This window comes from Rhipicephalus sanguineus, chromosome 3 (genome assembly GCF_013339695.2).
Source record: "Rhipicephalus sanguineus isolate Rsan-2018 chromosome 3, BIME_Rsan_1.4, whole genome shotgun sequence".
In the NCBI taxonomy this organism is placed as follows: domain Eukaryota; kingdom Metazoa; phylum Arthropoda; class Arachnida; order Ixodida; family Ixodidae; genus Rhipicephalus; species Rhipicephalus sanguineus.
Window position 1 is genome coordinate 26,923,410 of NC_051178.1, and position 72,089 is coordinate 26,995,498.

Consider the following 72,089-nt stretch of genomic DNA (forward strand, 5'->3'; position numbering starts at 1 on the left):
GTTTTCATAAACACGCAGCCGTACTTGTGCTGCTGAGCAGTGTTTCACATATCAAGGCAGTCGAGGGCAGCTTGTACGAAAGTGTAATTGTGCCTATCATAAGCGGCACAGTCCACACGCTGGATGTGCTGCATAGAGCGCCCCGCGGCCTCAACCAGCAGAGCACGGCGATGTTCTTTCTTGGAGATCCCTCCCGGTGTCGTGAGGAGATCATCCCTCCGCTCGCTTAGAAAGCCCTTTACACCTGCCTTGAACTTTGAGAAAAGCTCCTCAATAGGATTGAAGAATGGGCTGTATGGCGGTAGCCACTTGACTGTGTGGTCGCTTGCCGCGAGGACAGCCTGTTCGGCGCGGCGGTGCGCTGGTGCGTTGTCAAACAGGAACACTGCCTGTATTCCCGGTTCCTGCTGAGAAACTTTTCTCGACACTTCTGCGAGAAAGTCGTTGAAGACAGCCCAGTGGACCTTGTCCGCAATTGTCCAATGGACAAGGCCGCTCGCCGACATGCAGGCTATAACATTTATATTCGCCCCCTTTGCGCTAGTTGACAAACGGCACGCTGGAGCACCTCGTTTCGCCCTTCCGAAACTGCGCGAGCACCATACGTTGAAGTTGGTCTCGTCGATGTAGTATCGTGTTAGTGTAGTTCCCTCGCTCTGAAGCCACTGGGCATATCGGCGCCGCAGCTGCTTCACGTCGGCGCGATTTCGATCTACTGGCCTCTGGGTCAGCAGCTTCACCGAATATCCATGGCCATCGAGAAGCCGATCAATCGTCGACGTGCTCACTTCAATATTAGGCATCTCTTCCTTGAGGGCCCTCTTTATTTGTTCCAGCGTGAAGGATGGATTTTCCTGTACGATTTGTTGCAGGGCGTCCACCACGTCCGGTCCAAACTTCTTCGACGAACCACCACGTGTTTTAGCTGTGTCACGGTCAGTAGCGGCAATAGAACGCACGGTCTTTATATTGATTCCCAGTGTTTCGGAGAGCACTTTCAAATCCCCTCCGCGCCTGTGAACATCTATTATCCGGCAACGATCTACAGGGGAAACGCGAGCGTACTTTTTCTTCTGTTCATCAGGTGCCTTCCGCGGCCGTCCGGGGCGTCGAGTGTCTCGGTCTTCCATAGCACCAGTGGTCGCAGCGCAAACTTTCACTTATTCCAAGGCCTGCAAAAGCGCTCACATAACGATGTCACCAGCAGAAACTTAGAACTATGCTGGCTTGTCGCTCGCGTCGCACCACGTCGTCCCGTCGTCTGCGTGAAACAGACTCGGCGAAAACAGCTGCGACACACTGTCGTCTGCTTCAGTTTGATGTAAAACGTATCTTCAATTCAATATTTCGTGTGATTGTCGTCTGCATTGTAGAACGAAAATTGAGAATTGAAAATGCGTTTTAAATACGTTTTACATTCTGCGAGAATACCATAATGCTGGTTATTTATGATTCGAAGCAATTGCTTTAAATCAAACTGAAGCAGACGACAGTGTGTCGCAGCTGTTTTCGCCGCAGCACACTGTCGTCTGCTTCAGTTTGATTTAAAGCAATTGCTTCGAATCATAAATAACCAGCATTATGGTATTCTCGCAGAATGTAAAACGTATTTAAAACGCATTTTCAATTCTCAATTTTCGTTCTACAATGCAGACGACAATCACACGAAATATTGAATTGAAGATACGTTTTACATCAAACTAAAGCAGACGACAGTGTGTCGCAGCTGTTTTCGCCGAGTCTGTTTCACGCAGACGACGGGACGACGTGGTGCGACGCGAGCGACAAGCCAGCATAGTTCCAAGTTTCTGCTGGTGACATCGTTATGTGAGCGCTTTTGCAGGCCTTGGAATAAGTGAAAGTTTGCGCTGCGACCACTGGTTCTATGGAAGACCGAGACACTCGACGCCCCGGAAGGCCGCGGAAGGCACCTGATGAACAGAAGAAAAAGTACGCTCGCGTTTCCCCTGTAGATCGTTGCCGGATAATAGATGTTCACAGGCGCGGAGGGGATTTGAAAGTGCTCTCCGAAACACTGGGAATCAATATAAAGACCGTGCGTTCTATTGCCGCTACTGACCGTGACACAGCTAAAACACGTGGTGGTTCGTCGAAGAAGTTTGGACCGGACGTGGTGGACGCCCTGCAACAAATCGTACAGGAAAATCCATCCTTCACGCTGGAACAAATAAAGAGGGCCCTCAAGGAAGAGATGCCTAATATTGAAGTGAGCACGTCGACGATTGATCGGCTTCTCGATGGCCATGGATATTCGGTGAAGCTGCTGACCCAGAGGCCAGTAGATCGAAATCGCGCCGACGTGAAGCAGCTGCGGCGCCGATATGCCCAGTGGCTTCAGAGCGAGGGAACTACACTAACACGATACTACATCGACGAGACCAACTTCAACGTATGGTGCTCGCGCAGTTTCGGAAGGGCGAAACGAGGTGCTCCAGCGTGCCGTTTGTCAACTAGCGCAAAGGGGGCGAATATAAATGTTATAGCCTGCATGTCGGCGAACGGCCTTGTCCATTGGACAATTGCGGACAAGGTCCACTGGGCTGTCTTCAACGACTTTCTCGCAGAAGTGTCGAGAAAAGTTTCTCAGCAGGAACCGGGAATACAGGCAGTGTTCCTGTTTGACAACGCACCAGCGCACCGCCGCGCCGAACAGGCTGTCCTCGCGGCAAGCGACCACACAGTCAAGTGGCTACCGCCATACAGCCCATTCTTCAATCCAATTGAGGAGCTTTTCTCAAAGTTCAAGGCAGGTGTAAAGGGCTTTCTAAGCGAGCGGAGGGATGATCTCCTCACGACACCGGGAGGGATCTCCAAGAAAGAACATCGCCGTGCTCTGCTGGTTGAGGCCGCGGGGCGCTCTATGCAGCACATCCAGCGTGTGGACTGTGCCGCTTATGATAGGCACAATTACACTTTCGTACAAGCTGCCCTCGACTGCCTTGATATGTGAAACACTGCTCAGCAGCACAAGTACGGCTGCGTGTTTATGAAAACTGCTTTGCCTGTATAATGATAAATTTCGTTTTCCACGGACTTGCCCCGGTTCTCTTTCATCACCCATTTCATAACCGATTTAACAAGCTCGACGTTATAAGAACAACGATTGTTTCTTAAGGTCGGGTGGGTGTTTTAACCGGGCATCATCTTTGCTTCGGCATTGCGATAACATGCCAGGTAAGTCATAACACTGTATATACATAATCAAGCATAAGACGCACGGTCTGCCTGTTTCAAAACATGCCACAAAAGGATTTGTCAACCACTCCTTCGGCTCAAATAATAATTCATCTGGTTATCCTGTGAAACAAATCCGTTGTAATAGAGGGCAGTCCTCGTACTTGAGATACATACTATTGCTAATTGCAGGTGACCATTTGCTGATGCGCCGTTGAACGCTGTGCCTGACTCGTGCCTTTCTTTCTACCTTCAACGCCACGCCGTTTCTTATAGGTTAGTGTGCTTGGAATAAGCGTGCCTGTTTGGTGGTGAACGCGTGTTCGTTCACTGTAGTGCGGCCTGGCTGCCCGCGTTTCCAAGGCATACTGCGAAATACGAGAAGCAACAAGAAAGCCGCCCACATCTTCCCACACGACGAGCTGGAGTAAATGCGTCGCATAGTGGTGACGGTTTCGGGTGAATGTTGCGTAATTGAGTATGGTTTGGAAATGCTTAATTGTTATTTCGCCTTTATTATTCCTATTTATTGAATGAAGAAGAAGCGTTGCCTTCAACGAGTGGTGGGACGCTAATGTTGGGTTGTACCCCACTACTGGTTGAAGGTACTGTTGCTTCCATCGCATCTACTCGAGTCAAGAAAAGCGTCAAGTCAAGCGAAAGCCATGTGAAGACGCCCTTGACTGAATTCGAAACGCGCGATCCGGTGCCTACATATACGGGTTGGCCGGTGAACGGCTGTGCAGCGCGATCAGTCAGTTTTCTACTAGCAGACGCTGCCTACGACGGCCTTCAAGTTATTACCCTCTAAACGACGTTTCGTTTGATATGCATGAAGGCAGCTTAGAGAGTGCTTGCGTGAATGTCAGGCGTGATGACATCACGTGAGTCACTAGTGATCACATCACTAGGCCGAGTGACAGCGTTCAAGTTTTCACCCTCTCAAAGGTGTTTCGTTTGATATGCATGAAGACAGGTTAGGACAGCGCGTGCGTGGGTGTTAGGCGTGATGACGTCACGCGAGTCACTAGTGATCACGTCACTTGGCCGAGTGACGGCGTTCAAGTTATTACCCTCTCAAAGACGTTTCGTTTGATATGTGTGAAGACAGGTTTGTACTGCGTGTGCGTGGCTCAAATGCGTGATGACGTCACGCGAGTCACTAGTGATCACATCACTAGGCCGAGTGACAGCGTTCAAGTTATTACCCTCTCAAAGACGTTTCGTTTGATATGCATGAAGACAGGTTAGGACAGCGCGTGCGTGGGTGTTAGGCGTGATGACGTCACACGAGTCACTAGTGATCACGTCACTAGGCCAAGTGACGGCGTTCAAGTTCTTGGCCTCTCGAAGACCTTTCGTTTGATATGTGTGAAGACAGGTTTGTACTGCGTGTGCGGGGCTCAAATGCGTGATGACGTCACGCGAGTCACTAGTGATCACATCACTAGGCCGAGTGACAGCGTTCAAGTTATTACCCTCTCAAAGACGTTTCGTTTGATATGCATGAAGACAGGTTAGGACAGCGCGTGCGTGGGTGTTAGGCGTGATGACGTCACGCGAGTCACTAGTGATCACGTCACTAGGCCAAGTGACGGCGTTCAAGTTATTGCCCTCTCGAAGACGTTTCGTTTGATATGTGTGAAGACAGGTTTGTACTGCGTGTGCGTGGCTCAAATGCGTGATGACGTCACGCGAGTCACTAGTGATCACATCACTAGGCCGAGTGACAGCGTTCAAGTTATTACCCTCTCAAAGACGTTTCGTTTGATATGCATGAAGACAGGTTAGGACAGCGCGTGCGTGGGTGTTAGGCGTGACGACGTCACGCGAGTCACTAGTGATCACGTCACTAGGCCAAGTGACGGCGTTCAAGTTATTGCCCTCTCGAAGACGTTTCGTTTGATATGTGTGAAGACAGGTTTGTACTGCGTGTGCGTGGCTCAAATGCGTGATGACGTCACGCGAGTCACTAGTGATCACATCACTAGGCCGAGTGACAGCGTTCAAGTTATTACTCTCTCAAAGACGTTTCGTTTGATATGCATGAAGACAGGTTAGGACAGCGCGTGCGTGGGTGTCAGGCGTCATGACGTCACGCGAGTCACTAGTGATCACGTCACTAGGCCAAGTGACGGCGTTCAAGTTATTACCCTCTCAAAGACGTTTCGTTTGATATGTATGAAGACAGGTTTATACTGCGTGTGCGTGGCTCAAATGCGTGATGGCGTCACGCGAGTCACTAGTGATCACGTCACTAGGCCGAGTGACGGCGTTCAAGTTATTACCCTCTCAAAGACGTTTCGTTTGATATGCATGAAGGTAGGTTAGAGAGTGCTTGCGTGGGTGTTAGGCGTGATGACGTCACGCGAGTCATTAGTGATCACATCACTAGGCCAAGTGACAGGTTTCAAGTCATTACTCTCTCAAAGACGTTTCGTTTGATATGCTTGACGGAAGGTTAAGACAGCGCGTGCGTGGGTGATATGCGTGATGACGTCACCTGAGTCACTAGTGATCAGATCATAGGCCTGGGCAATAGGTATCAAGTTATTACTGTGTGGACGGCCTTTCCTTTGATATACATGTCGAAGGTGTGAATAGTGCGTACGCGGGTGATAGGCGTGATGAAGTCGCGCGAGTCACATTGTGTCACTAGTGACTCATTCATTGTTTATTCTACGCATCTTGATAATATTTCCTCTTAAATTCACTCCGAAGCTATTCACTCCACGCGTTCCCGAAAATTCTGGGTCGCTTTGAAGTCACGATGTCGTCAGGATTAAATTCGCTGGCCTCTGGATTAAATCGGCTGGCGGTTGGATTAATTTCAGTGGCACTTGGATTAAAATGAATGGCACCTGGATTAATTTGAGTGGCGGCTGGATTAAATTGACTGGCGCCTAGATTAATTTGGCTGGCGCTTGGATTAAATTGAGCGGGAAAACCTGTAGTTTGCTACCCAGCAATGGGAAGGGAATTAGGGGCAAGAAAGATGGTCTAGAGAGAGAGAGGGAGAGGGAAGAAAGATGAGAAAAAACGCACGGAAACACACAAGATAAAAAACAACACACACACGGACGGCGTTCTGGTCACAATCGTTCAAAAAGGCCGGTCGATCGCAAGAAGCGCAGTAGCGTTTGCATGGCCTTCTTCTGCGACGTTGCGTCTTTTCGATGGCGTAGAATTCTTTCCTCCGACAAAGATCGGTCACCCAACTTGTTCAGCGCGTTGCAAAGAGATAGTCGCTGTGCGCTGTACAGTGGGCAGTCGCAAAAAACATTTCTAATTGTTTCTGCGTTTCCACAGTGGTCACAGGCTGCGGTTCCGGCCATCCCAATGCGGAAAGCATAGGCGTTGGTAAACGCAACGCCCAACCACAGCCTACACAAAAGGGTCGCGTCTGCTCGGCGAAGCCTTGATGGGACTTGAAGACTTAATTTAGAGTCAAATGAGTGCAGTCGATCAACGTGTGGCTCATTCCATTGTGACGTGGTGTGATGGCGAGCATGCAAACGGAGGTTCCGTGCAGCGTCGGCCCTAGAAAGCGGTAGTAACAGTTCATGGTCTTCTGCGTGGGCTGAGCGGGCAGCTTGATCGGCCCGTTCATTGCCGATGATTCCGCAGTGACTGGGTAACCACTGAAAAGTGGTTTAATGTCCTTTCTCAGTTAGGTGGTAGATAACCTCTGCTATTTCTAGTACCAGCTCTTCGTGTGGCCGGCGGCGTAAAGCTGACAGTAGAGACTGCAGTGCCGCCTTCGAGTCGCAGAAAATAGTCCACTTTTGCATCGGTTGGTCATTGACGAATTGTAACGCTTTATGAAGGGCTGCGAGTTCTGCTGCCGTCGATGTTGTTGCGTGAGATGTCTTGAATTTAATTGTCGTAAGCAACCTTGGTATCACGACTGCTCCGATTGAGCTGTTCGGCAGCAGAGATCCGTCAGTGTAGATGCATATGGAGTCTTGGTACTTTTCCTACAAGAGAAGTAAAGTGAGCTGCTTAATTGCCGGTGACGACAAATCTGTTTTTTTCTGAACGCCAGGTACTGTAATGTTGATATTTGGTTGAGTAAGGCACCATGGAGGGGTCCGAGGAATTGCGGCAGGAGTGAAGGAAGTTGGTATTGATTCACCATGCGCGGTCACTGTTTGGCAGTAAGATGTGCGTGCTCGGTCCGCTGGTATGGAGGCTAGGTAATGGCGTGGAGTGCGAGCAAGATGTATATGTGTCTCAGCACTTCAACCTCAATATGTGTCTTGATGAGGTGGTCCCTTGCGATGGCTATAGTCGCGACTGTTGATACACTCTGGGGCAAGCCTAGACAAAGCCGGAGTGCTTGAGCCTGTACACTTTGTATCATTCGTAGGCTTGTTTTGCTTGTGGGATAATGCAGGCAGGCTGTACCGTAGAAATCCGAGGAAAAGAACCCTGTATAGTCGCAACATAGCGGCTGTGGACATTCCCCATGTCTTGCCAGCGAAGAAATTGAACAAATGACAGATGCCTGTCAACCGTTTTTTCATGTATGACACATGAGGGCTCCATGAGACGTCTCTGTCAATTATAACACCTAGGAACTTGTACGATCGGAGGTAAGGTATTCTTGGGCCGTTTATCATTACACTGTAGCTCTCTATTGGTTTGCGCGTAAACGCCACAAGTGCACACTTCTCAGAGGAAATTTCTAGACCTCTGTTACGGAGGTAAATAGCAGCTTCAGTGGCCGCTCTTTGAATTCGTGCTCGCAGTTGTAAACGTGTCACTGCAGACGTCCAAACGCAGATGTCGTCTGCGTACATTCACAATCTGACAGTGCCTGGCAGGTGCTCGTGGAGAGCTATTAGCGTCAGGTTGAATAGTACAGGGCTAAGTACGCCACCCTGGGGAACACCACGGTGGCTGTAATGTAGCGAAGTGTCACCGTCCGCGGTGCAAACGAAAAAAGAACGCTCAGAGAGATAGCTCCGTAGCCACTGAAACATCCGACCACCCACTCCTACCTCTCCGAGAGCGGCGAGGATAGCTTCATGGGTGACGTTGTCATACGCCCCTTTAATATCAAGGAATAATAAAGCGCAGAGATGCTTACGGCCTTTTCCGTGTTGTACGTAGGTGACCAGGTCGACGATGCTGTCAATCGATGACCGACCACGGCGAAACCCTGTCATAGCATCTGGGTAGATGTTGTGATGCTCCAAGTACCATTCTAGGCGTCCAAGTACCATCCTCTCTATTATTTTGGCCACGCAACTAGCCAGTGCAATCGGGCGGTACGATGTTATCACCAATGGTGACTTGCCAGGCTTCAGTAATGGAACCAGGCGACTGGTCTTCCAGTTTACGGGGAGGGTGCCCTCTCGCCAGGATTCATTGTATATCTCGAGGAGAGCAATTCTCGCATGCTCGCCAAGATGACAGTGCTATGTACCATCAGGTCCGGGTGCTGGTGTCCGTCCACACAAAGCCAGTGCTGCTTTATGCTCGTGGATTGAAAAAGGTAGGTCCATGCGGTGGTCACGCGATATCGGACAGCCACTTGAAGGCGCGAAGTAGTCATTGGTGAGCTGGCTGGATAATTTGGCACAGAACTCTTCTGCCACGTCGACCTCCGATCGCTGTTGAGACAGGGCTAGAGCTTTAAGTGGATACCGCTGGACGGAGGTGTCCGTAGCCCTCTTACTGTCCTCCACAAGTGTGATAAAGGCTTGCGGGGATCTAGCGACTCGCAGAAGGCTGCCCAACGTTGTGACTCTAACTTGTCTATCCGGAGTTGCATCTTCTTCTGGAAGCGTCTAGCGGTCCGTAAATCATTGATTGCTTGCGTATGTCAGTACCTTCGTTCACCGCGTCGCCGCAGTGCCCGAAGTCACTCTAATTTTACATGGAATTCTGTTACTTTCGAAGAGCATGTGATACTGCACATCGTGTATTGCACTGTACACTTTATTGCCTCTTTTAAGTCTAGTGAGATGTTGTTGTCTTGACATTCTTCTTCCATGAGCGATTGAAATTTGGTCTAGTCCACTCTTTGGGTGGTGTCGCGTACCTTGAGAGGCGACAATCCTCTGATCTTCACATATGTGGGGATATGGTCACTTCCATGTGTTTCTATGTCCACGAACCACCCGGTACGTCTGGCGAGGCCTCGTGAGCAAAAGCCAAGTCAAGGCAGCTGCTGTATGCAGACCCACGTAAAAACGTGGGACTTCCGCATTGGGCACGCAAAGCTCATTGTCTGAAGCAAAAGATATCAGACTTCTGCCTTCGCACTGATCTTCGGGCTCCCCCAGAGCGTATGGTGAGCGTTAAAGTCTCCAACGATGACCCATGGGCCAGCAGTAGATGATAGTATATGTCGTAGTCTTTTTTGATCAAATCTACTTGATGGAGACAGGTAGGCGCCTACGACAGTGACAGTAAGACCCTTTTTCTTAACTGTTAGGCATACATATTGGTTATCGGCGTCAGGTTGTACAGGCTGAAGAACGTACGTCAGGTCGCGGCGAATAAACAACAGAACCTTACTGTTTCCACCCACAGCAGCCGACAAATGCTTCATATCCGGAGAGTCTGATTGCGTTCGATAAGTTTGGCTCACAGATGAGGATGATGGGAAACATATTGGTGAACACCAACCGGCGGAAACCAGCAATGCGTGATCTCAGTCCCCGGGCATTCCACTGGAAAATTGCTGCTTTTCGAACCTCTTTCCTGAAAGACAGTGGCTGGTGAGCCATTATCTACTCAAGGACTGCCAGTACTGGACTCGGAGCGTCCAGTACTTGAAGTGCATTTCTGGCTGACGCCGTGTGAATGCTGTTTAACAACATGCGAATGGCATTAATTAAAGGTCGCAGAAGAGCGAGCACTTGCTGATCCGTATTCCGCAACTGCTCTGCTATCGTAGCTTGCTGTGATCGAGGCGGCTTCTGCTGTGTTTCTAACACAAGCCGCGTGCGCGTAAGTGGTGGCCGTTCCTTGGTAGAGAGAGATCTGCCCGTGTTCTCTCTTCAACGTCTGCGTTGGCCGTGCTGGAAACTGCTGCTGGCGGTGTTCCCAGATGAGTCGATTTACTTCTTGAAGTTGACTGACCGTCGTGAGGGCCTTCGACGGCGACGTCGTCTTCGCCGGACTTTTAGATGCGAAGTATCTTAAGGCGGAGCTCAATCCGGTGGTGGTGGTGGTGGTGGTGGTGGTGGTGTGCGGCGTGACCACTCTTACTGCGCATGCGCATACCCTCTCCATACTCCTCCCCTCCACTCACCCTCTCCCCTTCCCCTCCCGCCTTCCCTCTCCCCTTCCCCTCTCCACTTTCCCTACCCCCACCCACCCTTCCCCTCTCCACTTTCCCTCTCCCCTTCCCTCTCCCCTCCCCCTTTCCACTCTTCATCTGAAACGCGGGCTAGACATGCCAAAATTCTCTCCTGCGCAACGCCGCGATGAGCTCGAGCGCATGCGCGTCTTCTCCCCTTCTCTCTCCTCTTCTACGTTGCCCCCCTCTCGCCTGCCTGTCGACCGCGTTCCCCGCTCGCCCTGTGAGAATTAACGGCCAGGCTAGATGGAAGATACGACGCGCGTAGCGTCCCTCTTCGCGTTCCACGACGCGAGGTCGGTAGCATGCCCAACGAACGCCAACGGAACGCGATCGTGCAAGTGCTCCGGCTTCGCATCGCCTCATGGTCCCCTTTAGCGGGAGATGGTGTAATTTTTCAGCGGCCTCTTTGCGGGTTGAGCTGTCTCGCACCATTTGCTTAAGAATAGAAATCTCTTTCTTGATGCGCGGACAGCCTCTGGAAGAAGCATTGTGAGCACCTTGGTAGTTAGAACACTTCAATATCGCTGCGTTGCAGTGGTCTTCTGAGTGCAGTTCGGCGCATCGGGGGCACACTGCGTAGTTCCTTCAAGCACCCTTCACATGGCCGATCTTCTGGCAGTTGAAACATTGCATAGGTCTTGGGATAAATGGTCGAACCTAGTGATGGAAGTAGCCAACCTTCACGTTTGAGGGGAGACAGTCACCTTTGAACGTCATTCTCACACAACGTATGTTACCAAGGCGGCCGACGTTCACAATGACGCTATCTTCGCTTGCTGGTCTTATGAGCACCGGAAGATCCGCGTTAGGAATCTCAAGGTCAATGTCGTAAATGACTCCTGTTGCAGTGGTGCCATCGGCTGGTATGATGGACTTGACTCTGATGCTACCCAGTTGCGTTACTTTCTGTAGTGTGTTGAGCGTTGAGTGTTGAGTGTGTAGTGTGTTGAGGGTTCAGCACATCTATTTCCAAGATGTTTCTTCTTGTGTTTAGCGGTACATCTTTGATCTTGTTCGGCACAGTGTTCTCAAGATACAGAGAGAAAGCTTGCCTGTTCAGCACACGTAGACTGTCGGTTGCATTCAGCGGCACAAACAGGATCGAGTGAGGCCATCGCTGAGAGGCAGTTTTCAGGGTGGCCGTACTAGACGCCGAACATGCATTGATGATCCGTCATTTAGCCTTGCGGTACAGGACGGGTTGAAAGCCGTCTTCCGAGGACTTGTCGGCTGATGCGGTGTACAACTCAGTGTCCTCACTGTCGCTAGACGTGTTTCCTCGCTTCCTCGAAGCAATGCCCGCGGTCAGATCGGAACCGGACGGCGCCTCGCGAGGTTGTACATCCATCACCGCAATGTACGATAGACCCCACAACTGCAGCGAAAAGTCCATAAAAGCACAGAGACGAGCAAGATGTGTACCGCAAAAAAATCACTTGGAAAGTTTAAGAAACTGCAACCAGCTGGTGCAACCTTGTGATTTCAAGACAGAAATCAGAGCATGGAGGCACTGCATTACCATTCAAATTGACTTCCTTAAGACATGGTTTTAAATAAGCCCGATAGCCAAAAATATCTGCCACTGTGAACTAAAACGTACGTATACCTAAATTTCATAGTTAAAAGCTAAAGCCTCATTCCAAGCAGTCACAACAGGACTAATATTTGTGTCACAAATTTGGGAACGGTTTTGCAGCTACCGAACACAAAACCAAGTGAAACACCATAATAACAATGCACTGGGGAGCTTCAAAGTACTCCGATGTACATGCCACTTCATTGTAAAGCTAATGCATCACACAACTGACCGTTTGATGCAAAACGGAAAGGTGAGCTAGTCGGCGGGTAATAGGCGAGGATCGGGTTTAGGTATATATTTTCTGTTGAAGCAATGAAGCGTTCATTTGTGAGTAAGCGCTCGTGATGTGCACTTTCTTGTCCTTGTCTTCTTAGCACTGCCATTATACAAGTACTGACCATTTCTTCAGGAACACTATGAATCACTCACAATACAGTCAATATCATGCTATAGGTGTCTATTATCGAGGCACTCTACCGCAAATTAGACATAGCGTTAAAGGTGTGATAGAGTGAAGGTGCACATTCTGCATACTCTATCACATGACTGAGATAAGAGCTACCATGATATTGGACTCAAAATTGTGGTACTATCCAGGTTTTAATGTATCAGTGACTTGCTTCATTACAGACTTGTATGTATGGCACAATTCAGCAATCCATTCTATTTGATCACACTCTCCTAACGAGATTGCTGCTACCAACCCTGGTTCTGTGAAGCATACAGATGAGCTTTACGAGTTCTCAGAAAACTGCTGGCGTGCGCAGCTGCATAGCGTTGCGTGTGTCATCTTGAGCACCATCTGCAAATGAAAAAAATTTTACGCATTTGTGGCAGTGACTCACTATTTCATGCTGCATTGAACAGCTGTAAAGCACATCAGTACCTAATTCAGAAAACTCGCATAAATTCAGTTTCACGTCCATGCATGAAACAATTTTGACTTTAAATTTAAACGGACTCAAACACCAAGACCTTATTCACTACATTATACAAAACTGGCAGTGTAGACAAACCGGTTGTTTTTTCTCCGGGAAAACATATTCCACAGTTGATAGATTTTTTTAGGGGCGAAGCTCCTTAGGGTGTGGGTCGTTCCCTCCTCTGTAATAGTAGTAGTAGTAATATGTAGCCACCTCTAGGTTATGAATTGCTCAATAGATGGCGCTGTGAGTATACTAGTTTCAAAGGGGACGTTTTAAAGGGGACGCTCATAGCATCCATCCATCCATCCATTTATGAATGTTACAATAGATAGCGCTGTGGGTATACGAGTAAAATTGCATATAACAATAGATGGCGGTATGCTTTTCTTGTAGTTGATGATGAAAGATGCGAGATGGCGCTGTCAGAAGCGCGTCGTGAGCTGCTCGACGCCGCCGCCAAGATCCTGCCGTACGAGAGTGGGAGGCCGAAGCGGCACGGCAGCGGCGCGAGGGTGCTGCCGTACGAGAGCGGGAGGGCGAGGCGGCATGAGAACGGTGGCGAGAGGAATATGTACACGCTTTATGTGCAGTAAACGCCGTGCATTGTTCGCGAATCATGAGCACTTGCACGATCGCGTTCCGTTGGCTTTCGTTGGGCATGCTACCGACCTCGCGTCGTGGAACGCGAAGAGGAACGCTACGCGCGTCGTGTCTTCTCTCTAGCCTTGCCATTAATTCTCACAGGGCGAGCGGGGAACGTGGTCGCTCTTGGCACGCTTTCTCTTTCGCTCGAGAGCGGACACTTTCCCTGCATTTCACCGATCACAAAGCGGTGACAATGAAGCAACCACGTAAGCCAACAATACAATAAAAGTTTGATGTTTAATATATACATGGTGTTTCACACTCCTTATATGATGTACTGGGCGAATTTCACGGAAGAGTTTCACAGTTTACCGATGATTCTCTCCGGAGCTTCGCCCCACTCATCATTATTCACCCCGTAGACAAGCTGTGATACTTTTTTTCATTGTTGCTCCCGTTTGACGTTAGCAATGAAATCGTAGCTGTGCTTCTTACGCAAAGGTAACCTTAGAGGCAGACTTTAAGAGGCGTCGTACTCTTCTTTCCTATTTTTGTAGCGTTAGCTACACTTGCCTAGCGGGAGCCGATTTCGCGTGGATCGTCATGAGCCGTGCTGCGCATGAGCGAGGATCAGTGATGTCACACAGCTGGCTCACCGGAGCCGGCATCTCACGCGCTCTCCGCCACCGCCGTGCGCGACTCGCCACCGCCGGTCTGCGCTTTCCAGGCGAGTGACGTCGTATCCTTGGCAGACGTAGTGGCGCCAGCGCGCGCGCAACTATTCGCTGTCGCTGTGCAGTCACCGTTTGACACTGTGCTAGACCCGCTTGATAGCGCCTCTGACTGGCGTTTGCAGGTGGGTAACGCCATGGAGAAGGAGAGCGCAAATGCTGCTGAACGGCGCAGAAGAGCCGAGAAGCTTATCTCAGCGGATCCCGAAAGTAGTTGCCTGGCAATTAGCGGTTCAGCGTACGAAGAATGAACAGAAGAAAGCTAATAATCCTAGGCAATCTGGAAAGCTAAGAATAATCAGGTGAGCCTTTGCTAACGCTACGTATATCCTGGCATAGCCGAGCTAAGCCACTGCAATTTTTGTTTCTTTTTGTGTACAGTTTCTTTTCTATTACCCTTTATTCCTCATACCCTCTTCCTTTGCACAGCACGGTCAGCCAGTTTATGAACTGGCTAACCTGCCTGTCTTCCCGCTATTTCTATCTTTCCTTTCTTCCTTTTAAGAATTGCAGAATTTCCAAATATACCCACCAAGTTCAGTCGTGTAGTGTTGCCAACAGCACAAACATTCATAACTTTCACACTTTAGCCAACCAAAATTACATTATCTGTGTGAGAGCAAAAAGCAAATACTTGCAGTTTTAAGCTCACTCCACACCTACTATTTTGTCAAAACCACAGCGCTTGAGTTTATGATAAATTAAGTTGTTTCCCAGAGATCATGCTAATCAAAGAGCTGAAAACAAAGCATGATACAGCATCGAATGGGTGCACAACAGCACATCCCTTGAGAATTGTCGATAGAGTCATGCGCTCACCTGCATGCCATTGTGCTTTCTGTTGCTGTACTAAACTCAATATTTACATTCAGCAAGAAGCATGAAGATATTAAGCTTACATATGACTTACAGAATAAACCATAAGAAATGACGAAATACGTTCTGTTCTCGCTGGAAATTCGTGCTTTTTTTTTTGCTGCGATAATGTTTAATGGCTGCTTAGCCTTGCTTCAGAGCTTCGTAATAGTCTTATGCGAGTCACATTTTTTGTGATTGTCCCTCTGCCATTAGGATTTTACTGAGCTGCCTTGCGCTGATGTGACTGAATTAGTCTGGTACAGGTCACACATCTTCAACTGGCTAAGAATGTTCACATGGAATCCACGAAAGTTCAAGGTGTCACTAATTAAGTGATAATATCGTAAAATGCATGTGCTTCACCATACACGCTGTCACTTAGCAGACGACTGTCACATAATATGGTCATAATCATATTCCTGCAGCATAATTTGTTCGCTCTAGTCAAATAAATTCAACCTAATCACGTGATTACCCCATGGGATGCCGTTTCTTTTTTTTTGCCTTAGAGACAAACAACGTGCGCACTGCAACATTGTTATCGAAAAGTATTCCCACTTACGTATATTCGGGAGTTTTTGAATAGCGTACGCCAGGCCCGTAACCGGGGGGGGGGGGCGCTAGCCTTCCCCTTCCCCCCAAGATTATCATGGAGGGGGCGTTTTGAAGAAAATGAATGGTGCAAAGAGGTGTTTTTATATAAAAAAGTGAAGGCCTTCAGCATATGACTGACCGTGCGAAGCCTGTGCCCTCACAAAAGCTTTTTAAACGCGCATCAGACATCACACATATCTGGGCCTAATGCTTTTCTTTTCTGCTTTCCATTGTACTTTCCACGCAACACACTGTGCAGCGCTACACACGTGAGCGACGATAGGACGCGAAACAGAGAAAACAGAAGCACGACTTACTTGTTCGTATTCCCCACTGTGCCGAAGCAGGTGTTGGCCGAACACGCTGACACAAAGCTGCAAGTTCGCTTCAGTCTCCAGACCATCATGAAACCAATACGCTCACAGTACGGAATGTCGCACTGCCGTCGCTAAATGCAGTTCACGTCCTGCGTCGAGATCACAGTCGCGCACACACGGATACGCACTGTAGACACAGCTGAGCAATTCGGAAACTTCGATGAGCGGGCAACGGAACAAAATGGCGACGACAGCGATGGGCGACGGCGAGACTATAGCGAGACTTCAACTTCAGCACGCACACTTCTCCTCTACCGGCATATGTGTGTGTGTGTGTGTGTGTGTGTTTCTCGCTCGCACATGCATCGTAAGGTTGCGTTATCGTGTTTCTCTCTCGGCGGCGCATGTAACACCCTCCCGTTTAGCAGCCGCTTGAAGAAAGTCGCGTCTACATTTTCTTAAACGAGACAGCGAAAAAGAGCTCGTTTCGCAGAAATTTTGGGGTCGGCGGCGTTGACGTCATTGGTGCTGAGCGAAAAAGCAGCGTTGGTTATGACCGAAAATTCGAGGTAGCTGCAAAGATAGACCCAGAGAGCTTTTGTACTTTGGCTTTCCTTGCGGCACTGTATAGGTCTCCATCTAGAAGCGATCAGCTAGCGATTCATAAGGCGATAGGTGTGTGTGTGGTGTGTGTGTGTGTGGGTGTGTGTGTGTGTGTGTGTGTGTGTGTGTGTGTGTGTGTGTGTGTGTGTGTGTGTGTGTGTGTGTGTGTGTGTGTGTGTGTGTGTGTGTGTGTGTGTGTGTGCGTGTGCGTGCGTGCGTGCTTGCGCGCAAAAATCGCTGTTGCGTTTTAAAGGCGAAACGTAAGGGTCCCCCCTTTTTTATTTTTTGTCGCGCTTTGTGTTCATAGCATGTTACTGAGTACGCTGCGGTGCGCCGCCTCTCGTCAGTTTTTAACTAGTACCTGACTGAGAGTGTTCGTACGTGTGAACATAATCGCGTGCATTTATGATTGCGGATTGTTTGTCCATGTAGGCGGTTTTCGTCGCGATATGTTCACGTGGAATGTTTCGCCTTCCTTCATCGATTGAGTGACAGCCCGAGATATAAGACTGCATGAACTTTTCTTTACAGCTCCTTATATTTGGAGAGGTACAAGACTAAAACAAGCTCTGAAAGGAGCTCTTATATAGTAAGAGAGTAAAACAACATTTTACTCTCTCGGGGGATGCAGCAGTGGAACAGGCACTTTACTCTGTTTCGCCAGAAGAACTGAAATGGCCTTTCACTCTTCCTGGCAAAAGAGTAAAGCGCCTCTATGTAGAGGGAGTATAAAGAGATGTGCGGGAGTAACAAAGCTCTTTAACTCTTACTGCAAGAGTTTCAGTTTTTAGAGTGTAGCATTGCAAGACGTGTGGCTGCCCACCTGTTTTTGCCGATGCAGAGATATTGTCAAGGAATAGCTCTCAGACAACTAGACAGGTGATAGAGGCATTCCACAATAACCGATTGGGTGACGCAAGCGCAACTCACGCATCGTTGTCTCTTACGGAGTTTGCCTATCTGCTGAGCACCTGCGCCGCCAGGGGATACGCGATGTTACTTTCGCATTAATTTTTAGTACTTCTGCGCAATGCGGATAGGTTTTTCCTTTTTTTTACCTTCATGTGTTCTTCAAATAATTCTTTTTTTATTTGCGAGACAGCGCTCGTCTGCGTTCCTTCTGTTTCACTCCGTCTTCATCGTTTTTGCGCTGTAAGCCAGCGTGCTAGCTTATCAACGAGCCCAACCTTCAATACTATTGTCAAGGCACCGACACACTTAAATAGAAAGAAAACATCAAGAAAACAAATGGTTCGCTGTTCGTAGACGTTCGCGCGCTAGGTTTTGTCGAGATGGCGCTAGCGCCATCACGTGACTGCTTCAATAATAGGGCCTAATAGCAGACCTACATGCCTATCCTCGCAATTAGGTCTTTAGGTTAACACCCTGGCAAAAAGATAAAAGAATGTCACTGTCGTTAGTTTTATTCAGGTGGCTTAGTGGCAGCAGTATCATCTTGACAAGCGGAGTTCAGCCATGTCTGTTATTTCACAGGGTGCTGTTGCTATAGCAGTATCTTGTATCTTGAAGTTACACGATGCATTATTATATGTATTGGAAATACAGATATAGATACTCGTTTTGCGAGACGTATCGCGATACAGATACAAGATACTCAAATAGTATATAGGATAGTATCTAAGATTCATGTATCTCCGACACTGCCCAGCGCTATAGTACATGCATGCATGCATGACAAACAGCGATATTGATGGACCCTGCTTTTCCCAAAGCTAAAGAATGTGGTGTATGCAGTCCCTTGCTGACTGCTTCAAGTTACATCGATTCCCACGGTACGTGGGATGCGCCATATATTTTCCGACTGTTCTAATAAAACTTGCGGGAAGTTTGCACTAACTCTCGCAATGCTTCGCACAGCGAAGCAGGGGCCCCTTGCCGCTCGCTGGGCAACCCATTTCTCTATATTTCCTGTAGAGCTGGGCGGCCTTCTTTGTTTCTCCTTAGTTTTCTAAGGAGAAACAAAGAAACAAACCCTCTTTTTCTTTTTTTCTTGTATTCTTTTTATTTATTTATTCCTCTATCTTTCGATTTCTATCTTTGATTCTTTCTCTATTTCTCGCTGGCTTCCTCTTTCGTTTTATCTTGCTTTAAATTGTTTCTGTTTCTTCGTTTCTCATTCTTTATATGCTATGCTTTACTCTCTCTCTACCCCTCTTCCTTTCCCTCTTACTGAAGCTCACATCTCTCATCCGCACCCTTCAGTGCAGTGACAAAGAAGAAAAGATTAATTACGAGAGTTTTGGCAGAATTCCGGGCAATTGCAAGACAATTATCTTTCTGAGTGATAGCAAAGAAAGTTAAGAAAACATTTGAAGTGTTTATTAACCACTCTTTGCTCTATCTCATACAGTCAAACGAAAATAATTCTGCACAATGTTTTATTAGCTTGGTTCATTGCAGTTGTATATAGATGACATGTACAAAGAAAGGGTACTTTCTGTGTTCAATCTAGCTACACAGTTGTCACTTCTGTTTCGAGCGCATTTGGCAGGCCTTATGCGATCTATTTAGTGAAGAAGCAAACAGCCAGACGACAACGTTAGCAACAAAAGTATTTTAACACATTCAACTTCCGGTATATTACCTGCATTACACCTCACGAATTAATGTGTTGTTGGTACGTTCGCATTTTATTGCCCGGAAATAACTTTTTGCTGAGATCTTAAAAAGGGTCTACATATTTCAACAAATGTACCTTTCATAAAAATACCTGCTGCCGCAAATACTCGTGTTACAAATAGTGGTCTCGAAGAAATATTTTGCTCAGGTTATAATCATGGCGTTGGCATCGTCGGCTGTCCACGGCCTGGAGAAGGTGGCACATCCCGATCATGAGTATTATGCGGTACCTCAGCTGACTCCTGCAGCTACCCGGTATGCGACAAAGGTAAGAACTGCGGTGTATCATGTTAGCAGAACTTTCATCGTCCTCGACACATGCGTGTACAAGGTGTTGTTAGCTTCATATTATAACAGAAATATTAGTAGTACATGGTGCAATAAACAATTATGTAAACTCCTTGTCAAACAAAGATTGGTTACCAACCATGCGGTAAACTTATACGTAGTCTGAAAGCGTATATCCAGCGCTAAATGCAGAATATCAACGTGCACGCACCGCGGACACCAGTAAAAATAGGAAGCAAAAGTTATTAAGGCGAGAGTTTGAGTATCCTCATAAGACGCTGGCACTGAAAGACGTGGCGTGCGGTACGAGAAGTCACGTGACGTTAGTGAGGTTAATAATATTCAGGGTTCCAGCCGGAATGGAACCTATGTGTTATGCGTGGCGGTCAAGTATTCAACCACAGTATCACGCGTGTGCTTGAAAGAGCTCTGGTAAATGTCATTGCTGACGCCTCGCCCGACATTCGTCATATCGGGCAAGGAGTCATGTTAACAGGAGTAATACTGCGTTAAAAAAACGTAGCATCACACCATGCGTCGCATAATGTTAATTACGTAACGAGTGGGTGGGTATTATATTAAATATACATTGAAATGTTGACATCACTCTCACTGACTGTACTTTTTAGCAAAAATTCTGCGAAAGCCTGGATGACGCTCGAGCTTCGCCTTCAAGAGTACAACACGATAGCGTAATCGGACCCTGTTCGCATTGCCTTCCCAATCGCTAGCCTGGCTTCGCTTCTCGATAGACACCTATACCGTGCCGAAAGGAAAGGAACATCTGCGCGCCTGTAAACTGCAATTTCATATTATTTTACAATGCCCACTGCAAGTTGGTGGCTCCTTTCAGTAGGCATTCTAAAATAATATGAAATTCCAGGCTCCCCATATTCGAGTTCCTCAGGACTCCAATAAAGTTCTTGTCATGTCATGCCTACTGCAAGCACAGTTGCGAAGTGCCCACTACCACATAATTATTCCTTTTGCGATCTGGCAAGGTACCCCCTTCGCGTACGTAAGGGAACACGTGCATCTGCGCAGCAGCATACGTTGTTGATGATTATAATTAATTATGCCTGTATGCTTTGCAACTGGTCGGCATTTCAGCCAACCATTTGTCGCGCAATTCACGTGTTTTGACGTATGGTGTGCTTCGCTTCTGCCACGCAATATTACTTTTGGGAAGCAGAAGCACTTCACAAAAATGACTTTGGAATGTTTAATCATAGTTTGATCCCTGCTGAATTCAAAAACCAATGTAGTCCACAGAGGTGAACGCAAATAGCATTTCTTGGCAAAAAACTGCGGCTGCAGCCGCAGGGCTTCTTGAGATGCTGAGCGAGCGCGGTGGCGTCATCTTCGGTGTGCCACTTCATCGGCACCATGAGCACTGTTAAAGTGTGGCCTTCGCGATCAGTTCCACCAATGCGCGCAGTCGGAACTAGTCACGGAGGCCACGGATGGAGATACGACAGTGCTGCGCGGCTCCGCCAAAGGTACTGACTATGACGTAGTTCCAGCTAGTTCGTTTCCGCGTCCACACTTTCGGCGCGTTCGCCTGGGCGGAGCAAGATGAACTTTTCCTTCGCGCGTTTTAAAGCTCCTGCTGCCACAACAACGAAAAAATTACGCCATCTTAAACAAAACTGTTGGTCTTTGTTAACAACAAAGTTTCACTGAATTCTAAAGCAACTTCAACTTATTTTTAATGACACTCCTGGCACTAGATAACAACCATATAATTTTTTTTTCCGAAGCAATAGTGAGCTTTTTTTATTGATATGATATATAAGGAGATGTTGGCGCACAATTATGGCGCCGGCTACTCCTTCGCCCTTGAGTGAAACTTGAACACATATCTTAAAGTAAAACATACAAGGCAGTTCATGTAAAATAGAACGCTCGGGCACACATATGCAAAAACACACTTATAGGCACATATCACAACAAAATGATAAAGAAATGTTCCAAAGACAGCGAATGAAGTCTCTGATAATGTCCATCGTTAATATTTGGTCCGACCAGCACAAAATAGCAGAGCACACGTCTGGTCTTGAAGAAGATGTATTCGCTCGTGAGCACATAACAGTCGATACGTTATTCACTTCAGCACACACATATGATGGGTGTCATATGAGACTGCGCATAATAAGTACGACATGTGTTATACAAATGAAAGTTCGGTATTTCTTAGTACTTGTCAGCAATGCCGCTGTCTTGTAAGAAACGTGTTAACGCTTTTAAAGTTTGCGTCTGTAAAACTCTAGTTTGCCACGAGCCCAGAACTTTCCTCAAGCTAAACGGTCTGCGGTATAATGCCAACAGTTCCGATTTAAGACGGCGTCGCGGCGTGTCATGATGTGGACAGTCTATGAGAAGGTGACATACGTCTTCATCTATAAATCCACATTCACATTCGGGAGTTTCAGCTCTACCAATTCTGTGCAAAGAAATGTTTTGTGTATGCGGTGCCTAGCCTCAATCGGTGAATAAGAGTTTCCATACTTCTATCTAATGCTATCGTAATTTTGAATTCAATGAATGGATCGATGTGATATAAATCACAGCTCTTTGAACTTTGGTCAAACCAAGCAGTTTTGCTTATTCTGAAAGTTGTAGCCTTTATAAGACCACGCAATTCATTTTTCGAAATTGGTAAAGAAATAGTAACATCTTTACGATGTGCTTGTCGTGCCGCTTCATCGGCAGCTGTGTTTCCAGGAATGTTGCAATGGCCAGGTGTCCACTGGAATTTGATTTCATGTTGTGCCTTGCTTGCTTTGGTGAGCTCTTTCAGCGTTTCGTATGTCATGCTATCACTAATTACTGTCGTGTTTGTACTCGAGAGTTATCTTAATGCGGCCTGTGAGTCGCTGAAAAGTACCCATTTTCTCGCGTCTGCTGCCGAGTTTATAAACTTTATAGCATACAGAATAGCGAAAAGCTCTGCTGTAGTAGATGACGTCGTACGACATAATTTAAATGATTCCTGAATATTGAGCTGTGGTATGATAAATGCCGATGTTGAAGACGGGATACTTGAGCCATCTGTGTAAACCTGTATGTACCCTGGATACTGCATGTGTATCTGATAAAGCGCTAGTTGTTGAGCAGCTTGGATGAACATGTCTCTCTTTCTGATAATGCCATCTACTGAGAATTCAATGCTTGGTATTGCAGGTAGCCATGGAGGATAGTCCACTTCAGAGCTCCAAATTTCATTTCTTGGTAATATATGTACATTACTCTGTATTTCTGCATGAGCATTGCTTTTATCCCTTCGTGAAATCTCCAGTGCCAATGCGTGGTCCTTGTGTTGCGTCTATAAGCGAAAAAAATGGCGACATGTTTCGATTGTTCTCATGACTGGAAAGGGTGCTTGTCGAGTCTCAGCTATGACAAGGCTGCTGGAAGTCGCTCGCGGAACACCTAGGCAGACGCGCAGTCCCCTAGCTAATAGCCTTTGAAGTCGCTCCTCTGAAGTGTGGGAAAGGCTGTGTAAGACTGCTGCAGAATATGCAACTTTTTGTCGTATCAACGCATTGTGAACAGCGAGCATGGATGATACAAATCCGCCCCATGATGTCCCAGCAATTCTGCGGAGTATATTCACTAGCATATTCACCTCGTTTTCGAGTTTCTTTATGTGAGGTGCCCATGATAGCTGCCTATCAAGTATTACTCTGAGAAACCGATGCTGTGTCACAGTCATTAGTGGTTCGCCTTCTAAATTGAGATTGAAGTTTTTTAACTTCTTACAGGTGAAGGGCGATACAGCTGTCTTTGCGTGCGACAGAACCATTCCTCTTTTAAAAAGTTGTTGATAATATTTATGCCGTCTTGCAATGCAATCTGAATTAACCGTACGTCCGTGCCAGATGCCCAAATGCACACATCATCTGCATAAAAGAGTATTTCAACCTTGAAGGCAGTCTTTTAGCTAAATCAGCCATAACACAGTTGAAAAGAAAAGGGCTGAGTACGCTTCCTTGTGGCACTCCCTGTCTGACATCGTGTTCTGTACTCTTTCCTTCGCTCGTCTGAATGAATATTTTGCGACCTGATAAAAATTTAGATATCCACCGCAAGGACCTGCCGGACAGTCCGAGTTCCAACATACCCAGCAGAACATGAGTGTGACTGACTGTGTCAAATGCCCTTTTGATGTCTCAGAACACTGCGACCGTGAAACTACCACAGGCGTGTTCATGCTCCACATACGTCACTATGTCCAGTATTGCATCCATTGTGCATCTCTGTTTCCTAAAACCTGTTAAGTAGTTGGAAAATACACCGGTTCTGTTGCACCACCACTGAAGTCTTGCATCAATCATTTTTCCATTACTTTACATAAACAACTTGTCAGACTAATTGGGCGGAAGGATTCAAGGCTCAAGGGCGTCTTAGCCGGTTTTAGGATCGGAATGATGCGAGCAAACTTCTAAGACTCGGGTACAATTTCTTACATCCATAGATTATTGTAAATATCTAAGAAATTGGTTGTGCCTGTCGGCCCAAAGTTCTTTAGCATATTGTACGTAATGCCGTCCGGTCCAGAGGCCGATTTTTGACATGATGCTATAGCACATTGCAGCTCACTTAACGTAAATACAGGGTCTAGTTGAGGATGCTGGGCCTAATAGCAAGCAATAATTTTCTGGCTGGCTAACGCGACAGAATTATCAAATAAGGCACATTGTGATGCGGCAGGCCTACTGATAAGTTGACAAAATTCATCTGCTACCACAACTTCCCGTTTGTCCAAGGCTACAGCAAGCGCACGAAATGGGAAGCTCTGTGATACAGGGCCTCTAAATGCTCGAATTACCAGCCAAATTCTTGGAACAGGTGTGTGGGGAGAGAGCGTTCCACAAAAATCACGCCAGCGTCGTTTACCTAAATTTTCTAGTCGTCGGCGCATTACACTGTGGATTTTCTGTGCATTTTTGTATGCTTCTAAACTTCCGCTGCGTCGATATGCCCTTTCGGAACGTCGTCTGATGGCTCTTAGTTGTTCATACTCTCCGTCGACTGCAGCATAGTCTTTTGGAATCGGGACTTTTTTTGTACATTTATTCGCATTATCTTGCAAAAATTCAGTAAAGCTTTCAACTGTCGTAAGTTCACTATTTTGGTTTGTTAGGCGGTACCGAAAAGCTTTCCAGTTCATCAGTTTGCTGTAGCGCCTGATGTCGTCATTTCGCAAGTAGGGGTGACTTATAAGGATGGGAAAATGGTCACTCCCACGTGTTTCTACATCCGTTGTCCATCCCACACCATTCACTAGATCTTGGGAACACATCGTAACATCTATGCAACTCGAGTAATTATGTCCACGGAGAAAAGTTGGGGAGCCGTCATTTAAAACTGTCAAATTGCATTTGTCTGTGGCACTCTCAACAACGTTCCCACGTGCATCACATCGATCACTACCCCAGATTATGTTGTGTGCAATAAAGTCTCCACATACAAATGTATATGAATTTGAAATATTGAAGATATTTGTTAGCTCTTCCACCGAAACGCGGCTTGAAGGTTGTAGGTAAAAATTAATCACTCTTATGCACTGCTCATCAAAGGATACCTTACAAGCGACAAATTCCGGGAAGTCCGAATCACTTGAGTGAACATGGTGAGAAGGTAGGTCCTTTCTGACGCACAGATGCACTCTGCTAGGACCACTTAGACGAGATGACTTATATATCACGTAGTTAGAGAGGCGGAAATCGTCATTCATTCCTGCGTCTTGGATTCAAAGTATTGGAAAGTTATATTGCAAAAGGAGTTTACGGAAGTCAGCACACTTCCTTCGAAGACTGTTGACATTCCACTGGAGCACGGAGACATTTTTATAGCGCTTATCCATATGTTACTTGTCGCAGGTCTGACCCGGATTGTTGATACAATAGTGCTTCCAGAGGCAGCAGGGCTTTTACTTCTGGCAGGTTGTTTGCTTCCAGTAGAGCAGACAGGATTGCCTTAAGTGCTGCGAATAGCATTGGTAGAATCAATTGCATGACTGATGCAGAGGCATGGTCCCCCTTGAATGGTTCAGTTTCTGAGGCCTGTTGAGAACGACGTGATGTTTCGATGTTGTAGCTTGGGCGAACACTGGCGCTGTCGGTTCTGCTACTTTCCGGCTGAGGTCGCGTGGGCGTTCGCAGCTTTGACGCGTAGGTTTGACGCGTAGTGAGCTTGGGTGTGGTTCTGTGGTAGGACACCTGCTTGACACGCAGAGGTACAGGGTTCGATTCCTATGCAAACCGGCGATTCTTTATTATTTCTTTATTTGCGTCTATCTCGAATTATCGCTCACGAACAACGCTTATTTTCGGCTCACAACCAACGACGCAGATGCCGACACGGGAATTTTCGCGATACGAGCTATTTAACGCTATCGCGTTAAACAGGGAGTTGATGCACCTTTTGCGTATGCAGCACTAATTTGAAGCAGCATTGTTGACTGTTTAAGATAAAGAAATTTGTAAAAGTGGAGGCAGGGGCCTTCTATTCCTTCTGCATAGGATGAGGCATAAGTATTCCGAAATTGAGGTGCCATTCTACTCTGTGAAGGAAGATGACCATGGAAACTGTGCAGCTGACGACATACAGGTGACGCAAAATTTAGGACTTGAACCGATCACACGCCCTGCACCTAAGTCAGAAATATCTGCTCAGAAAGTCCTTCTTGAATTGACCGTATGCTCCGCCATTTTTCCGTTTGAGCAGCATACGTTCCGTTGCCGCGACATGCGTCGTCTTTAATGGCTTGTCGGATACGCTTGGCATTTTGTGCACGATCTTAAGGAGCCGTTTGAGCAGCACGCGTCTTTTCGTCGCATTCACAGTTCCGCGACATCTGTCGCATTGTCTGGCATGCGCTTGGCGTTTGCTGCACGATCTTCATTGGTGTTTGCCGCCCGTGTGTTCCCTTTTTCATTTTCTGTGGACCAGTGGTGAGTAGTGGGAACTGCCCAAATTCGGCGGTACATAGCTGTGCTAGGAGCTTTCTTGTTGTTTTGCGCGTATTCGTGAGTATACGTACAACCACTTGAGTTGGAGATCGTCAGAACCTCCAGAGCAACATAACATCTTCAGAACTGCAACACATAAAATAACTCATCCTCGGGGGATTAGCGCGCCCGTAAGATCACGACGTTATATCGCTGCACCTGTTCCTGAGGTTTATATGCCAGCACCAGCATAGGCGTACGAGACGCACCATGGTGAGGAATACACGTTTCATATTCCAGCGTAAACTGTTATGAGGTCACAATAATGAGGTGACTGACACCGCCGCCGTTCTTCGTCAGAGCTATGACGTATATTGAGAAAAAAAAATACAGGCGCGCTGAGGCGCACCTTGCAGGACCCAAATAAAGCTTTTCAACCAACCAACCAACCAACCAACCAACCAACCAACCAACCAGGGTTTGAGGCGTATTCGAACGCGGGCTTTCTGCGTGGCAAGCAGGCAAGCACGTGCAAGACGGCTCCAGCGCTGGGCCAGCCGTTCGGACTGCCGGGCGTCGCAGCCCGGCATGCAAAACAGCACCGTGGGCCGCCTCGTTGCCCTCGAGAAGGACGTCCCTGTGGGTTAGGGTACCTACAATGAAACTCGTTTTCGAGGCAAATGATTACCTTTGTGAATTCACAGAATGTGGTCCGCTTCCCCGCAGATGCGGCCGGTGGCGTAGTTGAGTATCGCTGCCTTTGAGTAAGCTATTATCAGCTCGGCATCCGTGGAGGCCATCGGAAGGGCTATGGCCGTTTCTTTGGCCGCCTTCGTGTCCTCCATGCGTATTGTCACGCTCGCGACGTATCAAAAATAAGTAATGGCGTTTAATCTGCATGAGTCACGTTGTTATAACGAAGCTAAACTTAGTTTATGAATGCGTAATAGTTTGAATCAATGGCCCTCCGACATGTACCCTCTTCTCGCTACATGGGTGCTTTTGCATTTCATCCCGGTCGAAAGCTCGCCGCTAGGCCCACGAATGCAAACCATGTCCTCACGCTTAGCAGTATAAGATTGTAGCCACAAAGCCACCATGGCAGATCCAAATATATAGTGCGCGATGACAAAATTTTCAGCATAGCTGTTCGTATCTTTTTTTTTTTTCAAGCGAACTCTATTAAGCGACCTGTGTAGCTTCATGGGCGGTGGTGTTCCGAAAAACCCACTGCGCGGAAAAAACACGTTACCCTTCACAGAAAAACAATGCTCATCCACGGCTATTGCGCACCAAAGATATAATAAATAAAACGAAATAAATTTTCATTTCTGGACTCGGTCCCCGCGAAACCATGGGCCCAGCATGTGAGCCAGGTCACCCCGGTACTTTCTTTCTGGTTTTTGGTTTTGGTTTGGCTTATTCAAAGCAAAATTGTTACAAAATTGCCTCGGGGGGCTCGACTAAAGGCTGAGTAATTGCCTGAGTATCCGCGTCCAGCCCTCCTAGGCAGCAGGCACATAATGGGCGTTAGTGAAAACGTTTCCGAATAATACGATCACACACAATGAATAGGCACCTACCAGCGTGCTATGCACATATACACGACAGTTCCTTCCGGATAACTACCTGACATGTTTTCTTGTACGTATGCCTACATGGCCTACATGGCCTGGTGATAAGGTGTTTTTGAGCAAAGCTTGTATTGGCTGATCTGTAAAGCTGATGATGGTGGCGTTCCAAAAAGTCCCTCCCCACCAACATAAAAACCCCTTACCGAAAGCTGGCGCGAACCAAATAAATAACTAAATAAATCGCCGTTCCGGCGCTGGGTTTCAATACATTTCCCCTGGCCCGAAAAGAAGTGTCTTTCCCATTAGGCCACACGCGCATGTTTGCCCAGTGTGAACTGCACTGAAGCATACGAGTACGTTATACAGATGATGCAAAAAACAATTGGAATGCTGTACACTTGCTATGGGCGCTTCATAGGAGCAGTTCGCGTTGGTGGTCAAAGCGACCTGCTGGACGACGCGTAAGGTCGGTATACCGAATTGCGCATTTTACGAAAGTTCCAGCTTCAAAAAAATTGAATTTCTAACCAGCATTCCCATGATCGCGTGATGGTTCGTTCTTTGGACCGTTCTAGAGCCGGATGAACGCTGGGAAGAACTGACAGACACCACACCGATTCAGCCCGAAAACAACGTTCCGGGAACGTTCACTAGCTATAACAAAACTGAACGCCTACGATACCAGGGAGAATTGCGCGATGCGAGAGAAAGAAAGAAAGAAGGAAAGAAAGAAATAAAAGAAAGAAAGAAAGAAAGAAAGAAAGAAAGAAAGAAAGAAAGAGAGAAAGAAAGAAAGAAAGAAAGAAAGAAAAGCAGGTATGCCCACGCGTCAGTCACGCCCGCGCCAAGCTTTTGCTTGCCCCCCTTTCGCCGTTAGGACAAGGGCTCCCGAATGTTTTGGTGTGGAACCTGTACTACGTTCCCATAGGCTGTCTGTTACATTGTCTTTGTTCCAGAAGTATCTGGAACGAAAAAACGGTTGGAAATGAATTTCTTTTCGTAAAGAAACTACGCATTGCAAACAATGTTTTCGATGCGAAGCATGTTATAGCGGAGTTCAAACCGGTGGTGGTGGTGTAGGTGGGTGGAGTGACCACCCTTACTGCGCATGCGTATACCCTCTCCACACACCTCCACTCCTCCTCTTCACATCCCCTCGCCCATTTTCCTTCTCCACTCACTCTATTCACGCCCCCTTACCACTTTCCCTTTCCACTTTCTCCTCTCCACTTCCACTCTCCCGTTTCCCCGCCCCTCTCTAATCTTCCTCTGAAACGCAGGCTAGACATGATGAAATTCTCGCCTGCGCAACGCCGCGATGAGCACCAGCGCATCCACGTCCCCTCCCCCTCTCTCTCCTTTCCTACGCTGTCGCCTTCTCGCGCGCCTATCGACCGCGTTCCCCGCTTGCCCTGTGAGAATTAACGGCCAGGCTAGATGGAAGATACGACGCGCATAGCGTCCCTCTTCGCGTTCCACGACGCCAGGTCGGTAGCATGCCCAACGAACGCCAACGGAACGCGATCGTGCAAGTGCTCCGGATTCGCATCGCCTCATGGTCCCCTTTAGCGGGAAATGGTGTAATCTTTCATTTATGGTGACGTAGCGGGTGCACCATTCCTCTCAGAGTGGCGCTGATTCATAAGACCAGTGCTAGACAGACAATCACAAAGCCGAGAGATGCAGGGCCTGTGTCTCTGCTTTGTGAGAGCCTTGGCGTTGAGAGTGTGCGCTTTCTCAATGGAACGAGTACCAGTGTCAGTGTTTGCTCTCTTCCGGACCACCCTGTCAAGCGGCAGTGCCAGTTGACCGAAAATATTGGTAAAATGAGAAAATTGGAGCCCTTCCCCCAAAGGGAACATCGAGGCGAGCGAAGTTTCGCATGTGCGTGCCTGGGAAATTACTTTGATTTCTTGATTTATATCGCATTGCGCCATGCTACGTCCTAGCTTTTACCTTCCTCCGTCCTCGCTGGGAATTGGACCTTCATGCACGTGCTTAGGAGCAAAACGCTTCTGTTGTTACGGGCAACGACTCCGGTCATGCGTGAAACAATGAAATGCAACAATGAAATGGGACAACATGAAATAAAAAATGATCTTGATAAATGATCAGATTGTCATGCCAACAACGGCTGATCGCTGAACAACCCACGACCAACAGAGCATCGATTATTGTAAAACGGCGCATGCAAATGTGCATGTGACCGGCGCACATTCCAGGGCCGCATTTCTGGACACTCACCGGCGCCGGGCTTCTCGCTTTCGATGCCGTCGCCACCGAAATCTGTAACTCATAAAAGGTGTGCTTAAAAATCGATGGAATGGGTTAAGGTAACGGTTGTTTATGAAGTAGTGGACGTTAAGTAGTCATAAATTAAAATTCGAGCAATATAATTTCTAGAAACTGCTATAAAATGAGTTGGTATAAATGCCTCCGCAAATAGGTACAAAATTCGTGGCTGTGGTTCGAGTGAAGGGTTATATTGTAAAGCAAAAGCCTTAAAGGCCTCATCAAACAAGAAAAGTGACCGGCGCCGTCAACTCAAATGGTGCTAAAAGTCACGTGAGCAGATATTACGATTTGATGACCTAGTTAGCACAAAAGCGATATAAAGCTGCTGCTGTGCGGATTGACCAGGACGAAAAGAAGGTTTTCTAGAAGTTTTTTTAAATACGTTAATCCAACTGCATCAGTCGTATATCTCTGCTAATGTCCGGCCGGTATGCCACTTTTAAAAGTTCTACAATCCTGCTTAAAGAACATTCCAGAAATCTGCTCTTCTAAGGGGATATTGAACGAACACCGCAAGCCTTGAAAGTAGGGTTAGAATCCTTCTACAATCCGGATCGTAACATTCATTTTCTTTTTTTATGCCCCCTCTCCATTACTCACCTTGTCGCCCTTTCCTATGCTCCTAGTTTTTTCGTCGCCCTTCCCAGAATATTCACTATCTTTCTGGTACATATTCGGGGGAGGGGAACGAGCGGCTGCTAGCAGGTTATTCGTAATTAAATGATGTGGGAGGCGCATGTACAGTGGTCGTATTTTTTATTATATCACAAGTCAAATTACAAGCCCGGCCATGCAAAACCCGCAAGTATTTTGGGACCGCTGTTCACAGCAGGAAAATGATGTTTGAAAAGCAGAGCTGCCTGCATTTATACATATGGCAATAAGCTTGTGTGCAGACCAGTGTGTCGGAACGGATCTAAAACAGAAAACAAAAAACGATAAAAACGATATTTTTGACCGGAACGAAAACGTAACCGAAGCTTTATCTGTTATTTCGTTCCGTAGTGAAACCAAAATTTTTTTCAATCGTTTTTCGGTTCACGAGAAAACTTCGCAATCCGGAACAACTGAGGTCATGCAATGTGAGCATGTCTCAGGGTGTACTTCAGGCACGAATTTCAAAGCAGAGATATGCTGAAATTGTGCGAGAAACGAAAACAGTGGCAACCAGAGATGTTTATATTAACGCAAGTGGACTTTTGCGCGCCTGTCCCGCAGGCCAAAGTGGAGAGGGCATTGTCAGCGCTGAAGGCTGTTACAGCGAAAGCTATTATGAGATCACAACAGCTGATTTTGGCGTCATAGTTGTCCGCCGCCGCCGGTGTCCGTGATCGCTATCGCGTGAAATAAGAAAAAATTAAATCAGAAACAAATTTGTAGGGTCGGATGGGATGTTAACCCGCGTCCTCTGCATGGCCTTCGGGTCTTCCATTACAGTGCCACTCTGGTGCTTGTAACTCCTTCGCAAAAATACTACATACAGGCGTCCTGTCGGGCAAGGAATCGTGTTAACATATGTAATATTCGCGAATAATTTGCGCCATTACGCCACCTTGCGGAGAGAGCGCGAAACAGGCTATTGAGGTTCATTTAGCGCTCGGCATTCACTTTTGTACGTGCGGTAGAAGTTCTGGCGGATGGATTCGTCGTCATGAAAGAAACAAAAAATACGTTGCGAAGCAGTTTTTCTGCGTTTCGATATGCACATCAGCGAGGCGGAAAGGCGGGATATTATCTTTTCACGAGTTTCCGTTCTTTGAGTGAAGCATGAAGAACGGCGTAAATAACCAACCTCCACATCAGCAAAGTTACTCCGACGATGGTTGTTCTCGGCACTTCAGCAACAAGCGTTACGCCGCTGTGCTAAAAATTTGCTGCACTTTTCGAACCGCATCAACGAATCCCAAGGATAACACGGCTGGAATGAATCGGAATCGATTCGTGGGAACGTCACGAAGCGATACAAACTGCGAGAGACGCCGTAGTGGGGGGCTCCGGATAATCTCGACTAGCTGGGAATCTGAAAGTTCACAGTACGCATGCATGTAGCATTTCACCCCCATCAAAATGCGACCGCCGCAACTGGGATCGACACAGCCTCTCTAGTGTCAGCATCCAATCACCGTACTGTGCTACAGCGGCGGGAAAAATTGAGATCTTCGTCGTGCTGATGTCAGCGTGCTTACTGCGTGCCGTCAAAGCAAGCCTGAGATGCTTGCTATATTAAGCCTTGCTCTTTAGATGTTGCGGGCTCGATTTACTTGACTTCTGGGCACGCGTAAGTGGTATAGCCCAACCTAACTTACTAACGTTGGTATATCCTGCCTGATGTCTCATCGTAGGATTCAGGGAGCTAGGAAAGTGGAAATTTACACCTACCTATAACGATACACTGCTGTATCAGCAGGTAGGTAGAATTTGCGGGCACCACAATTCCGCTCACGTATGCTCATCAGCTGACACATAGACGCACAGACAAATCAATAAGGCTCTGCGCACTGAAAAAAATATGGTGAATAAGTTTCCTGCTATCCTTTCGTCAGCTGTTAGTAGTCATTGTTTCTCCCCACCTCTTCTTGTATGTACATGCAATGTTATTGCGCTCGGTCTACCATCACCGCTTCATTCTTTGGATTTGATCACATTTATTCAAGGACGCGACAAAGTAACCGGCTGACAAAGTCGCTGCAAAATGCTGACGTGTCGCCGTGAAGCTCTAGGCAATCAGCATTTTATAAACGATACCCACCGGCAACTACAGAATGCGTTAGCCCACCTACCTTCAAAACACTACCGAACAGTTTTTCCGCCTTGCCGATTGACACGGGTCGTGACAGCGCAGCAGCACTTACCAAGCAGTAGATGAGAGCGGTTGATAGGCGTTTGCACTTCGCGAAAAAGCCAGCAGTGCAGGAAGACTGGCCATCGGGGATCACAGGCTAAACGAAAACACTTCGCAGCCTCACTGGGATTTCTTGTGCGTTCGATTCACGTCAGACGTTTACACGAACAGTGCAACAACATTTATTTTATCGTCGATGTTGCCCTGCGCGACAACCAAAATGAGGTACTCGGCACCAAGTACACTCTCACCTTCGACAAAACGCCACGTTTTCACATTGCAATCTAGGAAACACGCTATTTCCAGCAGCAACAATCCGCAATGGACCTCCTTGCTGCCGCCATCCTTGCCAGTGTAGATAGATAGATAGATAGATAGATAGATAGATAGATAGATAGATAGATAGATAGATAGATAGATAGATAGATAGATAGATAGATAGATAGATAGATAGATAGATAGATAGATAGATAGATAGATAGATAGATAGATAGATAGATAGATAGATAGATAGATAGATATTGTGGCCAAGTACCCTTTGCAACGGGTGGACTCAATGAAGTGTCCCGGCGATATTGAAAAAAAACACGAAGAAAAAGAAAACATGAGTTAAAAACACACACACATCAGAATGCACAAGTCACACACTTCTAACGCCATGAGTGTCCGCCGTGAGTGTCCGCCTTGTGTCCCTCCACCACACTTCGTGGCGAGCTTTCGTGGTTCGCACACTTTTGCCACAGCGGTGTCTGACTTTGCAGTGCCCCCTGGATTTCGTTTTAGGTGCGAATAGCGCGGCATAAGAGTAAAATAACAACCGGTCACTTCTCACCAGTGTTGCTTCTAACCAGTGTTGCGGAGTTGCCACTCCAGAAATGGAATGACTCCAGAATGATTCTACATTTTCGCGACCCTGGAATGGAATCGGAATGGAATTAAGCGCCTTTTGCACGGAATGGAATGGAAATCAAATTCAGCGCCTTTTGCACCAAATGCAATGGGAATGGGATTACGTCTTTGTCCGAAAATGGAGCACGCTTTCGCCTACGTGCTGTTTTTCGAACTTCAAACATTCGGAAGTCAGAGCCTCGAATTTAACAATAAAGCAGTTATTTTAGAATGGCTCGACTGATTGCAAGCACGGCACATTTATAAACAACGCACCTACTACAAACCGAGGCATAAGTTAGTATACAAACCAATGCATTATCCCACCAGGTACTGAAGGGAGAAACAAATGATCCCTGCGCGTCGGTTGCCATTGATACCCCCACACGAATGTGACGAATACTCTATGCACAGCTTGATCTTTATGTCATGAGCAGTCTAGTACCTGACACACGTAAATAACATTTGCGACAAGGCATTCATTGCATACCTGCGCACAGGCGAACACAGATAATTCTCCTCGCCCCATCCATGCTTGCGATGCGCGCGTGACAAGCGTGAGTGCTGACGAGAAGTGCGGCCCAGTGTTCCGTATTCGATGCAAAGGCACAAGGTGCCCGAGCGGTGCACTCTTCCAACTAATACCGGCAGATCTAGACAGTTTTGTTCCCCATTACCCAAATCTTAGTTTTCTCCATATTCACGACCGCTCCAGACGCGTGGCAAAACTGCTTAGTCTTCTGGAATACTACTTTTGTCAGTATAAAAATACGCTATGTCCTCATTTTAGCATTAACACATTTAAGCTTAAAAAAAATTAAAACGTCCCCATTCATTCAAACATGCTGACATTGCAAATACTGTAGGTAGCGGGAGAACTGCCCATATGGGAATTAGTAGATTGGTTGTACTGCGCGAGATATGTCACCAAGCTACTATCCCTCGTCTGGAAATAAAAGCAGAGAGCAAGAAAAACGAGAACACGTGACGGGTGCTCACTACCAACTGATTTTATTACGAAAGAATTGGGGGAACATATACAAAGCGCACGTCACAAGCGCGCCTGCGCACACCAATGTTTTTTATGATTACCTTAAAGGGACTGGTATTCCAGAATGAATAAGCAACTCGCCCAACAGTCTATCCTTTTGACTTAAAGGGGCACCAGAGAGCAAAACGATTTCTCTCATATTAGTAAAGTACTCGTTCACGATACCAAAAACGCCACGCTTGCTGCGAGAAGACGCTTAGTAAGCGAGAAAACGCGCAAAAACAAAATGTGGGTGGCGACGCCACCTTGAAGTTTCCGCGCCAATCGCCGTAACGTCACATGTTTTGACGGCGCCTACTAGGGACTATAGTTCTTAATCGGTAAAAATGAGGTACATTGTCCTCTGAGGGGGCCGTAGACTTAACATGCCAAGTTTAGAGTAATTTTGTGGAGCCAATGGCGCCGAAATACGATAAATACTCTTTGAAATCCGTGATGTCACGCGGGGAGTATTCGACGCGAAATTTAAAAATGAAACTTCGTACTTGATTTTCTCCTCTATTAATAAACATATGATGGCGAAATTAACGACATTAAAGTAGGGGTGTGCGAATATTCGAGTTTCGAATCGATTAATATTTCATCGAATATTTCGATTCGAATTTTGAATAGCTAGTATTTGAAGGTTCCAATAATTCGACAGGACGAATATCTAAAACGCTACAAAGACCAAATGTGAAACTTGGTTCGGTTTGCGTAGCTAGAACTAACTCTAACGTCGATACAGTGGGCCATTTGTTAAAACTTTCACCGATATTCTAGATCAGAGGCGAGCCCAAGTTTATTTTATAGGATATTATGTCATTTCCGCGCGTCAAAAACACGAGAGAACCGTCAAGCCTTTTACAATTTCGCTCCCAAAACGAAGACACGGACTTCTTGCATAGTTCGGTCGCTTATGCCGCAAGCGCCGTAAAACTTCCCGACATTGGCCCGCGAAACCCTCGGTGGTTGGCTACACATGTGAAAAATTGTTCACGCTTAAAAAATACTTCGATGAGCCCATGTCCACCAGAAAGCATGATCTTTTGAAATACTGGAAAGAGGACTGAGCTGCACTTCATTAAGTTATCGCCAAAATTGCTTTGCGATACCTTCCCATCCCTGCTACTCAGGTGCCCAGTGAGCGCACGTTTTCAACTGCAGGAAACACTTAACATCATGGCGAGAGAGCCTGAAGCCAGGTCATGTGCACTGCTTGTGTTTCTGCATGACAGTTTGTAGTCTATTGGTAGCAGACACTCACCGTGTTATCTGCTCGAGGATATGAGCCGATTTTTTTCTTTGTTTTTTCTTTCTATTTTCAATAAAATAGTGTGTATTCGATATTCGATTCGATATTCGATATTTTGGCCGCTATTCGGCACTATTCGATTCGAATTTGATTCGAGATGAAATTTCACTTTTCGCACACCCCTACATTAGAGGTCTCAGAGCACAATTTATTGATTTAAACAGATTGATTTTTTGTCTTTAGTGCCCCTTAAACTTCGAATTTTCGCATACAAATTAAACCGTTGCGATCCGTTACGGAACATTTTTTTTCGTTCCAGAACAGAAACGAAACGGAACTTTTTGCGGTGGAACGAAACTAAAACCGAAACGAAAAACATTTCGTTCCGACACCCTGGTGCTCACTATAGTATAAAAGTGACACGACTCAAGTGATAAGAGAGCAAGAACTTATATTTATTAATAACAACATCTGGGGTTTGCCGTCCCAAAACCACGATACGATTATGAGAGACGCCGTAGTGGAGGGCTGCGGAAATTTCGACCACCTGGTGTTCTTTAACGTGCACCTAAATCTAAGTACACGGGCCTCAGACATTTTCGCCTCCATCGAAAATGCAGCCGCCGTGGCCGGGATTCAATGCCGCGACCCTCGAGTCAGCAGTCGAGCGCCATAACCACTATATGTATAGACCACCGTGGCGGGGCAAGAACTCATATTTAAGCTCACTGGCTACAAACTTTTTCTCAAATATTCGTGCACAGCTATGTGTTTACACACGCTAAATGCGCAAACTTTACAATCAGCAAGAAATCAGTTGCGCGAACGGTGCTCCCATAATATATTCCAATTAGATAGAACAGTATCATAGAACTGAGTAATGAAGCAACATACAGAGAAAAGGCCGCAATTGTGATGCAGACATCAGTTCTCTAAGAACAAACTTATAAATAGTGGCAGTGGAAACCTATGTTCGAAGATTGCACAAAAGAACAATGGCAAAAGAATAAAATGAGGTGCTTATTTAAGTAATAAATGCCTAAATATAGGCCCGAGCTACACAAATAATGGCTGTAAAGCGCATGTTCACACCTTTAACAGAAGAAATACTGCGCAGCTTAAAATCAGGTACATAGTTAAGCGAGCACAGATATGGCGACCATTACACTAGCGCCCCTTGCTAATGACGTCACGTGGATACCTCCTAATGAATGACACGTACAAATTACAAGGCGTGACGATGATGGCCGAAACGGCTCACCAGGGCGCTCCGGTGATGTTTGTTGACGATGCCAACAAACACACATTCTCAGAAGTTCACAACTGCTTCAATAAGTTTTGTCCTTTTGTTTTTTTTTAAATTCCGCAAGGAAAACAGAAAACCTAAAATATTGTGACATCTATCTTTATTCATAGGAAAAACAACAATTATCCCCATTAATGGAGAAGTCATACTTTAATTGGTGCACAGCTTGATTCTAAACATCTAGGGTAAGTACCACCTAAAATAAATTCGAAAAAAATGAATTTTGGTATATACATTACTTCCTATAGGGTACGGCGTAAAAAGGTCAACCTCTCCTGTCTTCATTTCGTCCTTTATATTCGTCCTAGCGCTGCCCCCTTGTCCTTTCATTATGAATCCAAACCAACTAGCTCGCCTATCTGTGATTCTCGATAACACGGTACGGCGACTGAGAGCGAGCATATTATAATTAACTAAGCACAAGCGATGTGCTAGAGAACTTCCTGATTGTTCTAACAGGTATCGGGCTTACAGAGGAAGGAGGAGGTTAACAGTGAAGAGAAAACATAAGCCACCAGTTCGAGCGCGTGAGTCGAGACAGTCGAGGCGAAGTCTCATCCCAGCACTGCGAAAAAATGCCGATCTCCTCTTCTCAAAAGGCGCCTTTGGCTATCATGCCCTCAGAAATTCGAATCTAATAGAAAAGCACGCCCAGGCTCTCGTTACATGCGTACCGTTCTGTGCAAAAAAGGACGAACTATTAAATTGTCGCTATGAAGATACTCTTACCCACAAGTTTGTTGCAGTGACACGACGAAGCACTTAACACATGCGTAAATTCCCTTTCTTACGTGGCACACGCAGCTTAAGCTAATTTTTACCTTGAATTCCATCAAGCGAGTAATAAAAGAGGACCGCTTAATCATGTATGGTGCATAAATTGCGCAGGCACGTACTGCTGAAACATGTCGCACGTGCAACCCGTAGTCCAACGCCAAACATTTTCTTCGGTTCATTTTTTTATGGTTCTCAAATACAGAGTGCAATGCCCCCACGAAAATTAACATACATTCAAAAAATGAACAAAGTGTGTGGTTTATACAGAATCCGTAAATCCAAAGAAAAGTAATCGCACATCAAGGTGGCCGCGTCCATCTTTCCAGTACAGAAGAAAGGATTTTGCAAGAGCACTCCACACGCAAGACGAGGCGCGCATTTCTCCGCAGGGAATGTTCAGGGACTAGGCCTAACCGTCAGTCAGCATAACAAACGCTCAACAGAAACATACTTGCATTTGGGCCCGCAAGTTGTACACGCAGTGAAGTATAGGCCCTTCACAGCCGCGTTCATAGTCTATGGGAATCACGACACGAGCACGCAGACGAATTGATGCCTGGGCAAGTTGGAATTGGTGATGCATGTTCGAAACGAGTGGCGCAAAAACAAGGGACAAAGGAAAGACTACACACAATAGAGCGCCTTATCACAACTAACTTTATTAGAAAGAACATACACTATTTAAACCTTCCCCAAGTACCACGTGCTCTTACATCATTGATAGCTGACAGGATACATAGACATGTGTTGCTGTAAAGATTAGAAACGGTTACGAAACGATGATCACATGTACACTTTATTTTTTTTCCTTATGTGATGAAACGATTGAGGAAACAAATTTCATCGTCATGCAGGGCGATTGATGGCATGCTTACACATAGATTGCCTTTTTTTGTTAATGCGATCAGCCTTAACAATTTCTCTAGTGGCTTGATTGTTATGCCTGAAAATACATATGGTGTCATGAAAGTTGGGGGTGCATCCGTGTTGTGCACAGTGTCGAGCAACGTGCGAGTACGCAGTGCCGTCCAATGAACGCCTGTGTTGGCACAGCCTTACATTGAGGCAACGGCCAGCTTGCCCAATGTAAAAATGACCGCAGGAAAAAGGAAGCTGGTATACAACTCCCGTTGTGCAAGGCACAAACGGTGGCGTGTGCCTTACAGTGCAGCGTTACAGTGCAACACAGATAAATGTTGTTTTTTCCGCCACCAAAAAAAACATGGGTGATCCCTCCGTCATACGAATCGGTATAACACGAAAGTGAAACGTGTCTTCACAGAAGTAGTGCTTATTATGTAGTGATATATGACAGCTTGTACAATGTCTATTCGTGTTTGGCAACTATAGCGCCGTTTGACGTGGATGCACACATGTTGAGAGCATGTCTCTTGTGGTGAAATAGTGAAGAAGACGAGGACAGCAGCGAGGAATGCGACACGTTGCGGACAAAAATGGAGCGCGTGGTGGTGGCGGCGAAGAAAAAAAAAGGAAGAAGAAGCAAGGAGCTCGCGGTAGTGGCCACGGAGGCACAGCGTTCGAGAGGCCACGTTCGCGAGGGCTACCCGGGACAACCGCTGGGCAGCCTCCTGACGGGTCGCGCTCCTGCGGGCGCTGGTGACCAAGGTGTCCGTGTCCTGCCCGGTACCTGGCCGGTTCCTGCCTGCTTCTTTCCTGCGCTTGCTGGTTCCGGTCTGCCTGCCTGAACGCGTGGTCCACCACCACTCACCCTGCTGCTCACCTAGCCGCGCCGCTACGTCTCGTCTATCTGCTGAGACGGTCGACGGTCAGCCTGCTGTGCTGCAGACGTTTACCCGGGACGTGAGCAGGATGTCAACGAATGTGAGCGCATCACTCTAGGACATTCCACGCGTATTGACATTTTCGTTTGAAGTGTATTTGGGGATATCTATTATGCGTGTATTGTCTTCAAAAGTTGCTTCTGCTTGATAATATATGTTGCTTGTATACCAGCCTTATCGTGCACGGCTCCTTCCTTCACCGCACCGCACATGAATCAAAGTGACGGTCCGCACCTTACTCTTTACATCTCTATAGCGACGACTAACGCCCATGATCATGATTAAACCGTTGTGGTAGCTGACGGTGTGAACCTATATTTAGACACAGCGAATCGTGAATCCCGCGTAAGGATGATATCAACGAGCTCATAATCAACACTGGTGCCCGGTATGCACTTCTTCAAAGCGTCGTCAATTAAGGAGAGAAACGGCAGGGTGCGCTTTCTAGTAATGGGTAGCCGACGCCTGTGCTCATGCATACATAACACACACTGCGCTTCAGCAACACGAGAGGTAGAGGTTCGTAGCCTGAGCCGCAAACGCGTGCGTCCCGCTGGCCTCTGTCTCGCAGGCGCTGCTCTTGCTCCACCAAGGCATGACATTCGCCCGTCGATATCGCGTCCTTTCTGCAACGCGTATTGCAGCAGTTCTGTTAGTCGGTGCTCTCGCAATTGAAGCAGTCGGCGGCGGAGAAATCCCGTTGGTGCACGTGGAAGCTGAGCTGCACTAGAGTGACCTAGAATAGGGGGAGTGTCCAAAGCGCCGCGCGAATACATGGGAGGAGCGAGGGCCTTTTGCGGTGAACTTCCGCGCCGCGGCGCTGCCGTGCCGGACCCGTGGGCTTTCTCCGCGGCGGAAGCCGCGTCAAAGCGGCGAGCGTCTGCTACGCGCGTGATATTTTGACCGCTATTAGCTGAAGTTGCAGAAATTCGGGCAATATTTAATACTGCGTCACTGCAACATAATACAGCAGCGACTCATCACACAGAAAACGCGTTTGTTAGTTTGTGTGTTGTGAAACGGGGATTTTGTATATATTCTTTCAGCTGGTTTGTCACCGCGTTGCTCCACACTTCCGCGGCTGTTTGAGGAACGCATCCTGCGCGCACTTCAGATTGAGAAAAGGCGCTTAACTTACTTTCGTCTGGAATGACGAACGAAAACTTGCTGCAGGAAAGAATAAACTGGAGATAACCAGGAGAACGGGGTAGCACATAATGCACGTATAGTAACTAGCTCATGCATGCTAACACGTTTGCACCCTTCATGTCCTATCTTTTATTTCGCGCATTCCATTTGTTTTACAAGGCTGACTCCGGCGCTCTGCTGTTTCAAGCCATTTCATGCGAAGCCGAATGTGTCAGTCGGCGTGGCCGCGGTACCAAAAGTAAAAAATTACTCGCGTCTCGTTCACGTGGTATACACGAAAATTAGCATGGAGGGGCACGAATGTACGTGTGCCCAACACGACCGATAGGTCATGGCATCATTAACTTGACATGCTTGCCATTTGCGTAACGACTAACAATAATGATATGGTGTGTGGCGCGCAAACCCGCTTTCTGTAACCAGAAATAATTATGACGATGTGTGGTCTGACGATTTGTTTCCGTCAGGTTATAAAAAAAACGTGGTGGTCACCTGTATCGATGTAAACATGTTAGACTTACCCATACATTTTGAAGAGCTGACCGCATAGGTAAAATGTATGCGAAAAATTTACATGAAGAAAAAAACATTATGCATTCGCCTGAGATGACTCGAAAACGAAAGCCATCTTTTTCGTCAGTCGATGCATTGATCCTCCCTCGCCCCTCTCCGAAAGTTTCCTTCTGTACATAACGTGCTTTCGGATTGCCGACAGGATCCAATGCATTGCAAGCTTTCTGCACCTCACCTGCTTTTACATTATCCTCTGTGTACATTGCCGGCCCCCGATCACGGAGGCAATGCAAAGCGACCGTGTAATGTGATAGCGTCATCATATGATGTCACGTTGAATGACGTCATAGTAATGTCACAAGTTCTGTCGACGTCATCGCGTGATGATATTGTGCATTACTCGTGTTGGCTACGCGGAACGCCGACGGTCAATTTTCGTGTTTGATGAGGCATTTAAGGCTCTACCTTAAAAAAAAACAAGACAAATAAAAGTAAATGAAACGATAACAGTGCATCATCGTGTATGCCTCACTTCACGTTACAAGCGATCGCCCGAAAACAAACGTGATTCTCAGTTCAGAGCAGCTGATTGCACGCGTCTGCGGGACAAAAGAGGCTTGCTTTACCTGTCTGGTCATCTCTTAATATTTATTCAAGAGGTGACCAGACTCGCTATTTAAGTACTCCGGAGCTTCAGCACGAAATTGTGGTGGACGCTATATTGAGGTCATCAGGAAAAAGCGGGAAATTGCGGTCGGGTGCCCTGTTGGCGCGCACTCAACTGCCGCGGAAACAATTGTATTTTATTAACTACTCGTCCACATCTTTTTGTAAAGTCTCTGAACCGGGCGAACGCTAACCTCCGAGAACCGTGAAAACATCTGACGTTGAGAATAAGTTGTTTGAAATTGTTTTCATTTCGTATGGTGAAGGCTTGAAGCAATGCACGCATCTCGCGCCAACGTTTCATACTGGCGTCAGCGATCCAATGCAACGGGCGATAATATATATATATATATATATATATATATATATATATATAACCGCCTGTTGCATTTTTGCAGGCTAGGTACATAAGGGATCTCTGCATTTCAACAATTTTCTGAAGTGATTGAGATATTACAATTTTATTTGTCAATTCCTTACCGTATTTTCGTTCAGGCAGCTTGTACAGCAAGAATGCGGGCATTTGTAGCTTTGTTGCACGATATCTGGATATTTGTAAAGCATTTTCTATATTACGCCTTTTATGCAAAATCTTGTGGAATAAAGTTAGTTTACCTGGCATTGCTTCTCTTTCAAACGCTTGCGCACGGTGAGCCTTGTTGCACGCTAGCTCAAAAGCAAAAATAAGCCAACAGCATTGCGGTCGTATATGGCCGTCTCTACTCTTTTTTTTTTTACTTTTTTTGTTTCCCTTGCGTCTTCCCGGTGTGCTCCGTCCATAATAAAGAGCTAGTGGAGGATAATGAATTGTCGAATAAAGCGGTGTGCATATGGCTAGCAAACCAGTGGCGACCATGAGTAAAACGTTCGTAGTGTGAAGCGGTCACTGCGCGCAAGTATTTCAGCCGACTGCTCGTGCAATTTACTTTTTTTTTGTTACTCTTAATTCGTGCATGCGTGATGCTATTGCCCGATTACTCGTGCGAATAATGTTTTTTTTTTTTCGTTTCTTGCTTGTGCGTGTCCGTTTTGCGCGTTTTTACACACGCACTAACGTTCTCGATCTCTGTGACCGGAACTAGGCCACGCTGATGCCGCTTGACACAGGATTTTTTGCATCCTGTTGTTGCCCCAGCGCTAACACAACGCTTAAAGATGGATAAGCTCCATTCCGCACCGCATTATAAAGGTTAAGTAGACTTCAAGTGCCCTGTGTGGAAACGCGGCGCAAAAAACTACAGCGCGTAGCAGACGCCCCTCGCTTTCCGCGCGCTTCCCGAGCGCGGAAAGCCCACGGGTCCGGCGCAGCAGCGGCGCGGCGCGGGAGTTCACGGCAAAAGGCCCACGCGGGAGCCGGCGCTTTGGACACTCCCCCTATTCTAGGTCACTCTATTCTAGGTCACTCTAGTTACATACACACCCTTTACCGTTTGCGATCCTCCGAGACGGAGGCGCGTATAGGCGTTTCTTCATTACCAGCGAGATGGCGCTAGGAGCGCGCGGGCGCACTTAAAGGCGTCGGCCAGCTCTCTCGCTTCTTATATTTGCGCAGCGAGAACCTTGCCCTTCCGCTGTCTGCTCGCGCGGGCGCTCGAACAAACTACCGCAGTGTTCATGATTCTCAGCAGATCGAGCTACGTGGTAGCTCTCACCGCGCGTCGCGTGCGTGTAGCTAAAAGCGTTTCAGATGTCGTGCACGTAACGTACGTGTACTTTTCACGTTTGCGTATGAGAAGTCCCTACGTACGTGAAATTAAAACTGTCTAGTAGCTGCCGGGTAGTGATGGACGCACGGTAGTCGCAGCGCGTCCATCACGGGCCGCTTTTCTTGCTATCGCATTCATTGCTTCGCCCTTGCGGCGAAACTGTGACTTTTTTTCTTTCTCACCTGTTGGCCTCCATTTTATCAACGTCATATCCGTGACGGACGTACTTGGTGGACCCCGGCATAAAACACTTTCGTGTTAAAATGATTAGAATCCGTGGTATAGTTGAAAGGAAACTGGCAGAAAAAAGTTCAGGTGTGACAAAAAAAAAAAACGCTGACACAGGCGGGCCCCTTCCCTCTAATGTTAAACACTTCTAATAGTTCCCTCGCTGTTTGATCCATGCTCTTGCCAATAATGTTAGCTTACGCGAAACGTGGCACACATGAGCGTGATTTAGGATGCGCCGGAAGATGCGCATAATCACTTTTTCCGATGCTCTTGGCATGCTCCCTCAGGCGGTCGTTAATACACCATCCCGTTTGTCCTATGTAGGACTTGCCACAGCTCAGGAAAATCTCGTAGACGACACCTTCGGCACAACGCGCAAAAGGTTTCACGTGCTTCTTTTTGTGGTTTAGCACGAGAGATTCGTTGGCACAGCTGCGTCAGTTTATTTGGAGCGGGTAAAACAACAGGAAATCCTTACCTACTGACCACCTTCTTCAGGCTTTGGCTCACCTTGTGCACGTAAGGCATCACCTGTGTTCTTGCACGCTCCCGTTCTCTTAAATGCTCTTCCTAAGTGCTGATTTTCATATTGGTATAGCGCAGCTCAGTTTGAGCATAAAGAAAAGAGGCTACAGCGAAGAAGGAAGCACAAGCAACAGGATGAGCACAGGGTTAGCGCTCATCCTGTTGCCTGTGTTTCCTTCTCCGCTGTAGCCTCTTTTCTTTATGCTCAAACTGAGCTTCGCTATACCAATACGATATCACAATGCACCAACTTTCCCATACTGTAGTACTTGCTGATTTTCAGTTTTCGTAGCAAAGATAGTCCGAGGGAAGCCGGTCCGAGGGAAGCCAGTTTTCGTTCAAGACAGTCCGAGGGAAGCCGGTCTTTTCGAGTCTGTCAATCTGAGTGCAAAAGCTAACCTGTATCATTAGCGAATACTACCTGCGTAGCGCAGATTAAAGGCTATGCAGAGCGATGCCACGCTTAACAGTCTTAGAATGCGCGCAATCGTAAAGTAATAGCGCTTTTTCACTGCCAGGCAAGTAAGCACAACAAACATTATCATGTTTTCACAGCCAGGTGAATATCTAAAAACTGCAAATAATTGTTGGTGGGACTGGGAAGTACATCAGTGAAATTTAGTCCTTTCCCATTTGTCCTAAAGGCATCTAAAACAAAGTCTACCATTTTATTGTAAGGCACGGGGCATATCTTGATCATGTTTGTTGTGCTTACTTGCCGCAAATGATGCAGGTTAGCCTTTGCACTCAGATTGGCAGACTCGAAAAGGCCGGCTTCCCTTGGACTCTCTTCAATTCTGTGGCCTAATCATCGCTAAGAAAACTGAATATCAGTAGGAAGAGCACTTGAGAGAACGGGAGCGTGCAAGACCTCAGGTGGTGCCTTACGTGCACAAGGTGAGGCATAACCTGAAGAAGGTAGCCACTAGGTATGAAATTCCTGTTGTGTTTTTTGCTCCGAATAAACTGGCGCAGCTGTGCCAGCGAATATCTCGTGCTAAACCACAGGGGTGCCAAAAAAGGCGCGTGAAACCTTTCAGGCGTTGCGCCGATGGTGTCGTCTAGGAGATTCCCCTGAGCTGTGGCAAGTCCTGCATAGGACAAACGGGACGGTGTATTAACGACCGCCGGAGGGAGCATGTCAATAACATTGGAAAAATGATTATGCGTATCTTCCGGTGCATGTTAAATCATGCGCATGTGTGACAAGTTTCACGCAAGCTAACATTATTGTCAAGAGCAGGGATAAAATGGCGAGGGAACTATTAGACGCGTTAAATATTAGTGGAAAGGGGTCCACCTGTGTCAGTCACGCATAAATTGTGCTATATGGATCTGAGCCATCCTTTTAGATGCGAAGTATCTTAAGGCGGAGCTCAATCCGGTGGTGGTGGTGGTGTGCGGCGTGACCACCCTTACTGCGCATGCGCATACCCTCCCCACACACCTCCTCTCCCCTCCCCCTCACCATTCCCCCTGTCCTCCACCCTTCTCCCCTTTCCTCTCTCCACTCACCCTCTCCCCTTTCCATCTGCCCTTTCCCCTCACCCATACCCCTCTCCACTTCCTCTCTCCCCTTTCCACACTTCCACTGAAACGCGGGCTAGACATGCCGAAATTCTCTCCTGCGCAACGCCACGATGAGCTCGAGCGCATGCGCGTCCCCTCCCCTTCTCTCTCCTCTCCTACGCTGCCCCCCTCTCGCCCGCCTGTCGACCGCGTTCTCCGCTCGCCCTGTGAGAACTAACGGCCAGGCTAGATGGAAGATACGACGCGCGTAGCGTCCTTCTTCGCGTTCCACGACGCGAGGTCGTAACACGCCCAAGGAACGCCAACGGAACACGATCGTGCAAGTGCTCCGGCTTCGCATCGGCTCATGGTCCCCTTTAGTGGGAGATGGTGTAATTTTTTTTAATAGACAGCTTTCGTGATGACATTTCTGACGTAACTATTTCACGCATCTGCACATGCTCGGAAGTTTTCTCGGTTTGCGGCCTTTGCTGTCAATAAACAGTTGATAGATTGGCGCTCATCTGTCTATTTATCTGTGCTATCTTCATGTTTCAAGCATTGCGCCCGAAATAACATGTTTAGCATCCTTGCTGTTGACTTTTTCAATCCGTATTGCTGACGGCTGAAGAAATATATTCGTGAACAACACAAATTATAGCCGCTTTCCTGTCTCCTTCACCGTTTCCTGTGTTCGTCTGTTTTCGGCTGGTTTAATTCCTTGATACAAATTATAAAGAAGAAGACGCTTGTAAATGTTTATTATAGTCCGCCTTATAGCAGGATTTTCTGTCTTGTTCATGTTGACTTCTTTGATCTGGCTTGCTGACGGTTTGGACGTTATATCACTGAATAAGACGGATTATGTGTCGTTTGTGCTAGTGGGGGATGATGATGTCACAACATCGTGACGAAGCAGATTGCCAGAATTTCTGACGTCACTGTGACGTCACATGACATGACGTGGTGTGTTGACGTTTTTACACGAAGTCATTGCATGACGGAAGGTGCGACGATCCCGGAGACAGCGCAATACCAGGTTAAATGCGGCAAGCTTTGCAATGCTTCCGATGCTGAAGGCAGTGCAAGAAGGCGTAGAGGCATAAAGCTTTCGGAAGGTCGATGGCAATATATACCAAGATATCTAGAGACGAGGAAAAAAAAGGTGACACACAATTAATCACAAGTTTACCAACAAAATCAGTGTGCGTGCCACTCTCAAATCCCTACGTCTTTCATGAGAGTCGCCTGATTTTACAGGGTAGCCAGCCGGTCTGACATCTGGCTAACCTCCCTGTCCTTCCGTTGGATACAGGTAGACGTGGCAGCTAATGGTGACGGAAAAAATTTAATTGTTTGATTTACGGGTGGCATAAAGAAACCAAATTGACAAAAAGGTTGCGAGGGTCCTATCCTTATTTTGATGTTGGCATCTTTTGACTGCACGCGCTCAAGACCTTAAAAGAGTCATTTACTATTTACACTTTTGATAAGCGTTCATGCCATGACTAACATTTCGAAAGTTTGGTAAGGAACACAATTTGTCACCTAACTTGAGATAAACTTTTCGGCCAGGCACAGGAGTTAAAATTGCGACATTAATACGCTTTTTTTGTTCTTGTAATGAATTTTTGTGCCTCTCGTGCTTCGCTAAATCTTAATACGACGCTCTGCTTGCGTATCAATGGAGTACCCCATCCCTAAGAAGAGTGGCATATGAAGAGTGGCCTAAGAAGAGTGGCATCCCTAAGAAGAGTGGCATTGATCCTGTTACTTTAATAGTGGTTTTCGGAATGTTTCAAGTAAATTTTTTCAGCAGCTTTGCGAATTAACCGACAGGTATTCAGCGCCGCATATTTTTCTTTATTCGGGGTTCGCAATCACAAATATTTTTGCTGGCAATTACATAATGCCGCTGTTTGCCCGCCTCTAGTCATAACACCAGCATTATGATCGCCTGTTATTTATTGCTATGAATACCTATAAAAAACTGTTTTTCGGCGCTTGCAGTTCATGCTTTATTGGGTTGACTTTGACTGTGCGTCTTCCATTTGGTAATTCTTTGCAGACTGGGAGGCCGTATAAGTTTGACTACAACATCGCCGACCACGAGGGCAACCAGCAGTATCGAATTGAGAGGGCGGACGCACAGAACACGAACACAGGCGCATACGGATACAGAGATGTCAACGGCGTCTTCCGTCACGTGAACTACATTGCAGACCAGTACGGCTTCCGCGCTGTTGTGAACACGAACGAGCCTGGCACAGCCCCTATGGACTCTGCCGACGTCGTCTTCAATGCAGCTCCCATCAAAGTTGTTCCTGTTAAGGCGCCGCAGAATACAGTAGCTGCCCAAAACATTTGGTATGCAGGCGTCGCAAAAGAGTATGGTGGACGCTACGGCCTCCGGAACGGCGTCACTACCGCCCCTAATTATCCCGAGCAGAGACGACCTCAAATTGATATTGACCACATCGGTTATGAGGATGCACCATTGAACTCCGATTATTACTACGAGTAGCCATTGAGCGAACCCTTGTAGAAATGCACTACAGAAAATCATGTGAGGAAATCCTAAAGAGGGATCATTTACAAAGCAACGGGATAAATATCAGGCAGTGGAACAGAATGAAGCTCTCAGTGCAGCTATGCATATCTAGTCTATCGTACACCAGAAATATATGCCACATATACATCCATGCACTGGTGACATACTGCCTGCGTTGTTTGTCGCCGCCACTAAATAGTTAATTTTCTTTGGCGAAATAAAATTTCCGTGAGCTTACGATAAACGGGAAATAAATATGCTAATGCCGTTGTACACGTGTGAGTATATTAAAATTAAATATGTTGAGTGATTGCACAGAAGCACCTCCCTGGACGTGGAGTTTTTATATAAGTAGACTGCTTTAGCTGCAATACGAGTAGAAGATTACTAGCAGTTTCGAAAGAAAGAATAGCTGAAAAGCGAACAATTTGAAAATATGGCTATTACATAAGCAGCTACACTCGACTGGTATGCATGATTCAATGGTTGAAGCTTTTCATGTAAAATTAGTTGCCTTTAAATACGTCTTTTTCCTAGTCACGATAAGAGCTGCAATTGCTGCAAAAATTTTATTTCTACCCTGCATCCTTGCAGCGCTCATATACATTTGTTTGTGTCTTATGTTATCCCAATGCTGGAGCACGTCGTGGACTCGGACTTACTGCTATTTCGGGCGGCAGTGTACACTGCAAGATTATATATGTCTCTTGTTTCATGAATGTTTAAAGCTGGTTGCCATGAAAAATACTCCAGGAACTCGCGCATGTGATGCCAAAGAAACTGTGCTCAGTCTAATTCCTCACATTTCTCATTACTTCAACTGACGATGCATTGACCATCTGAACATCAATAAATATTTTGTCGTGTTCCTTCTGGCTAGCCACTTTTTCTCACGCGGTACTAACACTCGTTTGCGAAAACTTTCACGCAGGAAGTTGTTGAGCCCATGCGAACCATCTCCAATATTATGTAAAGTCATGGCCTAATACATATGACACGGAATTCACTATATATATATATATATATATATATATATATATATATATATATATATATATATATATATATTGTCAAGACGTTTATTAACGGGCACTCAGCGACGGCGCATGGTAGCGACAGTCAAAGCGGGGCGACTCTCTGCACGAGGGGCGTGCTCTCAGAGAAGAGAACGACCCACTGGAAGGCGCTCGAGAGGACGACCCGTTACGGAGTAGGGAACGCGTCACTACAATTACCCCGGCTACGAAAAGGGAGCCGCCTGGCGACCTAGCAACTTGTCACTATGAGCGGGTCATGGTAGGGCTTCAGGCCCGCCACGTTGACAATGTCGCGCCCTCGACGGCGCATGTCCGAAGATGGGTCGATGGGTTCGATCAGGTAGTTCACCGGGGATGTGCGTTCGACGACACGGTAGGGGCCTTCGTATTTGGGCAGTAGTTTGGAAGAGAGGCCAGGTGCAGTGGTAGGGACCGAGAGCCATACGAGCGCTCCAGGAAGGAACGTGGGCACAGAACTGGTGGTGTCACCGCGAATACTTTTCTGCTGCTGTTGGCTATGCGTGGTAAAGGTCTTGGAGAGCTCGCGACACTCCTCAGCATGTCTGGCTGTGGCAGAAATAGGCGCACATTCAGATCGATCCGGCTTGTAGGGAAGGATTGTGTCGATGGTGTGCGACGGGTGCCTGCCATACAATAAGACAAATAGTGAAAAACCAGTCGTGCTCTGAGGAGCGGTATTGTAGGCGTACGTGACGAAGGGCAGAATGACATCCCAATTCGTGTGGTCGGCGGCGACGTACATCGAGAGCATGTCGCCTAGCGTGCGGTTGAAGCGTTCGGTGAGGCCATTCGTCTGCGGGTGGTAAGCAGTAGTTTTGCGGTGAACAACGTTGCACTCTTTGAGAATGGCTTCGACGACTTCCGACAAGAAGACACGGCCTCGATCACTGAGCAGCTCCTGGGGTGGACCGTGACGCAGCATGAATCGGTGGAGCAGGAAGGAGGCCACATCGCTCGCTGTAGCCGCAGGGATGGCAGCAGTTTCAGCGTATCGCGTGAGGTGGTCTACAGCGACGATGGCCCTGCGGTTACCAGCGGACGTCAGGGGAAGTGGCCCATATAAATCGATGCCAACGCGCCCAAACGGTCGGTCAGGGCAAGGTAGAGGTTGCAGACCTGCTGGCGACAGGTGCGTTGAAGTTTTGCGGCGCTGACAATCGATGCAGGAGCGAACGAACTTCTCCACGTAGCGGTACATCCCTCGCCAAAAGTAGCGTTGGCGAATGCGGTGGTAGGTTTTCGATACCCCAGGGTGTGCACACTGCAGATCAGAGTGGAACGACTCGCATATGTCATAACGCAGACTGCGAGGTATTACTAGTAGCCACTGGCGGCCGTCGCCGTTGTAATTGCGTCGGTGGAGCAGGTCGTCGCGAACGGCGAAATGGTGGGCTTGGCGATGCAACAAGCGAGTGGATGGTGTGGCCGATGGATCAGTCAGCAAGTCTATCAGTGAGGCAATCCATTGATCCTTGCGCTGCTCGGTAGCGATCGTGTGACTATCGATGGAAGAAACGACAAAGTGAGACGCTGAGTTGCGGGCATTGTCGTCAGGCAAGGGAGAGCGCGACAGGGCGTCGGCGTCAGCATGCTGACGTCCGTTGCGGTACAGCACGTGGATGTCGTAGTCTTGCAGGCGAAGTGCCCAACGGGCAAGACGGCCTGAGGGATCCTTCAATGACGACAACCAGCACAGTGCATGATGGTCGGTGACCACATCAAATGGGCGACCATACAAATAAGGTCGGAACTTTGTAAGGGCCCAAATGATTGCCAGGCATTCTTTCTCCGTGACGGTGTAGTTGGTCTCGGCTTTAGTAAGCGTACGACTTGCATATGCGACGACATATTCCGGGAACCCAGGTTTGCGCTGCGCAAGGACAGCACCGAGGCCAACACCGCTGGCGTCCGTGTGTACCTCTGTAGGGGCCGTAGGGTCGTAGTGGCGTAGAATGGGAGGAGACGTCAACAAACGACGGAGCTTTCCGAGAGCGTCGTCGCACTCTGACGACCACGAATTGAGGGACCCGTTACTTCCAAGGAGCTTCGTCAGCGGTGATATGATAGTCGCGAAGTTTCGGATGAAGCGCCGAAAGTAGGAGCATAGTCCTACAAAACTGCGCAGTTCTTTGACGGACGTAGGTTTGGGGAACTCTGTCACGGCCCGAAGCTTGGCTGGATCTGGGAGGATGCCGTCCTTGGACACCACGTATCCTAGTATCGTCAGCTGCCGTGCTGCAAATCGGCACTTCTTGAGATTCAGTTGTAGCCCGGCGTCGCTCAAGCGCGTCAAAACCTGCCGCAGGCGTTGAAGGTGTGTTGAGAAGTCCGGGGCAAAAACGACGACGTCGTCGAGCTAGCATAGACACGTGTGCCATTTCAAGTTGCGCAGAACGGTATCCATCATGCGCTCAAAGGTCGCGGGCGCATTGCACAGCCCAAACGGCATGACGTTGAATTCGTACAAGCCGTCGGGTGTGACAAACGCTGTCTTCGGTCGAGCGTCATCCGCCATGGGGACTTGCCAGTACCCCGAGCGCAAATCGAGCGATGAAAAGAACTCTGCTCCTTGCAGGCTGTCAGTGGCATCGTCTGTTCGAGGTAGGGGATAAACGTCCTTACGGGTGATCTTATTGAGTCGTCGGTAGTCCACACAGAACCGCACAGAGCCGTCCTTCTTCGCAACGAGAACGACAGGAGACGCCCACGGGCTGTTTGAGGGTCGAATAACATCGCGGCGAAGCATGTTTTCGACTTGCTCGGTAATTACACGATGCTCTGTTGGCGACACGCGATATGGACGTTGCCGCAGTGGTGGCTGGGCGCCAGTGTCGATGCGATGCGGGACAGCAGACGTGCGGCCGAGAGAAGTTTGCGCTACATCGAACGAAGAACGAAATTCTTCCAACAGGCATAGAAGCTGTTAACGCTCGACCGACGTAAGGTGTTCAGCAATCGAGGAACCAAATAAATCAGCGGGTGACGAATCAGATGTGGAAACAGCACTGAGCGAATGGGAGCTGGCGCAGTGCGTGTCACTCGGTGCGTCCATAACTTGTGCGTCTTCGAGGGCTTCAGCTCTGCCGAGACATTCTCCTCGCACCAACCTAACAATGTACGGGGATGGGTTCGTAACAAAAATATCGGTGTCGCCCTGAATGACTTGCACGGTCGCAAATGGCACCAATAAGCCTTTTCTAGTGAATACGCGGTCAGATGGAGAGAGGAGTGCAACGGCGTCGGCGAGACCGGTGCAGCAGACTGACACAGCCGTTGACGAGTTTGCAGGAAGTGTGGTGTCGTCTTTGACGAGTACCTTGGTCGCAGCCGGTGGACTGTCCGCCGGCGTCAAATCTGAGAACGGTGAGAGCTCTATTTCGGCTGGTGCGCAACGAATTACGGCGGCGTGACGGGCGAGAAAATCCCATCCCAGGATGACGTCGTGAGAGCATGAGGAAATTATGATGAATTCGACGGCGTACAGAGCGTCCTGAATCATGACACGGGCTGTGCACACCGCTGTCGGGTGAATACTGTGAGCGCTGGCTGTACGGAGGGAAAGCCCGGAAAGTGGCGTCGTCACTTTTCGTAGTAGTCGGCTAAATTTAGCGTCCATAACGGAAACGGCAGCTCCAGTGTCTACAAGGGCCGATGTGCGCACACCATCTACAAACACGTCTACTACGCTTGATGGGCTTTGCTGAGGGCTTTGGCTGTTCGATAGCGTCGCAGCCCTTGCCTCTTGGACTGCGACGACTAGTTTTCCTGGTCTCGTGCGACCGGACGAGGCCGCATCGGTGACAGTGAGCGCCGTCGTGGGGAAGGTGAACGACGGGTAGATGGACCTGGGCGTGACGTCGGTGACATAGGTGGCAGTGGGTCATAATACGGGCGGCTGGACTGGTTGGTGGCGGCTGATCCGACTCGAGGCGGCTGCACGCGGTTGCAATAGCGGGCGACGTGACCGGCGCAACCGCACGCAAAGCAGATCGGGCGGTTGTCGGCAGTGCGCCATCGGTTTGCCGGGCTAGGTCCCATCCAGGTGGCAGGACGCGAGGGACGGGGCGGCTGCTGATATGACGACTGCATGGTGGGCTGCAGTCGGGGCGTATGGATGATGTCGGCGTACGCAGCCGGCACACTCGCTTCGAAGGCCTGAGGCCTGGCAACGGCTCCAGCGTATGTCAGCGGGGGCACCACAGGGAGCGCTGGGGGCGGCCTGGCTGCAACTTGTGCGTAACTGAGCGGCGCAGACGCAGGAGGGGGCTGGTGGTATTCTGGCATAACCTCCGCGATTTCCTGCTCAATAGCCCGGCGTAGGGGAGGCAGCAGTGTGGTCGACGACTGTACAACATCCTGCGGGTGAGAGAAGGCCAGTAAGGAGAACTGGCGGGCAATTTCCTCCCGCACGAATGATTTGATTTCGGCGAGTAAGCCGGAGTGGTCCGACACGGCCGACAAGCCAGCGAGATCGGTGTCGCGTGATGGACGTCGACGCGTCATAAGCCGCTGCCGGCGTAGCTCCTCGTAGCTTTGGCACAGCGTGATGATCTCTGCCACAGTGCGTGGGTTTTTGGCGAGTAGCATGGTGAAGGCACCGTCGTCGATGCCTTTCATGACGTTGCGGATCTTGTCGGCTTCAGTCATGGTTGCGTTGGCTTTCTTGCACAAGTCGAGCACGTCTTCAATGTAGCTCGTGAAAGACTCGCCGGACTGCTGGGCTCGTTCACGTAAACGCTGTTCGGCTTGCAGCTTGCGAACGGCAGGGTGGCCAAACACGTCGATGATGGCGGTCTTGAAAGCGGACCACGTAGCGAAATCGGATGCGTGGTTGTTGTACCATAGACTTGCCACACCCGCGAGGTAGAAAACGAGGTTGCTCAGTTTGCCGGCCTCGTCCCATTCATTGGGGACGCTCACACGCTCGTAGATTGCGAGCCAGTCCTCGACGTCGGTGCCATCCGCGCCGGTGAAGATAGGAGGGTCGCGGATGCGGGGGACACCCGGACATGGCGTCGGTGCAAGAGGAGGCGTTTGCTGGGCGGCGTCTTGAGTCATGGTAGCAGGCACGGTACGGGATCGTAGCTCCAAGGGCATCGAATGCGGACCGTAGTTGGTTAAAGGGCACAGCACTCTCCACCAAATTGTCAAGACGTTTATTAACGGGCACTCAGCGACGGCGCACGGCAGCGACAGTCAAAGCGGGGTGACTCTCTGCACGAGGGGCATGCTCTCAGAGAAGAGAACGACCCATCACTGAGTCGGAACGCGTCGCTACAATATATACATATATATATATATATATATATATATAGTGAATTCCATGTCACATGTATTAGGTAATTTTGCAGTATTTCAATTGGCTTCAATACGCATTTAGATTATTCGAAATGAACGAATACATTTCACCGCACATAACCCCCAGTAGAGGTTGTGTCGCTGCAGCGTTTGCTGGCTGTGCCGTGAAACAACCCAATCAGGGGAAATCTGCACTGTCACGAAGCCACACTTGAAGGTTAAATGTACATATATTTTTTTAAATGCCAAGCATTTCTTAGCGAACCTTTGGCACTTTGAGCGTTTCTATCTACGAATCTATCTATCTATGTATCTAGCCGCCTACATCTGGGTGCTCTCATGATCGCCTCCTTAACTTGGTGTAGACCAAAATTGGCATGGGAGGGTAAGAAGATTTGACGAATATGACTGTCGGGTCATGACATGAATAACGCGATAATTCCATCGCTTACTTCGTCAAACCCATTCCTCTAGACACGTGTGGCAGATACCCGTTCACCACGGGCCGCTGTGTACGGGTATGCACCACACGTGATTGACAGTTTATATCTACCCAGGAACGGCGGGAACAGACATTAGTAACTTGAATGGGGGAGCGTTAAGAAAGACCGACATCGGCAGCGTTGACCCGACGAATGGAAAGAATGAAAATTTGGACCCCAGCAGGAATCGAACCCAAGCATTCTGCGTGGCAATCAGGTATTCTACCACAGAGCCACGCCAGGTATATAAACTGGTTTGGAAAAACAGCCTATGCAGGCGTAATGTAGGTGCAATGTCAATTGTGGTTGTGTTGCTGGCTATCTAATTTTGCAAGAAAGCAATAAACACTACATGATACTCCTATGATGTGTACTCCTACGATACAAGCCTCATATCAGATTTACGTATGTGGTTCCAGTGTCGACTCCGCTTTTATAGCAGTCTAATAAACATTAAATTTGTATTCCTATGATTCAGCAAGCTATACTGAAGCACTGCTCGACCCCGGAGGAATACATTAACGAACGTTACGTATGCTATACACATCATCACACCGCAAAGTGCACTTAGGCCGCCAGAACGGCGCAGTGTCCTCTTTATTTCTTAAGAGGCTGGGCGATGGCCTCATGCTGACCGAGTATGATGCCAGATTGACTGACAGCCGCTTTGTAGACTAGGCTACGTAGGCCACACACGCCAAGGTAGTCTACGAATACGACAAGCGCCATCCACTGATGTTGGTTTACGTAGCACTATCCAGGCCTACAGCCTCGACGGCCTATACCTCACAACGGGAAGGGTGACTTCCGGTTCCGACATGTCGCCGGCTCCATCGACAGACAATTTGTCGACAAAATGACCGAGGCATCCTCGATTTCCAACAGCTGCACTATGCCTCATTCTTCACTACACATGAACCCATCGTCACCGCGATCACGACCTGATCCAATAACAAGTCCTGACCAGCTGCTGGTGTTCACTGACTGCGGTGATGATGACCTTGTTGAAGAACTATTAGAAACCCCTTCCACACATGCTCACGGGTTCGTGAAACGTGCGTACATTCTCCATCGTAAAGACAAGCACTACATATCAGTTTACTGCTTCTGGTGTTGGTAATACCCACATGGCCGTTGGCAGCGTTACCCAATAATTGCAAACAACTGGTTATACAACACATATGCGGCTCATCAACGTATATGTGTGCGTATAAAATTTATACAAATCTTTAGCGTCACTTTGTAACGTTTCGCTCAGTAAAAAAATACGCCACAGTCACCTTCCCGCCGCGTGCTTCGCATAACATCGACTGTCACGGTACGTGGGATCTGCCGAACTTTTTAAGTTTAAAAGCGTGTTATATGGGCTTATATGGGCTAAGTAGAGTAAATTTTTAAATTGTAACGTATTGCACCACTTACAACATGCACCCTACTGCTATTCAAATCTTGATACCATTCAAGGCTGCTTCCACTTCATTTCAAACCAAAAAAGTGGCATTCACTCATGCCAATAGTTCCAATCCTTAAAAATATTGTGCAAGGGTTATGACAAAAATGCTCATTTTTCTGAATAATATGTGGCGAGTATTATTAGAACTATTCGACACGAAATTATTCTACCAAATCACTATTCGCCCATTCCTTATATATATATATATATATATATATATATATATATATATATATATATATATATATATATATATATATATATATATATATATATATATATATTGTCAGGGAAGAGAACAGAGACATAGACACAACGCCTGTTCATTAGGCTGGCTGTCTATTCTGCTCCTCATTCTTCTCTTCCTTGTGCTGGTGAAGCACGAGAGCCGAAGCTATCGCCTACCGCTCATCGTCATGACACTCTGCCATGACTGCGAAAGAGCGAAGCCACCGACAATGTATCTGGTGGCCGATGCTGGCTGTGTCGCTGTGGTCGTTCGCTACAGTACTGGGGCTTGGTTTGGAGCTTTGCCGATGACGCTTCCGGTGGGCGGCATTGACTGCATCTCGGTGGTCTGTCCCGGCCACGCTGCGATTTCGTTCGGGGATCTGCCAGAAGTGTATCTGGAGGGCGAGACTGGCTACATCATTGTGGTCGGTCTCGGCCACGCAGGGACGTTTTTTGGACAGCTGCCGTAGAAACATTTTGCGGCGGGCTTCGGCCATGTCGTGGATGAAGCGGGAGACGTGGCACGGCCAAAGAAGCTTGCCGGACGAGCATCCGAGAAGACTCACCAGGTGCCTTGGCTGGGGCTTCTACAGCAGGCTTCTTCGGGAAACAAGATAGTATTTCAATGGCCTCCGAGATAATTGACCGGGCAACATTCTTGCGCTTGTCCCAGAGAACCTTGTCACACAACATGAGGTGACCGGGTGCGCATTCGGTCAAAGAATGCTCTCGAAGCAGCAGAAGTGGCTCCGGTGGGTCTACGAGCACAGTGTTTTCACTGGTGTGTGTCATCGGCTCTTCATGTACCTTCGCGAAAGGCGGGCTAGACACGAGAGGTGCTGGCACCTGCGCGAACGTGGCCGTGGTCTCTGGCAACATCGCGGAATTCGAGATACTCGGCGGAAAACTCTGCTCGCGGCCGGTGTCGATGTCTGCCCCGCGGCCTTCTGCATTGCACTCGCTGGAGGGGATCCTGCGAGTGTCTTCAGCGCCAAGGTTGTGTCCCTCATGAAATTAGTCGTCTAGCACAGTGATGAATACCTTGGCCTCTTCCGGCGCCTGCACTGTAGGCGTGTCAAGCACGACAGGAGCTGGTGTCTGTATGTGCCGCAGCGAAGGCGAATCTGGGGCCGCCTCCTCCAACTGTGCTGGACGAGGAGTGATCTCGGCCTCTCAGTGATGCTAAGATGCCGCGTACCGGCGCAGAGGCGGAGACCAGCAGCGGAATGCAGGACCGGCGTCCGACGTCAGTTTCAGGGCAGCCCAAGAGGATTTCTGTCTTGGGGCTCAAGGGCTCCGATGAACCATCGAGCTGGTGCTCCACGTGAGCTCGTCCGAAAGAGGGCACGTTGTTAAAGGGCACATCTGTACCGCACCCTTCACGAACTCGTTCACCGAGAGAGGGCAGTGTTGTGGAGGGCCGAGGTGCCACATCGAGGTGGTGTGCCTCGAAATTCCCGTGTGTTGTAGAGACTCGGTCGGCAGGTAGGGGGTCGCACGCATGAAAAAGCGGGCGAAAGAGGCTCGTCAACCTCGCACACCATTCGAAACTCTGGTACTCACCAGATAGCCGACGATGATGAAGCGGCAGGTGAGACACCGGAGCTCAACGACGTGATGCGGTTGAGCTGACGTGATAATTCCGTCAGGACATGCAAGAGCTCCGGGCCGTTGTCGGGGGGAGCGCCAGACGAGTGAGGAATCGCGGCTGCGGAGTATGCAGCGGTCCAGGTGCTCATGGTGGTAGGATCGATGGCCTAGGACGCGTGGACGGCGTCCCTTGTCGTGAACTGGTGTCACGGCGTCGGTGAATTGGTGTGGAGCCGCCGAGGAGGCCTAGACGCCGTCCCCGAACGGTGGCTGCAGAGGCGGCACGTGCCGAGGAGGCCTGGACGCCGTCCTCAAGTCGCGCTTTCTGCTGCTGCACGCTGGCGGGCGTCATGAACGAAGTTCGCGCTTACGGTTCGATGGTCGTAGACTGCGCCATTGTCAGGGAAGAGAACAGAGACATAGACACAACGCCTGTTACTAGGCCTGCTGTTCTATTCTGCTCCTCGCTCTTCTCTTGGTTGGTTGGTTGGTTCCTTAGGGGAATAGCGCAACCCACTACGGGGGATCGGCCACGAAGCGTGCGGCAGTAGAATTTGTGAAAAAATAAGTTAAAATGAATATGCGAAAAAGATAATTTATAGTAAAGAAAAAAAAATGTTTGGGCAATTTTGGTGCTTTTTTTTTCTTTAATGAAATGTTAATTTCCTCGTGCTGGTGAAGCACGAGAGCCGAAGCTATAGCCTGCCGCTCATCGTCATGACAATACATATATATATACACGGTGTTTCAAGAAATGTGTCCAACCTTCTCAAAAAATCGGGAAATATATTTGCTCGGGGCTTTCAGACTTGCTTTTTCTGTAGCGGGAGGAATCATAAGGTAGTTAAGGACATCATTTAGGAAAGTAATTAGGAAAGTTCCATTAATTACCTCTTTATTTAGTGGAGGTAGGTGATTGTGTCAAATGGGAGAATTGAAGTTCTTCATGCGAGGAACCCATCCGAGCTTTGAGATTTCGAAAAAGCGTCCTCTAGTGATTGTTGTAGCGTAATAAAATTCAGTGAAATGCAACGGCTTTAAGCAGCGAAAGCCTTCGAATTCGGTTGAATTTCATTACTTCTTAATTATTACTAGAGGCCGCTTTTTCGAAATCTCAATGTTTGCATGGAATTCTAGGACGAAGAACTTAAATTCCCCAATGTGACACAGTCACCTAACTACACTAATGAAAAAGTCTTTTTAATTTAACTTTCTTAATTACTGTCTCAAGTCATGTTTCTAACCATCTTAAGAAGCCTAGCACCACAGAAAAGGTCATTCACTCATTTTGGACGTCTCAGAAGAATATGGCAGTTGCGTTCTTCCATGTTTCTGTTTTGGTTTCGCCATTGAATTTGGTTGAATTTCATTACTTCGTAATTATTACTAGATGCCACTTTTTGGAAATCTCAAAGTTGGGTTGGGTTTCTGGCATGAAGAACTTCAATTCTCCCATTTGACACAACCACCTAACTCCACTAAATAAAAAGTTGTTTAATTTAACCTTTTTATTACAATCCCAAATAATTTCTTTAACCTTCTTGAAATCCCTGCCAGTACAGAAAAACCAATTCTGAAGGCAGCAATTAAATACCACATTTTTCAGATTTTTTGAGGAGGTTGGACAGGTTTCTTGAAATATATATATATATATATATATATATATATATATATATATATATATATATATATATATATATATATATATATATATATATATATATATATATATATATATATATATATATATATATTCAACGAGGGTGTGTTGAAGGCAGAAGTCGCGACAACTGGACACCGGTTGTACTACGCCAAGGGCTAACTAGCAGCGCGTGTAGCAATCACTTGTCATTGTCTTTATCTACTCTCTTGGTCAAGCCGCATGTCCACTACCTTCATTACAATATATATATATATATATATATATATATATATATATATATATATATATATATATATATATATATATATATAGAGAGAGAGAGAGAGAGAGACAGAGAGAGAGAGAGAAAGACAGAGAAAACATGATTCTAGGTCCTTGTAAATATACGCAGCGAAACAGACACGCGTACGAGGCGATTTATTTTGATGTTTCGGTCGCGGGTCCGGCCTTCATCCGCTGATGAAGGCCGGACCCGCGGCCGAAACGTCAACATAAATCGCTTCATACGCGTGTCGCTTTCACTGCGTATATATATATATATAGTAAGGAAGAGCACAGAGACAACGCCCGCGCGCTGGGCCGGCTGTTCTTGCTCTGACCCGTCTTTTACCTCCTCGCGCTGGCCGAGCGCGCGCTGATGCTCTAGTCGGCGCAGCGCTCCGTCATTATACTAGGCCATGACTGCGAGCTAGCGGGGCTGCCAACAGTGTCTCTGGTGGCCGATGCTAGATGTGTGGACGTAGTCGGTCGCTACGACGCTAGGGCTTGGCTTGACGTGCTGCTGTGATGTCTCTGGAGGCCGGCATTGACTGCTGCGTGTCGGTCGGTCTCGGCCACGCAGCGACTTGGTTTTATGACGTGACAAACATGCCTCTGGCGGCCGGCAGTGACTGTGGCGCTGTGGTCGGTGTTGCATACGCCGGAACTTGTCTTGGCGAGCTGCCAAACATTCGGGTGGGTGACATTGGGTGTGTAGGAATGGCCGTTGAAGACCTTGGTCACGCTGTGACCTAACGCGGTGAGGGACAGATGATGACGCTAGCTGGTGGCCCTTGCTGCGCGACATCTGGCCAAGGTTGAAAGCTACCAAGCCACCAATGGCCACTCCTTCAGCGCCACACACGTTTGACAAATGCGTCTGACACAAAACCTCATGCTCTTTGGTAGTCAGGGAGCAACACTTAGATCGCCGAGGTATGTCTTCAATGTCTGCAGCCGTGTTGGTCTCCCCAGCCTTCATCAGCGCGACATCGTTCAACGGGATGGGAACGTCTCTGCAAACGCGTTCTGGTGTCAGTCTGTGAGGTGCTGAACCGTCGAATATGGAGTCATGAATGTGGAGATTCTCGCTGCGACAAACGAGCCTTTTAGGGGCGAAGCTTCTTACGCGGTGAGGGACAGATGATGACGCTAGCTGGTGGCCCTTGCTGCGCGACATCTGGCCAAGGTTGAAAGCTACCAAGCCACCAATGGCCACTCCTTCAGCGCCACACACGTTTGACAAATGCGTCTGACACAAAACCTCATGCTCTTTGGTAGTCAGGGAGCAACACTTAGATCGCAGAGGTATGTCTTCAATGTCTGCAGCCGTGTTGGTCTCCCCAGCCTTCATCAGCGCGACATCGTTCAACGGGATGGGAACGTCTCTGCAAACGCGTTCTGGTGTCAGTCTGTGAGGTGCTGAACCGTCGAATATGGAGTCATGAATGTGGAGATTCTCGCTGCGACAAACGAGCCTTTTAGGGGCGAAGCTTCTTAAGGCGGCACCCGTTCGTCCCTCGTAGTTGTCATAGTCGTAGTGCGTAACCAGTCGTAACGCTAGTACGAGATCTTGACCTCCAAGGGGTGCCGGTGGGAGATTTTTCCTGTGCGTTGTTGAACAATAAAAAATTCGCAGCGTGCGCGTTGACTAAAAGCCGAATTCTTCTGTCTCTCATTCCCCATTAGCAGCCATTGGCATGTTCCAGTAGGAAACGTTAGTAGAAATAGAAGTGTAAGTGTTAGCTAAAAGCCGACTTCTTCTGTCTCTCATTCCCATTAGCAGCCATTGTTTACCTGCAAGGTAGTGCCTGGTGAGATTTCTCCTGTGCGTGATTAAACAATAAAGATTTTGTTCAAAACGCCGTTGATTGATGAAATAAACCAACGAAAGGCGCCAGATGTTTTCTAAAAGCAAAACGAAAGAACGCCAGATGTTTCTAAAGCAAAACGAAAACATGCCAGCTGCTTAACGAAAGACGCCAGATGTTTTCTAAAGCAGTGGTTTTCTAAACAATGAAAATTCACAGCGTACATGTAAAATTAAAGTGAGCTGCAAGTCGTCATAACTCATCGAACCTTTAGTATAAACGCGCCCGATCTCACGTCGGTGACGATGTACTGGGCAGAATTCACGGAACATTCACGGTTTACCGATGAACCTCCGCAGCTTCGCCCACTCATCATCATTCACTCCGTGGATATGCTGTGATTTTTTTTGTGTCGCACATTCCTCTCACAGGGGAATGTGCGACACAAACGGCGGGGTGGCGGGGTGGTGTCAGGATAGCTAGGTGTGTTATTTGGTATCGCATTATGATTTAATGCGATACCCGTCTTCTTGTCTCTTGTGTCCCGTCTTTATCTGCGCTCTGCTTTTATTTTCAGACAATGCACTAACTCGCCCAGCAACGCATTCTATTAAGTAATGATGAAAAACTTTGTGCCTTATAGCGCAAATAAACTTCTTTGTCTTGCGTCGTTTATTTACGCTCAAAGTTTTATACCAAAGTTAGTGTGCCTTGATGTGCACGCCAAAACCCGTATCAAGGCACCCTAATCAAAATGGAGTCGTGTCGCCGTGTGGGAGCGGTAACCTGAAGTAATGCACCGTGACCGTGGCCTCCGCGATTAGCTCCTGCAACGCGGCGTTGCTACGCCTCCGTCCCATTCGGCGCGTTTCCAATAGGAGAAGTGCAATTTTTTCAATGCCTAGCACCCCGCGATGTAGCGACCTTAGCACAAGCCTCGACGTCACGCATGTCATCCATCTACGTAAAAAATAGCCCTGTGACGCACGCCTGCCTCGCCTGGCATGGCATTGCGTCCGGTCTGATACTTCGGACCGGAACTACCCGTGGAAAGGAAGTTCCGAAATTTGAACCGAGGTGCGCCGAGGCCGTACCTTTTCGTGAAAAGCTGCAAATCAACTGAATTCTGAATTGTGCAAGCGCATCGCCTTTCTTTTCTTTGTAGTGTTTGGCGCTATCTGTTTCTTTCGAGCTGTGCATAATAAAAGCAAAATATCAACATTTTCTTTGTCTGGAAAGCATAAAACTCAGTGACAGCCTCTGCGGCGCTTCGTCTTGCAGAGAGGCCAAATAGTTTTTCACGCCTCCTTATAGTTTAAGAAACAGGTAAGCACCACACACCGCTCGCAAACGATACGCTGTCTATTTGTGTATTTCAGAATGCTAGCCCATTCTTTGGCGAGATTCTGCTAAGGCGCCTCTTGATTCAAATTTCGTCAATTCTCTTGATGGGTAGTTTCGGTCTGATGTACCACGTCAGTCGCGCTTAATGTGCGCCGGGCACGATCAGTTTCGATTTCGCCCTTGAATTTCGATGACAAATATCTCTAAATACGTGGAACTCTTGTGATTTCTAAAAACTGGGTATGCCATAAAGTAACAAGCACTACAACTTTGTAATATAAACAACTGCAAACAAATCAATAATGACAACGGTAAGTAACATTTTTTTGGTTTATTATTCGCGTTGATTATCATGTAGCCGCAGAAAAGCATTGCCTCCTCGACAGAGCTCATGTGCGAAAACGACAAGAGCCTCAATGTGATGTAATTTTCATAAAGAATAGGCATGATCTTAATAAGACCACACACACACACACACACACATACACACACACACACACACATATATATATATATATATATATATATATATATATATATATATATATATATATATATATATATATATATATATATATATATATATATATACCCTCTTTCGGGGTACAACAATGTTTCCTCACAATATTGAAATTGGTCATCATGCTCCGCTGCGCCAACGTCTCTAGCGATTATCACGGGCTGAACGCTAGGTATTTACTCCACACGTCACGCATATGCTGCAACGCGACATAATTCACAACTCACACAGTCATTGGGCTTCTCCATTCTTGCTGCTGCGGAAATAGGACGGCTCAATAAGATTTCGCAGGGATTACTAGTGACTAAACAAGATCACCCGCAACGCTGTCAACCCATGCCACACATAGAGGATGCCCTGGATTTCCTTCGAGGTGCGGAATTTTTCTCTTCGCTAGCTGTGCGCTCTGGATATTGGGAAATGCGGATGGCGAAACTAGACCGTACAAAAACGGCGTTTTACAGCGAAAGCTGTTATGAGATCACAAGATCAGCCAATTTCGCGCCGTTGTTGTCTGCCGCCACAGCCGCCGCCGGTGTATGTAGCCGCTATTACGAGAAATACGAAAAATTCAAAGGAGAAAAATCACAGCATATCCACGGGTGAATGATGAAGAGCTTGGGCGAAGCTTCAGTGGTTTCGCCCAGCAGTAATAAAAGCGACAGCCTAGTACATCATCAAAGACGTGACAAACACTGTATATATTTATACAAGAAATTTTATTAATCGTAAGTGGTAGCTAGACGTGGCTTCCGTTCCCCCTTCATTATAACGGCTTTATGGTCGGTGAAGTGATGGATCGGTGATGGGTCGTAGCGGGATGTTTGCAAAGACGAAGTAGTGGGCAGTTTGCAAAAGTGGCTTCCGTTCCCCCTTCATTATAATGGCTTTATGGTCGGTGAAGTAATGGATCGGTGATGGATCGTAGTGGGATGCTTGCAAAGACGAAGTAGTGGGCAGTTTGCAAAGGATCGGTGATGGGTCGTAGTGGGATGTTTGCAAAGACGAAGTAGTGGGCAGTTTGCAAAGGTGGTTACGCCAGACAACGGAGACGTGACAAGGTTAGACTAAGAGGAGCTTCGCCCCTAAAAAATTTCCTACCATCGGTTGGGATTTCAACCCGGGCCCTCCGCGTAGTAGTCGAGTATTCTACCACAGAGCCACACTGGTGCTTGACAGTTTGCAAAAACACCCTATTCAGGCGTCATGTCGGGCAAAGGAGGAAGGAAAGAGAAAAGGAGAAGGGAGGGAGGTTAACTAGAAGCACTTTTGGTTGGCTACCCTACACTGGGGGGCAAAGAATCGTGTAAATATCAAATTCCTAATAAATACCTAAGAGAATACGTAAATTCGCCACCATTATCACCCTCTTGAGTCAGTTTCCTGCCGTGCAGAGCTGACCTCTCGGCTTGGAATTCCGAGTGGGACAACTCATTTACGACGCTGCGCCGGCTCCTCACATCACGTCCAGTATGCCGCCACTTCCCAATGCGCCTGCTGAAATTTACACAGATGCTAGTGTTATCGGTCTTGGTTACATTCTCGCTCAAAGCAAGGACGGCTACGACGAATGCGTTGTCGCATAGGCCAGCCGCACCCTGATGAAGGCAGAGTCAAACAATTCTGTGAAGGAAAATGAATATTTGGCCATTATTTGGGCAATGAGAAAACTTTTTTCTGACAATGTGGAACGTCGCAACAGAAGCTCCGCTGGTTGTCAAGAGCAACGTTACGCTCCAGTAAGCGCTCCTCTTCCCCCTTCTTATTGCAGACTTCACCATGGAAGCGTGCTCACGCAGACTTCAGATAATGGACCTGAATTTGTTTCGCAGGAGTTCAAGCGCTTCCTGCAGACAGTGGATGCGCGACACGTTCTCATGGCCTCCTACCACCCAAGCGCTTCATTCAGTGACGTTCGCGACATCAAAGTCGTTGATGTCGCGAACGTCACTTCTTTGTAGGTGGCAGCGTGATAGCATGTCATTATTCTGGACAACCGAAGTGGGATGCCACTGTGATTGTTCCTCAAACCAGACCTGCCTGTTTTCAAGTCTGTGCAACCACCCCAGGGGCACCTTCACCTATCGTCGCCACCAGGATCAGCTGCTACAGAGGCCTGCAGATATGTCCCCTAAAGATGGAACAGCTGAACGTGTTCCTGTATCTAAGCGCATTCATGTTCTTGCTGTTCCCTCCCGTCGAAATGCGACTGCCGTGACCAAGAATCGAACCCATGCTCCAGGCTGGCAGCGCGACTCACAACAAACCGGTGCGCGGACACCGTTGGCAATTGTACAGAAAAAATGTACAGTTGTCTTCTTCTTTTACAAACAGCAATATCGATGCTGTTCTCGTTATCCATCTGAACCTTTAAACAAGAAAAAAACCGAACGAAAACAGCGGAACAGCGTACGAAGCGAGCGAAAGTTATGTAGGCGCGCTAATGCGGGCGTTGAAGAATCCGTGGCGTGACGTAATCCAGGCCTCCCGCCAGGTGGCACCACCCCAACTTTCCGGGGCTTATTGGCCGCGAGACGGAGCGGAGGCGCCGCCTGGCGGCTACAGGCTAAAGCTCACATAGCGTGGATTGTTCCCTGCGCCGTCTGCTATAGCAACGTCGTGTTTGCATATGGGCGTACCTCATGGACGTCCCCAAGAAGCGTTTTTTTGTTATGTTAGCGCAAGTTTAACTGCTTGTACGTATGCCTGACGCGATGTACAGAAGCATTTCGCCTTGCTCCGCTGCATGCATTGTAATAAGTTCCGTGAGTGCAACTTTCAAGAGCGCTGTGTACTGTCGTCGTTCCCTCCGTTCGCCAGAATCATTTCAGTGTGGGTGCTGTTTTCTGGTTCAAGCGCATCGTAAAGGCCGTTCGGCATCGTCCGACACATGAGGAATAATAAATAGTGCGTGAATGATGTGGTTTAGAGACTCCATGGTAAAGAAGAACGAAGCTCTATAGGCCATACACTTTCGGGTTGCAGTTTGGTGTATAACTGCGTCACTATAGGTTATCGGTTATGCGATGAGCTTTAGTTGTGCTTAAAGGGGTCATGAAGCACCCCTTGGGCTTGTTGAAAAAACACATCCAAATATTACAGTCGTGCGCGCCGCGTACAGGCCACAAGCGGAGCGCGAAGTTGCTGTTTCCCCAGGCACCCTCTTTTCAAACAGAGGCCGATTCTCACTCTCGTCGGTGGGCGGGGCGTCTGCACGTTGACGTCGCGGATCTGCCAGTTTACGTCGCAAGAGACATAGCGTGCTTATTAGCCAATAGCCGACATAAATCAAGAGCGGTGCTCCGATCAGATGCGCTTGTTCCCGTTGACATTTTGTATAATAGTTGTGGTTAAATAAACAGCCTGAAATATGGGAAAACTTCGTTGTGAGTTTTCGAAAAGATAACTCACTTCCGGTAGAAGCCAGCAGTCGCCTGCTGAACTCGGTGCGCCCGCGCACGTTCGAGCGTAACTTAAATTTGGCCGCACGACCTTTTCGGTATCGCAGTTTCTTGTGCCTCGCTTGTTTCGATTGGTCTTGTACGTTATAACTGGCCTCAAACCTTACAAAACTTGTGTGTGGCGTTGAGTTCTAACGACATGGATCTCTTGCTAACTTAATCAGTGCGTGCACAGACCGAGTTGCAAGCAGGTTCTTAATTAACAGACCGGAGAGCGGCCCCTCGTGACCCATGAGGGTTGGATTATAGCTCAGGGTTTTAACACTATTATTTTGTTGACAGAGAATGCGCACGATTCTTTGACCTTTAGATAATACACTTCACGTCGAAGATATCTCGAAGATGGATTCAGCGGTAAGGTACGAAATAATACCACCTGAATTCCACTGTCAACTCACTGAGAGTACTTTTGCTTCCAGTCGTCTTCAAAGAACAACCATCGGCCTGTCTTTAAGCTACAAAATTTGTGGGACGTCATGCAGGCAGAAGTGAACACCTTCGGCTCCGAATTATTCGGTTCGTTGTGTCGTGCCGGTAAAAAATTATAAACGTGGGCCCTCTTGAGTGCTTCTCCATATATCGACAATGCTTCGCTCGCCCGAAATTCGTGGATACCAGCGTGCAAAGGTATCTTCAGTTGGTCGAACGTATCTGCATTTCATGGGCGTATGCTGTGGGGCAATTCTAGTACTGTCTGCCAAGATCTGCACGCGTCGAGTGGCAGCAGCGTGTTCTGAGCTGTTCTAAGACCGCCTGTGTTTGCATTGTAGGGGTCTGGGCCAGCCGCCGCGCAGAACCCCTCAAAGACGAGGACGAGACGCTGCGCACGGCCGCTCGATCTCCCCGTGCACTGAGAAACACGTCTTTATCATTACAAGACTCGGCCGCGACTCACTATCAACGACCACTGAGCGCGAGCCGCGACAGTGTCCATCGTTCTCTTCTACCGTCGGCGCGCTGGCGGCTGCCGCTCCCATAGCATATAAAAGTTACACACGCCGACGCCACAGTTATAAGGATATTGCAACGCGCCTACATTAGGTGCATTTAAAGCGCGCCTACTGTCGCGAGCTGCACGCAGGGGCAACAGCGCCTTCTGAGCAGCTCAACGATAATCTATTTCCGCAATGAGCACATATTTGCAATTCGCGCTTTAGCGTGGCATACAGTGGTTTATATAACTGATATTTTGTATTTAGTTGCTATCATAGTCGTAGAATACCTACTATCTTACTAATTAACCGTTATTGTTAAGCATCACACCACCGCTTAAAGTGAATGCCAAAAACGTGTCCCGATGTCAAGCTAATCTAGTAGCGTTGGTCAAGCACAACATGCACAAATTTACCAGAGACATGTCTCCCGCAAAATAAAAAAGTTAATGCACTTGCACTTCACCCTTGTGAACGTCCATGCGTACTTGGCATTCCCCGTGCAAAGATGACGCAGAAGGAATTTAAAAAAATATGTATTACAGTCCTCCTCAATGAAACAGCTGTTCTCCGGAAAATATTGGTTCGCTTGAATTGCTAGTATATTCTATTCACAGCAGTAGACAGGTTGGCTTGTTCACAATTCAGAATGTTACATAACACAGAAACACGAGGACTATAGCAAATAGGTACCAAACTAGAAAAACTTGGTCATATGTGCACTCCTTCGTTCACCTGCACATTATGTTGAAGTTCACTTATACAACAGGCACCTTCAATTATGCTACGATTAATGAAATGTCACCGAACCTACGTTAGAACACAGTGATGACTTCTTGCCTAACTGTCTGTCACCTATTTCTCTTCCACAATGTGTTCTAATGTGTAAATCATCTGTTCTAATTGTTTGGTGATGAAACACAGGCCGTTACATTGAGCGAGCAGTGTTTCACCATATTGTATTGCATGCAGTAGTTCATTTCTTCCATTTGCATGCACGACAAATAGTCATACCTCAACTGATACAAGAAACAGTGTTTGCACTATTTTATTGGAATCAGAAGAGAAGCAGTCCTCATGTCAATGTAAGCATATGTATATTTCCATTTTTGTGCTCAGAATCTGCACCCAATACTGAACACATGGAACAACAAATGCAGTACAGCCCAAGCACTATGTATAATTCACAGCAGTAAAACAACATGAAAGTAGTGTGTAAAATTTCCTCATAATGCATATTGATATGTGCACTTCTGCCAGTATCTAAACACAATTCAAAGAAATGGGATGCACAAGGAACTTGGTGTCAGCCTACACGTGAAGGCAACTAAATTAGTACAATTAGCTTACTTTTGAGAAATATGCAACCATGCAGACAGGCATGTTCTAGTATTTTTACTGCATTAGTTTGCACTATGGCATCAAAACATGTCGCGCATGATCATACAACTGAGTTTCCTGCAGAAAAGTCTAAAATTGATTGTAGATCCACTTACCACAATTTATAAAAGCATTCAGCAATTCCCACAAAATGACAACGCGGCCTTGATATATTGATGCACATATTTGCTCACAGATATATGAAAACTAACGTAAATTTCTGGAATTAGGCTTGGGAACTTTTCGGCGTGATCACATGACTACAATGTACCAATACTTCTATTATGCATAATTAGTACATCTATGTTTACAATATATCCATGCCAGCTAATGCCATCTGCAACTTAAAGTTCTTCATATTAAATTCCTCACTTCATGGCTTATGCATAATTACCACATTGAAAATTAAGCCCAGCACTATGGCTTCAAGATTTATTTATTTATTTATTTACAAGTACCTTACAGGCTTCGCCGAGGCAATGTTTAAGGGGGGGGGCGGTACAAAGTAAGAACAAATTGGGTTATTATCAAGCCAGTAAGGCCAATGCAGAACAACATCAACAACAGCAAAAAATGTCCAAGTACAAAAACTAGTCATATGTATGTCACATGAGTAGGAAAGTTTGAAACACATACAAGAAACCCAACAGCGTATTGCACAGATCGAATGATGCGTAGTGAAACAGACTACGCAGTTTACCGGTACTAGTTGGGATAACAAACAAAACTTAATACAACAGCATAACTTTGATGACGAAAAAAATAAAGGGGGGATGCATGAATCATGGGAGCAAATGAACTAGCTAAGCATTATCAGTGAAATGTTTCATGAGATGCTCGCGAGATTTATCGTGATTACGCTGAAGGGCGATGCTGTTTGGAAGATAATTCCACAGTCGTATGGCACGCGGGAGTGATGAGTAGTTAAAAGCATTAGTGGTGCCGTAGACACGGGTGTAGCTGAAGTCATTGTGCAATCTGTGCGATAAGTGAGAGGAACGTTGTAATTGTGCTAGCGGTCATCGAGTGGCAGTGACATATTTATGAATTAGAGACCAAAGCGCAATGTCACGACGTATTGTTAACGGATGGAGTGAAAGTTCGAGCTTTAGCTGGGTTACACTGGTCAAATTGTTATAATTCCGCGTGATAAAGCGACAAGCCCTGTTCTGAATAGCTTCTAACTTCTGTATTAAATATTTTTGATGAGGTGACCAAATGGATGATGCGTACTCTAACTGGGGTCGGACAAATGTTTGGTAGGCCTGTTTACGTAGGTGAGGAGTAGTGGAATGTAGGTTGCGACGAAGATACCCCAATGATCTAGAAGCATTCGCAGAAATCGTAGTTATATGGTCGACCCAGGAAAGAATTTGTGTTAGGTGAACGCCCCGATATT

At 47.4% G+C, this 72,089-nt stretch overlaps 1 protein-coding gene across 1 annotated transcript; it reads left to right on the forward strand.

Annotated features, from left to right (window-relative positions):
* The first annotated feature begins 19,503 nt into the window (after window positions 1-19,503).
* LOC125757794 (uncharacterized) lies at window positions 19,504-49,182 on the forward strand. Its single transcript, XM_049413955.1, has 2 exons — window positions 19,504-19,614; window positions 48,727-49,182. Exons 1-2 carry the CDS (start codon window positions 19,504-19,506, stop codon window positions 49,180-49,182), a joined length of 567 nt encoding a protein of 188 aa, XP_049269912.1.
* The last annotated feature ends 22,907 nt before the right edge of the window (window positions 49,183-72,089 follow it).

Bases quoted from the DNA above. Each gene is read 5' to 3' on its own strand.
- LOC125757794 (XM_049413955.1), top strand. From the start codon at position 19,504: ATGGCGTTGGCATCGTCGGCTGTCCACGGCCTGGAGAAGGTGGCACAT. The intron at 19,615-48,726 runs GTAAGAACTGCG...AATTCTTTGCAG, and splicing joins CTACCCGGTATGCGACAAAG to ACTGGGAGGCCGTATAAGTT.